Below are 72,089 nucleotides of genomic sequence, written 5' to 3'. Positions count from 1 at the left end.
TCCGCTCAGGTTTTGAAAGAACTTTACTAAAATATCCAAGGACTCGTTCCTGTCCTCCTTGAATCTGAGATAGCACTCCTCCAATTCCCACATTACTTGCCCACATTCCCACATCTGTATCTAAGATAAACTCTCCTTCTGGCAGTGGATACCCTAAAATTGGTGATGTGATTAAATGCTTTTTCAAGGTCTCAAAGGCATTTTGGCAGTCTGTATCCCAGTGGTAGTCTCTTGTTTCCTCTGTAAGTCGCGTTAATGGCTTAGCGATATTTGCAAACTTCTTAATAAACCTCCGGTAGTAAGTACATAGTCCAAGAAAAATTCTCACTTGATGTTTGTTCGTTGGTACTGGCTATTCTTTAATGGAATCGATTTTTCCCTTATCCACGGTCACTCTTTCTTTACTGACTATATGGCCCAGATAATTGACTTTACCTTGAAATAGCTGGCACTTCTTGGGGTTTAACATCAATTGGGCAGCTTTAAGTCGATTAAAAACGTTTTCTAAATTCTTCAGATGATCTTCAAATGTCTCCCCCAAGACGATTATGTTATCTAGATAAACCAGGCATGTTTTCCAAGATAACCCTCTCAACACATTTTCCATAAGTCTCTCAAATGTCACAGGAGCATTAGAGAGTCCAAATGGCATAACGTTCAATTGCCACAATCCAGATCCTGTGGTGAAGGGTGTCTTATCTTTATCTACTGGGTCCATTTCTACCTGCCAGTATCCAGACGTCAAATCCAAAGTAGAAAACAATTTACTTCCAGCCAATGTGTCTAATGTGTCGTCGATCCAGGCAGAGGATAACTATCTTTCTTGGTAACGTTGTTCAGCAAACGGTAATCCACACAGAACCTCGTCGTTCCGTCTTTCTTCTTAAAAAATACCACTGGAGAGACCCATGGGCTCGTAGAAGGTTCTATCACCCCGTCTTTCTTCATTTCCTGAACAGTCGTTTCAGCTTCCTCTCTTTTCGCCTGTGGTAATCGTCGAGCTGTTTGACGAATTGGCTTAGCATTACCAGTATCAATTTTATGCTTAACAACGGTTGTTCTTCCCGTCTTTCCTCCTTTCGGTACGAAAATATCACGATACTACCGAAGAAATTCCCTTAATTTCCTTTTCTCCATCTGATTTAGAGACTGTCCCGCAACTGCAACCATTTGGTCGAATTCGTCGTGGAAATTATCAGATGTTGTCGCCTGACGGATTATGGATGTCACAGTTGCCAACTTTGATTACCTTATTCTTAAAATCCAATTGGAATCCATGCATATTCATTACGTCCATTCCTAATATAACATCCTCTTCGATGTCAGCAACTATAACAGTATGGACGAACTTTTCTGCTCCAATTCCCAATTGTACCTGGATTTCTCCATGAATGTTGGCATTTTCAACTGTAGCGGTCCGAAGTCGCAACCTCGTTGGTAACAGTTTCTTACGGCTGTTTATAACTGTCGGGCATATAATGGTTCTGGTCGCTCCGGTATCCACTAACAACGTATGCATTTTACCATTTATTTCTCCATCTACATATACACTATCTTCACGACATTTCAAAGAAGCTATTAGTATGAGAGGGTCTTTGAAAAAGTTCCGGGTCGAAGCTGCCCCCTAAGGCCGACCCGTTCTAGTTTTCCTGATGGTGAGTTTGATATGCGTCGTACCTAGGGTGCTTACATGAACTTCGTACGTGTCCTATTTCGCCACAATTCCAGCATCTTATGGTGTTCGTTTTCTTGTATGTCATACTTTTCATCATATTAACGAGTTAGTCAAGTTTATCTTAATCTCCTTTCTCTTTTACAGTCCTAACTTTACTGTACCCGCCAGAGGCCTGCCTAGCTGACTCGTATTCGAGGGCGGCGGATAAGTCATCAACCAGCGTCTTGTGACGAGCTAATCGCAGTGTTCTCTGCATTTCGTGATCACGAAGACCATCAATAAATGTTTGAACAACCAATTTATCCATTATGTCTTCGGGAGCTGTTGGATAAGCATATCGTACTAATCTGGCAATATCTAACTCATATTCTTGAAGAGCCTCATCTTTCTTCTGTCTTCGATTTTTAAGCTGCGACTGATATACGTGCTCCAAATGTTCGTGGCCATATCGCATATTTAACCTCTTCTTAAGTTGTTCGAAATCATCCGTCTCCTCTACGGCTATGGTCTGAAGCACATCTAAGGCATCTCCTCGAAGAGCGATAGTCAGGTTTACAGCCTTTTCTTTTTCAGACCATCCGTTCGTTCTTGCAGCTGATTCGAACTATTTCATGTAGTTGTTCCATGACGACTTTCCGTTGAAAGTTGGGATTTTAACATGAACCGAACCTCCACTGTGAAGCGGTTTCCTCGTTAGAGTTTCGCTTTTTATGTAATATTCTACTAGTTTCTTCATTGTTTTTAGGAGAAAATAAGTGAGGCATACGCGGCGATAAGACTTTGGTTCGTCCATAGGACGTTTTCCCGTCTTAAATAACACTTTTGCGCCCCTTCATAATCCTATGTGACGTAAAAGCTCACATGTCTGGTTATCTCTGCGCAATCGAATTATATATTTTAAGACCTTACACGATGCAGTCTTCACAAGTCTCATAACTTCTTTACGCCTTTCGAATAATACGATAATTCTAGAACCTCTGCAAAATAGGCATTTGTGTCGTTAATTATGTATTTGTTCGATTTGATTTTTTTATTAATGAGCCATCTCTTTAGATTTGGGAACACATGACAATCGGAGCGACCCAAATCAGGATCAAAAATTGAACGAGAAAGTAATTCGAAGCCCAGCTTAAGAATTGTTGCCATTGTCATAGCGGCTCTCTTTTGAGCAGATGCATTGCCTTGGAGATACAACTTTTTTTTTTCCTTGTATGGGACCATTTCTCACTGAGTTTATAATTAAATTTTTCAAGTCAAATACCTAGAGCTCATTCTTGACAAAAAACTATCTCATGGAAACCACTACGATGTATATATTGAGACAGCACTTTTGTTTTTAAAGCTTTCCTATGCTCAATGATTAATTATAGATGTTTATCTTATAGCTCTGCAAGTTTGTTTGGGTGCAATGAAAACCACTCCTATTAGCCCGTTACAGATTGAGAAACGGAGTACCCCTTTATAATTTTTAAGACAGTATCTGAACGAAACGTTTCTTACAAAAGTTTATTGTCGACAAAAATATTTTCCACGGAATATCTTGCCTTCGTTCTTAAGTAATTACTATTTAAATGAGAATAAGCCACAATTAAAGGTTAAAATAATTTTATTGACGTTTCAATTTCCACTTCGGAAATGGTTCTCAAAATACAAACATTAGTAAATTAAACAATTTTTTTTTTTTTTTGTTTTGAAGTTATACTTCTATACGCGCGCTCCACGTTAGAAATTTGTATGGGAGTGAATCTGTGAAATCATTACATATGTAAGATAATGAGTAAGAGAGAGACAGAAGATATATTTTCTCTCTCTTCCTCTCTCGAATATAAAAATGTTCCTTTTGTATATATAATTTAATATTATATATATTATATAAATTTATATATACATATAATATTATATATATATATATATATATATATATATATATATATATATATATATATATATATATATAATAAAATATTTATTAATATTATTATTTATGTGATATGTTTTGTATTATTTATTAAATGTTCATAATTATATTAGTCTTTTGTATTTCAAAATAATAATCTCAATAAATCACTGTATGACCCAGAACTGTCAATTTTGAAATACATTTGTGTCATGTCCTCGGTAGTATAGTAGTCAGTATCCCCGCCTGTCACGCGGGAGACCGGGGTTCGATTCACAGACGGGGAGGACTTTTTTATTCATATTATTACATGGTTAAAACATATATGCGTAAGTAGAAAAATTATGTATGTTATTGTCATTTTTAAATACTTATGAATATTGCATTTTAATTTGTATTGTATTATTATATTAATAACAAAATAAACAATGAATTTTAATGCAGAGTATGTGTAAACAATTTTTTGCATTCAACTCCTTTCATACATACATGAAAATAAAAATATACATTTTCATCAAAATATTGATTCAATCCTTCATTTACTATACTCCTATTACAGGTCAAAAGTTGTTTATTAATTGTTAGTAAGTTGTTATTAATTCTGTTTCTCTTTCTGCTATGTCTTACCTATAGCATTACATATGTAATGATTGTGCAGATTGACTCACAAATAAATTTGTAACGGCGAATGCGTGTATAGAAGTGTAACTTCCACCGGCAATCCCACTGGACTGCCACACTCGTTTTTTTTTTTTTTAATTGAGAAAAATGTGCCTTAGTTTCCGCTATATTCGCGCTCCCCTAAAACGCCGGTATGAATGAACAATGTGTTAAAGCGAACTGTTTAATTAGTAATAGTGCTGTTTTAAATATTCTCTAGTTATTAAATGTGTAGTATCGATTAATTATGCTTTATTTTTCTCTAAGTATAACCCTATCAAACCAAACACATAAGGAATCATCGCCGTGAAGTCTGCTTACAGATATTGAAGGAAACTCTTTAACAGTCCATGGTCCTTAAATATTTGGTACTGTACACACTGGGAAAAGGAATTTAATAAGCTTTCCCCCAACAATTGTTGGAGATAAGACAAAGTTCCATCATTGTTTTTGGTAAGTAACTTTTTTTGTCATTTTTTTCCAAGTAACAAAAAAACAAAATTTGTTTAATGTTTGTATTTTGAGAACGATTTCCGAAGTGGAAATTGAAACATTAATAAACGTACTTTAACCTTTAATTGTGGTTTATTCGCATTTAAATAGTAATTACTTTAACATGCCACAAGAAAATAGCTTCAGAACAATATTCGTTCTCAAGATTTAACTAACAAATATTAGAGCAAAAAAACTCCCCGCCCTGATTTGTAGTATCTCACCAGTTTCACCATAAACTATACCCACTAATTCACTCACAAATACACATATCTTTTCGTTCTGATTCCAAAAGATTAATGTTCCACAATATGGTAGATATTCTGGCGAAGGAGCCTAATCATTTATATCGCTGCGCTGCCACCAAGATTGAAATAGAACAGAATTGGCGTACTTTTTAACCCATACAAATACATTAAATTCCTATATATTAGACCTTCTTTTTATATTACAGCGCAAAAACACCAATGACTAGTTATTCTGACTTTCATATTATTGTTTTGATAGACGTTTTCTTTTTGTTTGCTTTTGTTTTTATAATATCCAGCGGGATATCTTTTTTATACAGAAGATGTATTGCATCTTTTACTCTGTCAGATGCCTTTCTCAAGTCTATCAAACACAGGAATGCAAGTTTATTGTATTGTAATGATTTCTCTGTAATCTGTTTAATGATGGAAGTTTATATGCTGATTTATTCGTCCTTCCAAAATTTTAATTCTAAGCTTCAGGATAGTATTCAGAAAATTGATACTTCTATAGTTTTCTGGTTGTTTCTTATTGCTTTTTTTTTTAATAATAAGGTTACCTTGCCTGTCCTCCATTCTTTTAGTATTCCATTGTGTTATAATCTTGTTAATTAATGTTAATCAGTTAATCCGTCATGGCCCCTTCACCATATTTGAACAATTTATTTGGTTGCATCTTATCTTTACCTGAAAGAAAAACTTTCTATTCTTTACTTTTTCAAGTGTTTTTTCTACTTTATGCTCAAATGGAGTACAAACATTTATGGTTGAATATTTAGAGAGAGATCTCTAATTTTTTCTATGGGTGCGAAATGAAGTTATACCCCATGAATCAAAGAGTTTATCACGTTCAAATGTGGTAAAAAAGTTATCTGTGGTAACATTTCGCCCACTACCTTTACATATAAGAACTAACTAGATCCAAAAATGTTCATTTTATAAAGTTACCTTGTTGGGAACAAGAACGCTCCGAATACTTTGGATAGTGATGCAGACCAACAAAGCTGTGGTAAATAGAACAAATGCCATTCTTGAGTAACTGAAAACTAGTAAAATAAGAAAAATTTCATACCTAGGGTATATTCTGAGAGGAGACTGAGGGGTTATTGATTTATTGCAAATGTTATAACCGAAAAATAATATGTCAAAAAAGGGACCAAATCAATATTTACCTAACACTACAAAAATGTTTTTAAATAATATCAATTTATGTCGAAACATACACTAACTCTTTACTGCAACAAACAGAAAACATTTTTTGGTTGTTTTAGGTCAAAATTTAATTAAAGACCTTACAAAAACATTAGGTATGTTTAAATCTTACTTAAATTACTAGTTAGAGATAGGATTTCAGTGGTTCTGCTTATATTCTGATATAAAAAACCTTACAGTGTAGCTTTTTGTTGTTTAATTGTAGTAATATCTATTTTACAATTTCTCATTATCACGTAAAAAAATCACATTTTAACCAATGATGTCTGTGTTCTTAAAACCGTTGAGACTTCGTCCATTTGTCTGGTTTTCTGAAAAACAAAAAACTCATTTAGTACGTTTTGCAATTATTTGTTTACTTTTACTTCTAAATAAAGTTGTTTTACGATAAGAATGAAATAACGTCACACAGTGGTCAGGTGCGTCGTTGTCAAACTAATTTTTTATTTCCGATATTCCTCCTAAACACACATAACCTAACTTTTCGTTTTCTTCTTTTCAATTTCGTCGCTTTTGATTTACTTTTTGATTTTGATTTAAAAGTTGTAAATTTTTAACTATAAATAATTTATAAACATTTTTGTATAACTAATGTTTTATAACGTCCTAAAACTGAAGTTGTATAAGTTATAAATTTATGGTTCCAATTATTTTTAAAACAAAAATGATTAAGTAGGTATCGTAAGAAAACAAGTATATTTGTTATTGATAAATAGGCCATATATTAATGACTAATACATTAATAAGTATGGATAAAACAAACTTGCAAGAAGATTCAAGCAGACAAACAGATTATTCTTTGTAACGGTTATTATCCTTCCAAGTTACAACAAACTAACACTATTATATATAGTCAAATTATTAAAACAAAGACCAGTTATATTTTTCTTCGGTGATTGTGATCTCTTTAAACAAATTCTATTTAGTAAAAAACCTGGTTTTGTTAAAGTAGAAAGTGATTTACAGATGAATTTAAAACCAAAAACAAGAACTTTGGTAATGAAGTAAAAAATATACCACAAAGAGCAGTTTATATTCAGATTTCTTAGTGCACGGAGTCTGGTTTTCATGTTAAACATTCATGTAATACAATACTACTGCAGCTTTTAATAATTAATTGGAATTTATTAGTAGATAAAGAAACATGTGTTTGGATTTTAGAATAACACTTAAAGTTGTTTAATTAATTTACTTTTTAGAAAACTATAGTATTATGAACATCACACCAAGGTATTATCTTAAATATATATTAAATATATTAAATAAATATATATTGCAGAAATGTACTTTTATTATAACAATATTGCATTACTTATATTATTGTTAATTCAATACAATTAAAAGACTTCATCGCCGTTATTAATGCAAAAATCGTCATCATCATCATCATCATCTGCTTAATCAATAACTATAGGGCTAATGTCTTCACGATCAAAAAGAGTTTCTCTATCCTACCAGCGATGTATCTCAGATTATGTATTCTTTATTGTTTTTGACCATACTTCTTGTGTAATTTTGGCCTTCTACACTGCCAAAGACTTTGCAGTAAACTGCTATTTGTACCAACATGATGAGAGTAAAACCGTTTACTTATTTCCCATATATGCTAAATTGCATTAAAAATGCAGTAGTACGAAGGAAGTCGAAGAACTCTATACCCATATTATTCAGCTATTTTATCTACCTCATATATTGGTTTTGGTTTATTGCTCTAATCAATGAAATGTTATTAACGTATCCAGTTGCACAAATTTTATTAAAAACATACCTGTGGTGCAGTTCAAGCAATTGGGATTTTAACATTGCCTGTTCCATTCTGTATCCTCTTCCTTTGTTAACACCTTATACAAAATGGGAAACAAAGAAATAAAAATACTCTGTTACGCAGACGACGCAATATTTATAGCCTAAGATGAAAATAGTCTGCAAAGACTGGTTTAACATAAGAGCAAAATAATTTAATTTAACAATCTCATCTCAGAAAACTAAAACAATAGTATTCAGCAAAGAACCAACCAGATCTAAATTAGAAATTTATGGCATCAGTATTGAATAAGTAATGGAAATAAAATACCTAGGAATTACACTGTACAGCTATGGAGACCTGGACAAAGAAGTGAGAGATCAAGTACAAAATGCAAATAGACTGGCAGGATGCTTTAATAATACTATATGGCGAAACAGACACGTTAACACTAAGATAAAGTCAAGAATTTATAAAGCCAGTGTAAGACCAATAATGACATATGCCTCAGAAACAAGATCCACGCAGCCACAACGCAAATTCTACTGGAAACGGCAGAGGTGAGAGTACGGAAAAGAATTACAGGAAATACGCTGAGAGATCGAAAGAGAAGTGAAGACATTATGAAAATGTAACGTACAGTGTATAAATAAATGGACACAAAATAGAAAAAAGATGGAGTAACTACATAAGCAGAGTGAAGGAGAGCCATGTTATCGAAATAGCAAGATATGTCACCAATCAGTAAAAGAAGTATCGGACGACCGCGCAAAAGATGTGGGGACAACCTTCTCAAAGCTGCTGAAATATCTAGGAAAAATCCTACGGTAAATTGATTTAATGGAAATCCTCGTAGTATTTACTAATGAAATGCATTTGATGCATCCTCTACCCCTTCTAAAACCAAGTTGCAATGGGTTTAAAATATGATTATGTCCTAAGAACCACTCAATTCTATTTTTATTTAATGTTTCCAGCATTTTACTAACGCAAGATAGAAGAGCACGGTTAGTTTTATCCTTTTCATGCGTAATAATAGTTAATATGACCGTATGTTTTCACGAGATAGGAACCTGTTCCTTCCGGATACATTCATTAAAGAATTGAATTAAGAGTAATAATCCAGATCGCGGTAAATTTTTTAACATAGAATATGAAACCTGATTAGGACCCTCAGCACAATCAAGAAGAGTATTGTCATATTCATTAAATAATATGGGATTCTCAGAACACTGCGAAGGACTGTTAAGTAATTCAAAATCTCCAAAAATAATCAAAAGAGAAGTTAAAATTTCCTGGGCTACCTCCTCAGGTAGCAATTGAGATAAAAGAGACAATTTATTACCAAAAATCTTGTTAATTTTATCTTAAATATCTTTAAGGGTAGTATTTCTATTTAATTTGCTACAAAAGAATCTAAAGCTTATTAGACTTTAAGATCATCTGTAGTTTGCAAAATATTTCTGCCATTAACACTATCTCTTGAGCTTGACCATGCTCTATGATTACAATTTAAATTACACATAGTAAGTAGAGGTTTATTGATAGAGTTGACTAGGGAAGACCAGCATGTTTTAGAAATGAGATTGTCCAAAGGGCAATACACATTTAATATATTTAAATTATACTTAGGTAAAAATGTAAGTTGAAATTGAACATCTGAATTAAAACCAGGATTGTTAATATGAATATTCTGAAAATCTAAATTGTATTTGATAAGGGTAACTAAGTCCCCATATCCATCACCTCAATCCTTCTGATAATGTGATATCCTCTGCATCGAATTAGATGTTGGTTAGATAGCCAAGACTTACTATTAAGAACAATATCAGGGTCATAGTCTTTAATAAGGACTTTTAAATTATCAACATTGGTGTTATAAGATCTTATATTCCATTGTATAATAGGTAGTAAGGCGTGATGGTTAAAAAGATTAAATGTTAAGAACAGGTATGTACCAGCTCAAGATGGGAGGGAATCAGTATTCCGAGTTCTCAGACTCAGATACCTTCATCCCTCCTCTCCCTCGTGACTAGTACTAATACCCTTATGTGATACACTTTTGTTGATGATTATCAATCTCCTCGTTTAAACCAACATGATCATCAGGAGAACTATAAGTTTTATAAATCAATTCACCCATAAAGGTCATAACCAAATCCCTGTGATTTTGATTAAGCGTTAATATAGCCTGATTTGTGATGGCTATAGCGAGCTTGCCCGATGGTGAACGAAACGACAGAGGAGATCGCCTAATAGAATTTTGCCAGGAGCATAATGTTATAGCCGCAAATACATTTTTTAAATTACCCAAGCGACGCCTTTATACATGGAAATCGCCAGCTGACAAAGAAAACAAAATCGTCAGAAATCAAATTGATTACATCCTAATAAAACACAGATATCAAAACTCAATTCAGGCAGTAAAGGCATATCCAGGAGCAGACGTATCCTCTGATCATAGTCTTCTTATTGCTAGGTTTCAACTTTAACTAAAAAAGACGCAAAAGAGCCGCAACAGCAATAAACCTAACATACAGAACCTAAAGTCAGAAGAAACAAAAGAAAATCTGAAACACGAAATCAACACAAATCTAGATAGAAACCCAAGAAATAATTGCAACGTAGAACAGCAGTGGCAATTCTTCAAAACCTCTATATTGGAGCCAAGTAAGAAAGTACTTACAACAACCAAATGTAAGAAAAAAGAATGGATGACCGAGTAAATTCTAGAGTTGAATGAAAGGAGAAAAAACAAAACCATCAATACGATCCGCTATAAACAGCTTCAAAACCAAATAAGAAGAAAAATTAGGGAGGCTAAAGAAACCTACTTCTCTGAAAAATGTAAAGAAATAGAAGAACTGCAAAACAGATATGACAACTTTAATCTACATAAAAATGTCAAAGAACTAGCCGGAGTAGGAAGTAGAAGAACCTCGAATATATTGCTCGACAAAAATGGAAAGATTATATTGGAGACAGAACAGAAACTACGACAATGGAGAGAGTACATCGAGGAAATATTTCATGACCAAACGGGAGATGTAGGCCCAGAGATAACCAAATCAGAGGTTAGTCAGGCAATAAACTCAATGAAAACCAATAAATCTGCTGGTCCAGATGAATTACCAAGCGAGCTATTAAAGTTGGTGAGCGAGAAAAACCTAGACATAATAGTAGAACTGTTCAACGCTATCTATACTACGGGAATCATCCCTAGAGAAATGTTGACATCAGTATTTGTGTGTTTGCCAAAGAAAGTGAATGCCAAAGAGTGCAGTGACTATCGAACCATAAGCTTAATGTCACATACCTTGAAAATTCTGTTGAAAATTATCCACGCCAGAATTCACACTAAACTGGAGCTGGATATTAGTGACATACAATATGGGTTCCGCAATGGTATGGGTACCAGAGAGGCGCTATTCTCTTTTTATAGACTAAGAGACTTTATAGACTAGAGAGGCGTTTTATAGACTACAATAAAGCGTTTGATAAAGTAAAACATGACCGACTCATGGAAATTCTAAAAAATAAAAACCTAGATGAAGGAGATTTAAGGCTAATAATAAACCTTTACTACAATCAGCGAACAATAGTACGAATTGAAAAAGAGACATCTGAAGAAATGGAAATAAAGAGAGGAGTCAGGCAAGGCTGCATACTATCACCTCTATTATTTAACGCTTATTCTGAAGAGGTAATTCGAGAAACTCTGGAAGATGAAACTGTCGGCATACGAGTAAATGGAGTCTTAGTTAACAACATCAGATATGCAGATGATACAGTAATATAAGCCGATAGTTTACAAGACCTGGAAAGACTCATAAGTAAAATAGTAACGTGTAGTAGGGAGTACGGACTCTCGCTCAATATCAAAAAGACTAAGTTTATGAAAATTCGTAAAAACAACCATAATACTAACGAAATCTTGACAGTAAAAGGCCAGCAGATCGAAAGAGTAAAAAAGTACACTTACCTAGGAACAGTTATAACAGAAAATAATGACTACACTGCAGAAATCAAAGTCAGAATCGAAAAAGCACGTTCTAATTTCATGAAAATGAAAAAGGTCCTATGTGGCAAAGATTTAACATTAGCTCTTAAAGTACGCCTAACAAAATGTTACGTATACAGTGTACTATACTATGGAGTGGAATCATGGACGTTAAATCTAGATACAATGAGACGACTTAACGCCTTTGAAATGTGGACCTATAGAAGAATTATGAGGGTTTCCTGGGTAGAAAGAGTTACGAACAATGAAGTACTGAGAAGAATAGGTAAAGAGAAGGAAGTTGAACTAACAATTAAAGAAAGAAAGCTACAGTATCTCGGACATGTGATGCGGGGCGAGAAGTATGGCATCCTGCGACTCATAATGCAAGGAAAGATAGATGGCAGAAGAAGCATCGGAAGAAGACGAATTTCATGGCTCAAGAACCTAAGAGAATGATTTGGATGCAGCTCAAAACAACTTTTTAGAGCTACTGCCACAAAAATTAAAATAGCTATGATGATTACCAACCTCCGTAGCGGAGATGGTACCTGAAGAAGAAGAAGATAGCCTGATTTAAATCTCTTTGTGTTTGAGAGTTATTGATAAAGTAACGTGGGGGATCTCCTACTAGGATTGTTTAATTCTTAAGAATGAGAACTTTGATTAAAGCCCATATTTAATGATCTTTTCCTTTTTGATGGAGTGAAATTTGTAATCTGACTGTAGGATTTAAAGACTGGGATGTAGCAACTGATCTCCTCTTTTGAACTGAAATCCTATTTTCAGAGGATAGATTGTTTACAAGATTAGAAAAATCCTTAATATTCAACTTTGGGCTAGATGTTTCCCTTGAAATCTTTTGGTTAGGTTTATAATTGGATAAATTAGCAAACGACTTGAGCTTTTTAATACTCTTTTGTGTTTTTATTTCTTTACATTGAGGATGTCTAGACTCTTGATCTGGAATTTTACAGAATATACAAAACCTACTGCAGCCTACAAACGAGGGAGAGTCATGATTTGAACCATATGTAGCACATCTGTTTTTTCTCTTGCACTGAGAAAAAGAATGCCTATATAAAAGACAGTTATGACATTGGAGAACTGGACTAACAAAGGGTATCACCCTCATTTAAACCTCATTTAGTTTTTACAACCTGTACTTCTTTATCACATTATAGGTTACTAGAATGACATTATTTCATTTTTATCGTAAAAGAACTTTAGAAGTAATTTGATACTAATTGCTCTATTAAATACCGTTTTTACTTCATTTTTGCAAAAATATTTGTTAAAGGTATAGACCTAACCAAACTTTACATTGACAATGTGAAACCTTTAATGTCATGTCATTTAGCATGGTTGTATATATTTATTATATACTTATTAGTAATTTCAATTAAAAATATTGTATAATACATATATATATATATATATATATATATATATATATATATATATATATATATATATATATATATATATATATATATATATATATATATATATATATATATGTAATGAAATTATAATTTCATCATTCAAATATTGCCGCGCTCTACCGAGTACATTATCTGGAATATTAGACACAACCACTTCTGTCATCTTTATATTTAAAAACTTGTCACCTTGTCAGATTTTTATTTGTGGTTAAGAATGTTAAACATCCAGAGTTAGTGACATTAAATGTCGTTTCTTTAATTTCAGGTAAAATTTTGTGTAAATAATGTAAATAGAACATGTTTTAATAAATCTTTAATTTCAGAAACTCAGTTGTGTTACTAATTATCAAAAGGAACCTTATAAAACGACATTTTTGGTCATGGACAAATTGAGATTCCAATTCATAATACTAGGTTCATCAGACAGTAAATCAAATGAAATCTGTATTGCCTCAATTGAGACTCCAGATGGTCGTATTTTTGATATCCCAGACGAATTTAAGCAGGTAAATAAACACACATACATATCTAGATCCAGTTTATTTACAAAAGTAAAAAACTCATTGAAAAAAAGAGGTCAAAAACGAAATGTATGGATCCCATTAGATGATGAATTAAGGAAGATTTATTTGGATGAAGGTGAAAATTTACAATTTGGTGATCAGTATTTAGAAGAAAAACTACAACCAGCTGCTGTTAGCTATGAAGATTTGCCAAACATTCAAAATGTGAGGAAGTTAACAGAAAAGTTTTTAATTGAAAAATTTTCCATTAAAATGCCAAATGTTAGACAATGGATGGAAGAATTTGAAAAAGAATGTGTAAGGTTTGAAATTTTAAATGATGAAGATAAAATAGAAAGTTTAAGACATCTACTTGAAAAACAATGTTTAGATTGGTATGGTAGCATGTTAATTAAATATACAGTGAAATCAGATTGGAAAACTTGGAAAACAAATTTTTGTGATACTTATGAAAAGAAAGGTTGGTCCCAAATAAAATATGCTTTTACATTCAAATATCAAACTGGTTCTCTATTAGAATATGCCACAAAAAAAGAAAGATTATTATTAGAAGTTAATAAGTTAATTGACAATAACACACTAATAAACCTGATTGTGTTAGGTTTACCAGAAAACATCATGAACAGACTTGATAAAGATTCACTGAGTTCAACTACTTATCTTTTCAGTGAATGAAACAAGAATGAACACTTAGCAAATAAAGAAAGTGAAAAAGTATTCTTACACTATAAAAGAAATGTTGAAGAAAAACAAATTAGAAACAAACAAAGACTGGACAGAGAGCAAAAGCATAAATGTACCATCTGTGAAAAACTTAAAAAAGGAACACGCTACCACCTTGAATCAACTTGTTGGTTTAAATCAAAGGATAATCAAACTAATAAGGATGATCAAATTAAACTTATCAATAATTCAGAGTTAGAATGTGAACTACAAAATTCTGATTCAAAAAACTATTAATACTGCCATTAATAAAAATAAAATTAGTGTTGAATAAAAATATTGAGCTTTTTGGAGTATATGACTCAGGTTCAAATGTTTCATTAATAAATTCAAAGTTATTAAAAATAAATAACAATAATTCAATTGATCCTAACAATACTAATTTAAAAACTATTAATGGCATTAAAAAAACTAGTGGTATGGTAAAATTACATGTAAAAATTTTTGATATAGAAAAGGAGACAGAAGTCTTTGTGATCGAAAAAGATAATTTTGATTACGATTTTTTAATTGGTTTAGACTGTATAAAAAAATTCTATTTGTGTCAAAATGAAAACTTGCAAATAAGTCAAAAAGTGCCTATTCAAAATGATGTTACTACGGAAATTGAAACAATTTCAAAAAATTGTGACATTTATAAGAAAGTAAGAGATAATAATCGACAAATAAAATTTGATCCTAAGGAAACAAATGAAATTAATAGTTTAAATGAAATAGAAAATAAATATTTAATAAATTTCAATGAACACTTTGATGAGACAAATTTTAAAATTCATGTAGACCATTTAGATTGTGATCAACAATCAATAATAAATGAGTTAATATGTGAAAACAAATCTGTCTTTGCAAAAGACAAATATGATGTAGGGACAGTGAAGGAATATGAAGCACACATTGATTTATTAGAAGAGAAATATTGCAGCAAAACGCCATATCGAACCACAGTTGATGATAAAAAGGAGATTGAGAAACAAATTGCATTGCTACTAGACAAGAATCTAATAGAAGAATCTTACAGTCCTTTTGCAGCCCCAGTTACATTAGCTTACAAAAGAGATGAAAATACAAAGTCAAGATTGTGCATTGATTTCAGAGACTTGAATAAAATTGTAGTGCCCCAATCACAACCCTTTCCACTTATAGAGGATTTAATGATAAAGACAAGAAATTGTAAATTTTTCTCAACATTGGACATAAACTCTGCTTTTTGGTCAATCCCTATGCGCATTACAGATAGGCACAAAACTGGATTTGTTACACAAGAAGGAAACTTTCAATGGACTTGTTTACCATTTGGTTTAAAAACATCTCCAGCAATATTCCAAAGAATAATGTGTAACATAATAAGAAAACACAAACTTGCAGATTTCACAGTGAGCTACATAGATGACATACTCATTTTTTCAAGATCATTCCAGGAACATATCAGCCATCTAGCACAACTATTTAAAGCAATCAAAAGTGAAGGATTTAGATTAAAATTTGTAAAATGCATGTTTGCAGCTGAATCAGTAAAATACTTGGGTCATGTAATAAAAAATAATTGTGTAAAGCCACTGAAGGACAACTTGATTTCAATAAAAAACTTTCCAATACCTAAAACACAGAAAAATGTTAGACAGTTTCTAGGGAAGATAAATTTTTATCATAAATATGTGCCAAAAATAGCAATAAAATTGGATCCTTTGCATAATCTTCTGAGAAAAGGTCAACCATTTAATTGGACTAAAGAATGCCAAAAAACATTTGAAGATTTAAAAAATATATTGTTAACTCAACCTGTACTAACTATTTTTGATCCAACTCTACCGATACACATATATACTGATGCTAGCTTACTAGGAATAGCAGGGGTGCTAAAGCAACCACAGGAAAACAATGAAGAAAAACCAGTGGCCTATTTCTCAAAGAAACTAAATGAAGTACAGAAGAGGAAAAAAGCTATATACCTGGAGTGCCTGGCAATTAAAGAATGTGTTAAATATTGGCAACATTACTTAATAGGTAAGAAATTTACTGTTTTTTCTGACCACAAGCCATTGGAGAATATGAATATAAAGTCTAGAACAGATGAAGAACTAGGTGATTTAACATATTATTTATCGCAATATGATTTTGTGGTGAAATATTGCCCTGGAAAATATAACTTAGAAGCTGACTGCCTTAGCAGAAATCCTGTCTTAGAACCCGATGAAAATATGGAAGAGCAGTTGAAAGTTACAAATTTGATAACTCTTGAAGATATATTGAAAGACCAAGAAAAAAATAAAGATATAAAATGTAATAATAAACTAGTAACTAAAAATAATGTTTATTACAAAAAAGTAAGAGGAAAGGAAAAAATTATTCTAACTGAAGATTATAGCATACAATTTTTAAAAGATGTACATAGAAACTTGTGTCATATAGGAATAAAACAAATGCATATGATGATAGGACCATACTATACGGCTAAAAATTTAACCAAAAATATAAAGGAAATATGCCAAAGCTGTGCAGTATGTACTAGAAACAAATCAAGAGGACTAGGAAAATTTGGATTGATGTCACATTTAGGTCCAGCCACAAAACCTTTCGAAATTATTTCCATAGACACAATTGGAGGTTTTGGGGGTTCTCGATCTACTAAAAAATATTTGCATCTTCTAGTGGATCACTTTACACGATATGCATATATCCTAACATCGAAAACTCAAACTGCAAATGATTTTATTAAACTTGTGAAAAGCATATCAGAGATAGATCAGATTGGTATGATTCTAACAGACCAATACCCAGGAATAAATTCAAAAAATTTTAAAAATTTTTTAGATGAAAAATTTATACCAATAATCTTCACTGCCACAAATTCACCATTTTCTAACGGCTTAAATGAAAGATTAAATCAGACCCTAATTAATAAAATCAGATGTAAAATTAACGAAAAAGAACAAAAAACTGCTTGGACAACAATAGCACAAGAATGTGTGCGCAAATACAATGAAACAGAACATACGGTCACTGGTTTCGCACCATCATACTTAATGTATGGCAAAAATGTTGCAATGTTGCCAAATGAACTAAAAAAATTAACTTCTGAGGAAGATTGGATTCGTAATAGAAATATTGCTCTAGATAGAACGATCAAATCTCATAATTATAATAAACAAATTTATGACAAAAACCGTAAACATTTTGATTTCAAGATAGGTGATTTGGTATATGTGGAAAATGGAAACAAATTAAACAGGAACAAACTTGACGAACTGAAAATAGGATCGTATGAAATTACGGAAAAATTGTCAAATTCAATTTACAGAATAAACCTGAACCGAAGAACATCAGAGTCCAATCTGTTCCACATATCCAAGCTGACTCCAATCTCAACATCTGAAGATGAAGAACAAGATGAAGAAGATGTAGACGATTACTAAACTTTGAAGGCATGAATATTTTCTCCTCTGGGAAAGGGGATGTAATGAAATTATAATTTCATCATTCAAATATTGCCGCGCTCTACCGAGTACATTATCTGGAATATTAGACACAACCACTTCTGTCATCTTTATATTTAAAAACTTGTCACCTTGTCAGATTTTTATTTGTGGTTAAGAATGTTAAACATCCAGAGTTAGTGACATTAAATGTCGTTTCTTTAATTTCAGGTAAAATTTTGTGTAAATAATGTAAATAGAACATGTTTTAATAAATCTTTAATTTCAGAAACTCAGTTGTGTTACTAATTATCAAAAGGAACCTTATATATATATATATATATATATATATATATATATATATATATATATATATATATATATATATATATATATACTAATATATATACTTATATATATATACTAATTATTTAGGTAATAATATTAATTGCTTAATACAATAATTAATTATATTATGTATTTACGATTGGTTTTAATAAATTACTGTAACATCATACCGTAAATTACATTTATTTCCAGTAAGATCCTTTACGACCACGAAACAACCGCAATATAGCGCGTGTGTCTGTCTACAACAACTAACAACATTAATATCTTATTAAAGAGAATTCCTGAATTGTAATCCTTGTAAATAGCCAGTGTCTGAAAACGGAGCAAGCACCGAAGGATTTGCAGGCTGACGCCTCGGCTGGCGGAGAGTCCCTTTCTTTACAAGGATTCTCCGTTGTTCTTGGTAATCCCTATGCAGATCCAGATGTTGCCAACCCGCTCGAAAATTTTCGACAACTTTAATACACACTTTACTTAATATCTCATTTACTTAGTGGCTTTGCCAAACATGAATTCGTTGACTATTTTAATTCTAATGAAATACATAAAGTAAAATTTTATTTAGTATTATTCTTGGAAGTACTTTCTCCTGATGAATAATATGAATCAGTCAAATTTGAATGGAATAGAATAAAATAAAATTTAAAAGAGTTTTAAAGAAAGCTATTCGCAGAAAAAAGTATTTTTTTATTTTGATATGTGTTAGATTTGTCATATTTTAATTCATATAGTAAATTTGAATAAAATTTTAAAATTAAATTAGATGATTTTGTAATTCATCTCCTCTAATTTAGATTAGAATAAAGCACTAACGAATATTGACTAGTGATAAAGAACCTTATAGCAAAGTCCTTTTTACAACCCTCTTACAATAATTGTTGTTGAACGTACAATTCTCAACAAGCGAACATGCTAATTATTATAAATTTCTAAGTGCATCCTACATAATGTTAATTATTTTCTGTTTAAAATTAAAAATAAAAAGTCACCTTTCATTCATATTTCAATCACAGTGTTTGTTACAGCTGATTAAGATCACCTAAAACTGTATTTAATTTTAGCTCAGTATTACATCCCAAATTTGTAGTTTATAAGTAAAAACTCTTACGTAGTGAGCTGATAGATCTAGTGTGGCTTTATAAATTTTTTTTTAATTTCAGATTCAAATAACGGAGATAAGAAAAACATTTAAACACAGTTGACATTTAAATTAGATTTACCTTCTTAGTCGCACATCCATAAGTGCCATGTAGTATAATTTTAACAACTATATGTTGAGATGATTAGTACGTATTAGAAAATTGTAAAAATTAACGACAAAAATAAAAATAGAGGTAAAATATAAATTAGATAGATATATTTAAAATCATTTTTTTTTCTTATTTATTTACGCTGTAACCACAACGGTTATTAGCGACCTAAAAAATATAATACTGGTAAAGTTAGAAAAAATTACAATAATTGATACAGTCCTGAGTCTTTACGATAACTTACTGTGTTTTTAATGTTCATGTTTTTTCCTAAGGCTTCCTTTATATTATTTGGGATAGTATGCTTCTTTCTTGCTGCTTCATATGTTTTGCACTGAATTAGTATATGCTTCACGGAGAATATTACTTGACAATTTTCACACATTGGCGGCACAGTTCGCGTAAAGAGGTGTTTATGTGTAAAGTTACTGTGTTCTAGTCTCAAACTTGTTAATCTCGCTTGGTCGTGTCTATTCGCTGTGGGTTGAAGCCACGGTTTCGCTAATTGTTTGATTTCCTTGAGTTTATTTTGGATTGCACTCCACTTATTTTGCCACGCACTTAACACTTTATATTTTATTTCTGACTTGAAGTCATCTAAAGAAACCTCATTAATAAGAATGGAGTCCTGGCTGAAGGATGCTAAACGGGCTAGTTCATCTCTTCTTAATTTCCTTGTATACCTGAATGTTATGGAACAAACATGAAGTCAACAGTGATCTTATTACTATTTAGAATCTCTATTTCTGATTGGATATGTGAGGTAATTGAATTATTGGTATATAAACGTTTGGTAGTGTGAAGTGAGATTTGTGAATCGGTATTATGAGAGACGGTGACTGTTTCGACTCTTTTATGTGGATAAGTGCTTGTAATATTGCAAACAACTCTGGAGTGTATGATGAAGTAATGGGATTGAATTTAAATTTTAAGGATTTATTCGGTGTGAGTATGGCTACCCCAACACCGTCTGAAGATTTGGATGCGTCAGTGTATATCTTATAGTGATTTTTATAAGTATCCATTTCTATTAAGTATTGTAGCGAGATTAAATAAAACGAGCGGTTCGAATTTATATACATACATTTATTTATAACTTTACAGTTCGGTAGTATCTTAACAACTACTAACTCCTAACAACGTTACATATATATAATAAAGTTACTTTTCGAGAACATTCTGGCGTTGTCCCACCTCTAATTGTCTCCCGTCCGAAAGACGGGCGCTATTGACATGCCGATTCTTACGTTTTCTAGATTCGTCCTTCTAAGAATTATGACGTATCGGAGATGGGCTATTTCGTTACACTGCTCCCCTCTTAAATCTGATCGTCCCGATCAGCAACTCTATATGTAGGCACAGGATGGCGGAATCTACAGGACTCTCCAGCTCTGCATGAACCCTTTAGAAAGAAATAACAGTCTACTGACTTTGAAGGATACGATCTCATCGGGTTAATGCAACACACAGTAATTCGTACGCCGGTTTCTCGGAAGATCACTTCAAGCATGCTTCTGACAATCTTCCAGTCCAGATTATCTAGTGCATGGCCTATCTTGGGTAAGGCCAAATTCTTGATGTCGTAATTGCACACAATTTTCTTCAAATTAGTTAGAACACGCCATATATCCTCGTAGCTTGCCCTGTCTGTATACGACTTCCTGGTCACCATATACAGCAAAGATCGAGAACCATCTTCTAATCTCAGTACTCTTCCAACTTTAGGTTGCTGGTTTTTTAACTCGTCCAAACGACCGAATTTCTTATAAAATACGGATGAGATTCCTTTAGTCATCTCAAGATCTTGGGCAACACAGTGGGCTAGAGAGACGTTATGCGGAACACTAAAAAGATCCTGCTGAACTTCTGTGGTCACGCCGAATCTAGCACTCTTTCTCTCTGCGTAATTTGACATAAATTCATTAAAGCTTGGTCGCCGGTCATCTTTGCTCTCATGTTGAAGGGTTCGTGCTTCTTCTGTTTCATTTGAGCCAGCATATGGTGCAAGACGATTTATGTGAACTACTTTTGGTTTACCTTTCGGCAACTTCTTAATTCGGTATATTACGTCATTTATTTTCTTTTTAATTTCATATGGACCTTCCCATTGTCTTTGCAGTTTGGGAGACAAGCCTCGACGACGTTGTGGATTATAAAGCCAAACAAGATCACCTACTTCATAGCTTTCACTCTTGCATCGAGAATCATATTGATCTTTCATTCTGTCACTGGCTATCTGGATGTGTTGTCGGGCAAGTTCATGAATGTTGTTCATTCTTAACTTCAGGCGGTCGACATAATCTTCGCTTGCAACATGTTCTTCGGAAGGTCTGCAGCCAAACTCTAGGTCGCAGGGTAAACGAACTTCACGACCTAACATCAGACAGGTTGGAGTCTGGCCTGTAGTTTCATTCACGGCCGAGCGGTAGGCCATTAGGAATAAATGAATGTGCTGGTCCCAATCTCTTTGATGTTCTGATACAACTTTGGACAGGTGTTTACCCATTGTTCGGTTCATTCTCTCGACCATTCCATCTGATTGAGGATGCAGGGGTGTCGTTCTGGTCTTATTGACACCAATCAATTTACAAACGTTTTGGAATAGGGTTGACTCAAAGTTTCGCCCTTGGTCGGAGTGGATCTCCAAAGGAACACCAAATCGGCTAAAGAATTCTTTAACAAGTACCTCTGCAACGGTAGCAGCTTCTTGATTTGGTATCGCATAGGCCTCAGTCCATTTCGTAAAATAATCCATGGCTACCAGGATATATTTATTTCCATCATTTGTCTCTGGAAGTGGACCTGCAATGTCGATTGCTACTCTTTCCATAGGACTACCAACATTGTACTGTCTCATGGGTGCCCTCTTTTTACCAGCTGGCCCATTACTGGTTGCACACAGTTCACATTTCCGGCACCATCTTCTTACATCATCTTTACAGTTCACCCAATAGAACCGTTCTCGAACCTTTTGCAGAGTCTTCGTGATACCAAAGTGTCCACCTGATGCACCGTCATGCAACTGACGCAATACTTCTGACACTTTACTTTTAGGTACAATCAACTGAAGCTTAGTTTCTGTACCATCATCGTTCTCAAAGGTTCTATACAGAAGATCATCTTTCAGCACTAGACAATTCCATTGGCTCCAGTAACACTTGACTTCTGGACTACATGCACTAATGTCTTGCCAAGAAGGTCTTTCACTTCGACGCATCCAATCCAATACTCTTTTTATACATGGATCATCTGCTTGAGCGTCTTGTAGCTGTTGAGGCTGCCATTGATCATTAATGACGGTGGTTCGTCTCACGGGGCAAAGTCGTTCTTCTAATTTAAGACAGTGATTACAGTTTGCACTGCACGGCCGTCTCGAAAGGGCATCAGCATTTGAATGAACTCTGCCAGCCCTGTGTTCGATCTCGTAATCATATTCTTGCAATCGTTCTAACCATCTTGCCATCTGGCCCTCTGGATTACGGAATTGTAGAAGCCATTTTAGAGCAGCGTGATCCGTGCGAAGAAGAAACTTTCTGCCATACAAGTATTTATGGAAATGCTCGCAAGCCTTTACTACCCCTAGCAATTCTCTCCTAGTAACGCAATAGTTTCTTTCTGGTTTTGACAAGACTTTGCTAAAGTAAGCGATGACTTTCTCCTGTCCATCTTGGATTTGTGAGAGAACAGCTCCTATTGCACTGTTGCTTGCATCGGTGTCCAACACAAATTTTCCTGCCTGTCTAGGGTAGCTTAAAATCGGTGCGCTGGTTAGAGCCATTTGTAAGTTTTCGAAAGCTCTTTGACACTCTTCGCTCCATGTATATTCTTTGCCTTCTTCTGTCAACTTTGTTAATGGCTTGGAGATGTTGGCAAATCCTTTAACAAAACGTCGGTAATATGTACATAGGCCAAGAAAACTTCTAATTTCGTGTTTATCTCTTGGTACAGGCCAATCCTTAATTGCTGAAAGTTTTTCAGGATCAGCTGTTACACCATTACTTGCTACAATATGTCCCAAGTACTTCACTTCTCGTCGAAACAAGTGACATTTCTTTGGACTTAACTTTAAATTCGCTGCCCTCAATCGTTGAAAGACTTCTGTCAGATTATTGGCATGTTCATCGAAGGATCTTCCAACCACAATTACATCATCCAAATAAACCAGGCATGTTTTCCATGTTAGACCTCTTAAAACTGCCTCCATTAATCTTTCAAATGTGGCCGGGGCATTACATAAACCAAAGGGCATAACTGTAAACTGCCAAAGCCCTGATCCTATCGAGAATGCGGTTTTTTCACGATCAGCTGGCTCCATGTCTACTTGCCAATATCCACTTTTCAGATCGAGTGTGGAGAACCAACGAGAACCAGAAAGTGTATCCAAAGTATCGTCTATTCGGGGCAAAGGATAACTATCTTTTTTAGTTACTGCATTGAGCTGTCGGTAGTCAATACAAAAACGTGTTGAACCATCTTTCTTCTTTACTAGCACTACTGGTGATGTCCATGGACTATTTGATGGTTCAATTACCCCTTGTTTGTTCATATCTTTGATGATGTCTTCGGCTTCATCTCTTTTCGCAAATGGAAGTCGTCTAGGTTGTTGTCTGATTGGCTGAGCGTCTCCGGTATTAATTTTATGCTTTACTATGCTTGTTTTGCCATTATCCTTCTTATCCATGGCAAAAACATCTTGAAATTCTATCAGCATAGACTTCACTTTTTTTGTTCGTTCATCATCAAGGTCTTGGCACGTTTTAATCATCGTCTCAACAAGCTCCTTTGGATACTTAGATTTCGACGGTTTCTCATTAGTATTCATGGAACAAATCGAAGCCACGGGAACACACTGTCCGATCAAAGTTCTTTTACTTAACTTAATAGCATTTCCCTTTAAATTCATAACTCTTACAGGGACGACATCTCGAATTCTCACCAAAGCTTTTGCCGTTAGGAACTCGGCATTATTCACATCTTCGACCATCCTTAAACTTCCCTCTCGGCAGTTACCATCAGGTCTGGTCATCAAAATTTTCTCACTATTACCGGGTATTGTTACGTCACAAGTAGTTATTAAGCTGATAACATCTTCTTTGTCTTCATGAAACGGCAACTCTTCTCCACTGATCTCGAGAACTCCATCTTTGACATTCAATATAGCCCCAACTTTCCTTAGTAAATCCATCCCCAATATGAACTCATCGGAGATCTCTGCAATTAATACTGTATGTTTCACTGTGGTCTGGCCAATGGATACTGACATATTAGCCTCGCCATATGTATTAATTATCTCACCACTTGCTGTTCTAAGCTTTACTGTTGCAGGCAATAATTTAAGATGGCCTCGTACTACTTCTGGCCGTGCAATAGTTCTCGTTGCACCTGTATCTACCAAAAACGATCTACATTTATTATTGATACGACCCTCTATGTACAAGCTATGAATTCCACCTGAGGACGTAATGTTCACAGTTACTATGGGGGCTGTGTTTCTCGAGGTCGGCAGTTGCCCCTTGTTGTCGACCCGTTCTAGTTTTCCGACTGTTGTCTTATTTTCTTGCAATTTACGACGAATGTGACCTACGTCGTTACCATTCCAACATCTGGGTTCACGTCTCTTCGGCATCATGTCACGAACTACTTTCCGTACGATTTCCTCCAGACGTTTCTCGTTTTGTTCGTCGCTCTCTTCAGAGGTTCGTACTCGATAGCTCCGTGAAGCTTGACTAGCTGTTTCATGTTCTAAGGCAATACCGAGCGCTTCATCTAAAACTTTCGGTCTTGCTAGTCGTAAAGCTTTCTGTAGTTCACTGTCTCTTAACCCATTGACGAAGGCATCTACAGCAATTTCTTCCAAAATGTTGTCTGGTACCTCCGGATAAGCCAACCGCACTATACGAGCAACATCTGCTTCAAACTCTTGCAAATTTTCACTTGCTCGTTGAATTCTACTTCTTAGTTGCGCCTTGTAGACTTGTTGTAGATGGGCATCTCCGTAACGTTTGTCTAGTCGAGTGAACAAGGTCTGGTAACATTTTTCTTGACCCTTAGGAATCGATCTTAGGATATCTGCAGCATCACCTCGTAAAGCAGCAGTCAAGGAAACAGCTTTTTCTTGTTCTGTCCAATGATTGGCTGTCGCAATAGCTTCAAATTGTCTAAGGTATATGGACCAAGAAGACTTTCCATCAAATGGTGGCAATTTGAATCTCATATTATGTGTCGTTTCGTCTCTGGGTAATTCTTCTTTCACTACCGGATCTAAGGCTATTGTATTAACTGGTGGTAGTACTTTTGTGTTAGTTATCATGGTCTCTAATTGCTTGATCTTCTCTTCTACGTCTTCTATCTTGTCGTTTACATTTTTCTGTATTTTATCAAATGTTTTAGAAACTTCTTCAAATTTTTCATTGTTCTTTTTAGAAGTTTCTTCCATCATTTGAGAAACATTTTCAAATTTCTCGTCGAATCTTCGAGATACATTTTCGAATTTCTCATCGAATCTTTTGGAAACGTTCTCTAATTTATCATTATTTTTTTTAGAAGTTTCTTCAATTTTTTTAGAAGTTTCTTCTATCATTTGAGACGTTTCATCGAATCTTTTGGAAACAGTCTCGAATTTATCATCAGTTTTTTTAGAAGTTTCTTCTATCATTTGCGACGTTTCATCGAATCTTTTGGAAACATTCTCGAATTTTCCATCAATTATTTTAGTTAAAACGGCTTCGTCTGCTGACTGGAACTGGAATGTCTCTGGGTCTTCTCCATTCTTGTTGAGAACAGTCTTCAGTCGTTCTTGGAGTATCTTCTTGGACCCGCTGCAATCTTCATCGCGTTCTTCTAGCTGCTCACGCAACTGTTTTACTGAGAGTTGTACTAGCAGCATCTTTGGTCAGGCATGCATACTTTTTTTTAAAATGTTCAAAAGTCTTTTTCAAAAGTCACTGCTGAATTTATTTTTAAATAAATTAACTATCCTCACACCGTGACACCAACTGTAGCGAGATTAAATAAAACGAGCGGTTCGAATTTATATACATACATTTATTTATAACTTTACAGTTCGGTAGTATCTTAACAACTACTAACTCCTAACAACGTTACATATATATAATAAAGTTACTTTTCGAGAACATTCTGGCGTTGTCCCACCTCTAATTGTCTCCCGTCCGAAAGACGGGCGCTATTGACATGCCGATTCTTACGTTTTCTAGATTCGTCCTTCTAAGAATTATGACGTATCGGAGATGGGCTATTTCGTTACAGTATGATTGTAAGAAGTCTATAAATATTCGCCAGCAGGAGTAAAATGTAAAAGTGAAGTATATGGGTTGAAACAATCGTTAAAAGGTTGGAACAGAAATTAAATTCTCTATAAGCACCTCTGTGTTGCAGTGAAACGCAGCATCCGCAAAAGTTAAATGTTTGGACTGAAATGTTAGGTGACCATATTGTCAGTCCATTTTTTATTGATGGAAACCTAAACGGGCCCAAATATTTACAACTTTTACAGAATGAGATCATTCCGGCAGTTCGACGCCTTCCCGTTAATTTTCAAGAGGTTTATTTCCAACAGGATGGGTGTTCGGCTCACAACTCCAGAGCAACTATTGACTTCCTCAATCAAACGTTTCCTGATCGACTGATAAGTACACGTGATACAATTAAATGTCCCGCTAGATCCTGTGACTTAGAGCCTAACGATTTTTTTTTGGGGTTTTCTCAAAGAAAACACATATAGGCATCTGTTGGAAAGGGCCACAAACCTAGTCGAATTAAGGGGGACAATACTTCATTTCTCTACAAGCATTACACCAGCCCTACTCAAAACTATGAGGAGAAATCTATATGACAGATTTGGTTACTGTTTAGCACAAGAAGGTGGAACATTTGAGTCCTCAATTCATTAATCTGCTTTCCTAATTTTTATTTTTCGTTAGGTACATTTTACAAGTTTGTAAGTTCTTAATTAGGTAGTATTTTTATGTTTAAGTTAGGAAGAATTTTATTGTTTTTTTTTATTTAAAAGTACAAACGATTCTTATTCTGATTTTTTTTCTTCTTTCTTGTCTTATTATTATAAGCTTTGTCCACAAAATTTGTACAATTTACAGTGACAATAAAGCATATTACTTATTTACTTACTTATTTATTTGTATTGCTATTAAGGCTAAAAAATAACCAAAAAATTAGTTTTAGAGCATTATAATAAATATACTCTAGAGATGGGATTGCAATAAATTTTAATTCCTATGGTCAACAAAACAATGTCGTTATCTGTATAATAAAATTATTGGGAAATATAGTAACATGGGTAACTAGAGATCAAAACTGTATACCTTTGTCAACAACGGAAGCTGAACTATTTATAGTAGCTTTATGTGCTTGTGTTAGAGAAAATTTATTTAAAAGAAAATTATTAATTAATTTAAATATTGAAGTAAAGCAAATAATAATTTTTGACGATAACCAAGGGTGTTTAGCACTTGTTAAAAATCAAGAAAATAACAAGAGAGTGAAGCATATGGATTGAAAGTATTGATTTGTTATTGAGTATGTAGAAAAGAGAATTTTAGATTAAAGGTATATCAATTCTATAGAACAACAAGCTGATGAACTTACAAAAGGCTTACCTGTTATGGGTTTTTCTATATTTAAAAATTTTCTGTTTGAAAGTTTTTAACGAGGGAGGGTGTTGTAAATCGTTAAAAACCTTCTTGTTGTGCCATGTCCTTTTTCGTTTACAAGAAAAGGAAGAAGAGACTGACAGATCAAAGTTGTATTTTCTGTAATCCTAAATAATCCAGTAATATAAACATGAATATTCAAATTGATATTAAAAGAAAATAAAATGCAATTCTGCATTATCTTAAGAAAATTACTGAAGCGCCTTTAGAAAACTGAAGAACAACCACAACAAGTGCTGCTAAAGCGGCACAAGACATCTTACGTTTTCACGTATGCAGAATACATACCTGACAGCATGGCAAGAGCACAATTTGGTCTAAACAAAAACACTGAATTATTATCAATAAAAATGAAGAACCGCGAAAGTGACACTTGCTGCATCGATAATACCTAAAATATTATATTATTACGTATGCATAATTTCTTTAGATTTTTTTAGAAAAAAAAATCATCAAATATAAGGAGCTATGGCATAACTTGATTCGATCTAATGTTTTACACAATAAACCTTATTTAAATGAGTGATCTTCTAACACGATCTACTATTGTACTAACATATTGTTGCTATACTTACGTCGAACAATGCCATTTAGCATGCGATAAACAATTTAATCTCCGACTCTCTATGCATTAACTGATATAATTCCATTAGAAATGAAATACTGTTACTGGAAGAGGATCCGACTTGCCTTAGTCTGACTATATTAATACAAACAGCTTATGCTAATTGTTTATTTTCCAATGATACTAATCTTGTTCATCGAATGTTAATGTCTTTTAGGATGAACATTTTTATAAAAAGGAATATTTTCATACCTAATGAGTCTGTGAAGGATATTAAAATAAAAAGAGTCTTGTTTCTGATATGTTATTACCTGGTGTACGTTTCATTAATCGACCATATAAAATCAAAGGTCCAGAATTATCATTTTTAGGCGAGCTTAGAAATTGCGCTTCCAAAGAAATAATAGGCTTCATATTGATAATTCATCATATTGACAAGGATTATAAAGACTTTCAATGTTTGGCTTCAATAATTAAAGAACAGGTCCAATAATTAAAGGTGAACATTAATACAAGGGATAGATAAATTAATAAAAAGGATTTGATTGATGTTTCAAAGTAAGTTGAGACAAAGTTTAAGTGACAATTTTCTCATGATTTTGTTTGGTTATATTAGCAGAAATGTATTAGTCTAATAGTACATCGTGTTAAAAGATCACTAATTCAAAATATTAGATTTTTTATTTATAGTATATTTATTTAATTTTCGCTGACTTCTACGAATCCAGTTATCCAATAATCGCAGCTGACGCAGTTTCGGCATCAGCTCCCGTACCATTGGTTTATTTGTTTTATTTAGTTTTTATTATTGGCACACTTATTGTTAGATTTAACTATCGTTCGAGCAAAAAAAGGGTATTACGAGGGTGCAAAGATACAAGGGTGCTTTAATGATAGAGTTTATATGTAAATTTATTGCAAGTCGAACCTATTTTTTATTGGTTGTCGAAATTATGACAAAGGCATAATTTGTTTTTAAGTCATCCTATGTATACATGAAATTTTGTTCTGTCACTGCACTCTGTAGTTTGTCGTTTTGATTGGAATTTTATAATTCGCTTCTGCCTACGTAGATTAATTCGCTAATTTCCATTTGTAAATTAAATCATTTATAATGAAAAAGGGGCCGTATTTGATTTCGACGCAAAATAAATATTTCACTGCGGCGTTTTAAATTAATTTCACAAAAACGCAATAATTTAAACAACACTGTGACAGATTTCATTGCGTATGTTGTTTATAATAAAATATTCCATAATAACGCGAGTATGTATACCTATTACATAATGAATTTAAAACATTAATTTAGATAAATTGTATCTGTATTGATAATTTTAGAACGTTTTTTATACACTTTTGTAGATTGCTTTTCAGAAATAAATTTGTAATGGGATTAAAATGTTTTACATCGAACTGAAAAAAGATACGAGACAAACAGTTTGCTATTGGTTAGATCCCAAACAAAGTGATGAAAACAATCAGAATTTCAAATTAAAGAGAATAATAACACTTATGGAGCCTGCATTGAAAGCAGTGATCGATTAAAGTTTTTTTTTTCGTAAACATCAACCATCCTATTCTACTCTAAATTTTTTTATTAAAAAAATATTTTCCGGTATATACATATAAAAAAGAGTATTTAAAAATGATGTGCAAAAATTTAAATATTGTTCAGTGCAATATAGACAAGGCGAAAAGCTTGACTTTGTTCGGAAAAATATTCCCAGGAGATTTTTTTGCATAATCACTTTCATGATATATCCCAGGCTAAAATTTTTTTAAACAATTTTGTTTGACAATTTTGTTAAAAAAATTGTAACAAACAATGTTTGGTACAATTGGTTTCTAAACAAAACAGGTTTCTTGTAGCTTTGCTATAAAATTGATTGTTTTCAAGTTATAAATAATTTAAAACTGAAAAAAACGCAAAATTACGATTTTCAAGGTTCAAAAACACAAGTAAAAAACATTATTTTTGAATTCACCAGGATCTAAATTCAAGTTCAAACCTTGTTCTATCATATTCCGATAAATATTTTGGGCCTATTTTAATTTAAAACATTGTTTTTTAGTCGTTAATGAAGCTCGTATCACAGGACGGACGCTCAGACTGCGGGCTGTAAAACTTTTCGCCTGGTCGAGCTCTTGAACCTTATTTTGGGTTATCTCATGAAAGTGATTATGCAAAAAAATCTTATGGGAATATTTTTCTGAACGTGCCCGTGCTTTTCGCCTTGTCTAATAAGAAGAGTAGAAATAAGACACCACTTGTCTAATTTATTAATTTTTCATGAAACGAAAAAAACCATTTTATTTTAAAACTAATCGATTCTTTATTTCCGTTTTTACTAATTTCGACTGATAATAACTTGAAAAATTTAATCGTAGTAAAATTAAACAAAAAACTGTTGATAAGTTATGTTTGAAAGAAAAAAATGAAAGTAGAAAGACATTACTTGTATTTCAAAAAAGAATAAAATCTATATTAATAAAAATAAATCTCCGATATGTTTGTAGGCATCACATTTCAGAAGGACTGCATTAAATCGAATAAATATTTTTTGTTATGATTGTTATTATCAGGAGAAGGTTTGTGTAAAAAAAATTTTTTAAACATTGTCGGTAAGACCTTAGAAACAGTTTTTTGTCATTTTAAATCACAATTAAACTAAGTGCCGATATACTATGACTAATAATGGAAGCCATAATTAATAAAATAAATGTCAGTATTGATAGATTGACACTAAAATAAAATAAAACAACATAAAATAATATTAAATAAAATTAAAATAAAAGAGAATGAAATAAAAGTAAATTAAATTAAATTAAATTAAAATAAAATAAAATAAATTAGAATAAAATAGAGTAAAATGAAATAAAACAAAATAAAATAGAATACAATAAAATAAAACATAATAAAATCAAATCTTAAATTTGACGAATATTATTAGACCAGCAGTATGCTAATTCAATTGTTTGGTCTGTCTTACTTATTTTTTTTATATTAGTTTATTATCACAGCATAGTTTTTTTATGTAACTTAATATATCATTCAAAGAAAATTTATGACGCACCATTAATATTTGACAGTAAAGAAATTTCTTTTGTGACTTTATGAAAGAGAACAACAGTTACAAAGAGAACAACAGTTTTCTACAATTGAATCAACAACAAAAGATTGCGTACGATACTTTAATAGAAGCTGTGAACATTGGATCTGGTGAAATTTACTTCCTTTATGCTGAGATGGACAGAAAAAACATTACTAATTATTTTTTGTTATTGACAAGGATCAGATCGCAGTAGCCCTAGCGTTGGCTTCTAGTGGAATATCTGCAACTTTATTAAAAGGCGGACGAATTGAAAATTTTGATTAGAAATTAAAATTAAATATATAAATTATTGAAACGCCCATTGCAACTTCCCCACAAACAGAGCAATGGCGAAGATTTTACAGGTATGCAAATGAAGCGTTTGGAATGAATGTACATTAGATCACAAGAGGTCATTACAGGGACTAGACAGAACTTTGAAAGATATTCGTGACAATCAAAAACATTTTTGGAGCAGCCGTGATTCTATTTTCAGATTGTTACTTACTTAATAATTGTACTTTAATTAACTGCTGCGGACGAACTTAACGCATGCCTAACATCATCTTATTTGTTCTTCTTCTTTACGTGCCATCTCCGCGACGAAGGTTGGCAATCATCATTGCTATTCTAACTTTTGACACTACAGCTCAAAAGGGTTCAGTTGAGCTGCATCCAAACCATTCTCTGAGGTTTTTCAGCCAGGACATTCTTCTTATACCTACGCTGCGCTTTCCTTGAATCTTTCCTTGTATTATTAGTTTTGGGAATTCATATTTGTCACTACGTGTTATATGACCCAGATATTGTAGTTATGGAATCCAATATCACCCTGCTGTTCTCTATTCTTCTTAGTACCTCTTCATTGGTTACTCTGTCTGTCCAGGAAATTCTCAGCATTCTTCGATATGTCCACATTTAAAATGCTTCCATTTAAATGAGAATAAGCCACAATTAAAGGTTAAAGTACGTTTATTGACGTTTCAATTTCCACTTTGGAAATCGTTCTCAAAATACAAACATTAGTAAATTAAACAAATTTTGTTTTTTTGTTACTTGGTGAAAAATTCTTCTAATAATTTTTAATTTTATCTGACTCATTTATATTGACAATTCAGACATACATTATACAATTTAAAGTAGATGACTTTAAAATCATATTGCCAATATTGTTGAGTTGCGTTCCTGGGACGACTTTACTTGTAAGATAGTTCATTCGATTACATGAAATCAACTTTAACTTGAGGATATCCGTCAGAAAAAATCATAGCGTGTAATTCGTCTTTAAAAAGACAAACACATGAGATGATGACAGTAAAAATCTCCTGTTAGTGATTCCATAGTAAATTATGAGGGAAAAAGTAGGAAAGAAACCTCATAATACTATCCCGACATGGTAAGTATTTGGTCGTGCATTTAGTTTACTTTCAATAAACACCAAATTCTGATTTTATATGTTTGTTATTTAAAAAACATAAATGATGTATCCTCTATATATTACCGACTTACTAATACTTAATAATAAAAGATATAAAATGTGTAAAATCTTTGACTGCTACATACCTTTTTAAGGTAACACACTTATAATAACTTTTCCATGGATGTTTGGTTTTTCATATTGTTCTTTTTAGATGAACTGATGATGCTTTCTGATTAGAAAAGCGAAACGTCCTCAATAAATAGATGAAGTAGCCACCTTCTTTGTCTTTTATTTCTCCACCCGAAAAACCCACCACTCTTCGATTGTTCCTTAATTTATATTGGATTGACGGTCGTACTCCTTTTCTCGATATATATATATATATATATATATATATATATATATATATATATATATATATATATGTATATATATATATATACAAAATACAATCGAGAACTGTAAAAGCTATAGGAAAACCAAGAGTAAGTTGGCAATCGGTAGAAAGCAAATAATAGCATTGGGAAACAACAACGAAAGGATTACAAATAGGGATGAAATAATAGAACATGTAACCGAATTCTACGAGGGTCTATATAAAGCTCCGGAAGTACAAGAAATAGGCGAAGAAGAAATTGCGGTTCAAGAAGATGTACCAGATGTTCTCGTGGATGAGATAGAGGCAGCTCTTAAGAGCATGAAGAAAGGCAAGGCAGCCGGTAATGACGGTGTTACAGCCGAACTTCTAAAGATTGCTGGTAAAATAACTTGGAAAATCCTAGCAAAAATATACACAGACTGCCTAAAATCGAGACATATTCAGAAAAAGTGGAATTCAGCCAACATAATCCTCATTCACAAGAAAGGTAGCAAGGAAGACATTAGAAATTATAGACCGATCAGCTTGCTGCCTGTGATATACAAGGTATTCACCAAAATCATTAACAACAGAATACAGAACACACTTGACGCTGCACAACCCCGAGAGCAAGCAGGCTTTAGAAGTGTCTTTAGCACAATGGATCAAATTCAAACATTAAGAGAAGTAATGAGCAGAACAAAAGAATATGATCTACCACTGGCGCTAGCATTCATAGACTTCGAGAAGGCATTTGACTCCGTATACCCAAGAGCAGTCATAGAAGCTCTTGTCGACCAATGAGTAGATAAACCATATGTCGAAACGCTAGCAAATATATACAAAGAGGCCACAGCTAGAGTAAGCATATATGAAAATACCCCAGAATTTCCCACTCAGAAAGGCGTCCGACAAGGAGACACCATATCCCCTAAGCTCTTCACTGCAACCTTAGAAAATATCTTCCAGAAATTAGACTGGAACAACCAAGGTCTATGTATAGATGGAGAATACCTAAACCATCTTAGATTCGCTGATGACATCATTCTAATTGCTAGAAGTCCTGAAGAATTACAACTAAAAATTAATGACCTTAATACAGCCAGCAATGAGGTAGGCCTAAAAATTAACCTAGCAAAGACTAAAATAATGTGCAATGATCTGATCGCCAACGTGGAATTAAAAATTAATGAAACCTCGCTAGAAGTAGTAGACGAATACATATACCTGGGACAGCTCATACATAAATCGGGATCACTACTTCCGGAAATCAACAGACGAATAAAACAAGCGTGGTCAGCATTCGGACGAAATTCCATAGTCTTCAAGTCCAAAATGCCACTATACCTCAAGAAGAGAGTATTTGATCAATGCATATTACCCGTCTTGACATATGGATTAGTGTTGCCCAAATGCAAGAACAAGACGAGACTTAGACAGTCTTGGTCTTGGTCTTGCGGCAATGCACCTGGTCTTGGTCTTGGTCTTGGTATTTCACTTCCGGTCTTGGTCTTGGTCTTGGTCTTGCAGCAAGAGTCTTGCAAGTCTTGCAGTTACCCATTAGCCTATTGCTATTTATTAAATGTTACTTTAGACCTTAGAACAGAGTAAGTACATTTTAAACCTGAATTAACATAGCCATAATAAAGCCATAATAAAGGTCGAAGAAGAACGTCATGGCTTAGAAACCTGAGAGATTGGTTTAACAGATCCTCTGCATCTCTTTTCCGAGCTGCCGTCAACAAAATTACTATAGCCAATTTGATAGCCAACGCTCGACCATCGAGCTCGGCACATGAAGAAGAAGAAGAAAGACCAACCAAATTAATAAATGTCTAAACAACTGACATCGGGTGAGGTTTGAAGCTACGATCTAAGCGATCTGTGCCTATGCTCTAACTAACTCATCTATCTACCATGCCCCACGGAAGTCAATCTATTTCTTAATAAACGTTTGCATTTACTACGCTTACATGTGCTAAAACGTGGTTAAAACACAAAAAAAAACAAATTAATGACATCAGCATGCCTGTACTTTAAAGAATATTATCTGCCTAGAAAGGGATTGATGAACATGATAGGCAAAATATCCACATACATGTATCAAGGGCACAGATTTTTTAGGTGATCAGATAACACACTATAATCCACTTAGTAAAGCAAAATAAATGTTTTTACCAATTTTATTTCTACTTTTATATAAAAAAAACTAACTTATAGTTAAATAAAAAATAAAGAATAAAAAAAATAAAGAATAGGTACAAAAGCAATGATAATCAAGAGAAGTTGTTTTAAATTAAGGAGATACCTACTTAATAAATACATTAATTTACCAAACTAAAGTAGTAGGTAGATAATATATGTAATTGGTAATAAGGTAATAAGTATATTTTTTACATCTCCACTTTTTTTAGCGGTTATTAAAAAGCTTGAATATCTCCACCGAATTTTGGTTTTTCAGGAAGAAATATTTGTAATTCCTTTTTGTGAAAAGATATTAGATGCTTCCTTAAACCTGACGTGTTTCTGGTGTTCATTTTCATTTCAACTTTCCTATGTAGGCACAATTTACACAAAGCAATTTGAGATGCATAAATTATTTCGAAAAACTCATCAAATTTGCTTTTAGGGCTTTTAGATCTATAACTCCAACGGTCATTACTCCGACTAGAACTATTTGAATCTTTGTCCCTCATGTCAAATTGTAAACTTGTCACTCCGGGAACAACAAGAATTAGATGAAAAACAATTATTACATTATACTCAAAGAAAAGCTCAATTATTGGGAATGAAGTTAAGTGATGTCGAAAAAGTAACTACTATACTATTATACTATAATTTATGTTCGTTACTATCCAATACCCTAAGTATCTAATAACAAACCGAGAATTATATATCGTTACTTCGGTATTTTGTTTACATGGTAGGCGACATTATCTGTTATTAATTTGTCTCGTTACTTTTGACTCTTTCAGCAAATTTTCTTTAACCGAATGATCTCATCGCACACTCAGCAGAAACAATTTATAGCCTTAGGCCGATAAGATTTGTTTATTTAGATTACTCCTGACTAAATTATAATGGTAAAAAAATTGAATTATTAAGTGGTTGTTCGTAACAATTATATTTTTTTAGCTAGGGTGACATATTTTAAAAAATATCGATACGATATTACTGTCGGCGTCGCAATGCAAGAAGATTATTTTTATGATTAGAGAGCCTTAGAGAGATTATGACCTCTGAGCACGTGCCAAATGTGTTTTTTAAATGAATATTTTAATCCGGTATGTATGTTTATGGTATTGTTTGTAATTCGCATAAGTCCAGTTTTTCAAATTTTATTACATATTTTTTGCATCTCACAGAGTCTTTAAGCATATACCCGAACTACTATACTCGCTAAAACCACACTCAGTCCTAACTGCAAGACGCAAGAGTCTCGCAGGCTTAGTCTTGTTCTTGCTTAAATCTTGCACGGTCAGTCTTGGTCTTGGTCTTGCTAAAATTAGGCGGTCTTGGTCTTGGTCTTGGTCTTGCAAAAACGCAAGAACAAGACCAAGACTGCAAGACCAAGACCGATTTTGGGCAACACTAATATGGATGTGAAACTTGGATATAGCAAGAAGAACAGACAACAGATGGACCACTAGAACAACTATGTGGTACCCCAGGAACGCTAAGAGACCGAAGAGGCGCCCGAATCTCAGATGGGATTATGATATAAGAAAATTAACAGGAACAACGTGGTCTCGAATAGCACAAGATAGAAAAATATGGGCGCAAATTATAAGAACAACGAATAACTAAGACACCGTCGAATAATAATAAGAACATAGAATAACATTGAAATAAGGGAGGCTGCACCGTAATTGGAAACGGTTGATAAAGCTGCACATGATGATGATGATGATGATGATGATGATGATATATATATATATATATATATATATATATATATATATATATATATATATATATATATATGTATATATATATATAGGGTGAGTTTTTAGTGCGACATCGGTCGATAATTCCATTGCGATACAAGATAACCAAAAAACTTATTTAGAAAAAATGTAGACAATGATATTCTCCATACTTGGAAAATATGTGGAATTCTACAGGTTGATTAATAACTACTTGGTATAGCAAACATACAATTTTTTTAAATGGGACACCCTATATATTTTTTCATATTTATATTCCTCTCATAATCGTCGTTCTTATAATATTGAGCTTTGTATTACTATACAGAGTATTATGTTATGACCATTTTTATTTCGAAATCTCTACGAAATCAACACCATTTATATAAAAAAGTAATTCATAAACAATTATTTATTTTATGTAATAAGCTAAACAATACGTTGTAGTTTTTAAATTAAATTTAACTGAAATCATTGACTAAAATTTGCGTACAGGATTAACAACAAAACAAAATTACGATTTTCTCAATTTTGTTAAATGGATTATCCTGTATTTTATTTTTTAGAAATATTGTACCTATGATACTCTTTTATTTTTATATAGCATTCCCTATATCTAACCTCAATATTTTCTGAGATATAATCCACAAGGAAAATAATTCCTGTAGCTGGCTGTATACCACGTATAACAAAAAGAGGTTAGTCTTTGTATGTGGGTATATTTTATTTTATAAAATCCCTTAAAAGGGCAACATTAAAAACACGAACGTTTTCGGAACAACAGTTCCATCATCAGGTTAAAATACAGGTTACCATGCCTGAGCCACCAAAATATTTGGGTAAAAAACCCTTTAAAATGTAATGTGTTACCAAAGAGTGTACATGATGTTGATAATATTATATGATGTTTAATATTTTAATTAGATTTTACTTCAGGTAACATACACCCATGCTTAAGTGAGTTCCAGTGTCCGGAGAGTAAACCTCTTCAAACGGACTTCAGCTGGCAGCTGGACAGTTGCTATAACGGTGCTATAAAATTTCCAATGGCATTCATCCCAGAAACAGTAGTCACGTTAACCCCTCTTTCTGGCGATGAAATCTTCACCGCTCGACGGTTGCCTCTTGAGGTTAATATTTTAGGATCCTTGGTTTTCCGGTTAAGAAAACCGGTTTCATCAATATTGTAAATTTGATTAGCAGAATAAATTTTTGATGGAGTTCATTGTATACCTTAGAATGTTTCCACATTAACTTTAATAAAAGCCATTAATCTAGCAGCGGATGTTGCTTCTAGTTTACGAACTGTAAATAAAATTTCTTCGTAAATAATTGTACATTTTTTACCAACCATTTTTTTCGTAGTATTTAATCTATCATCAACACCACTATGAACAGCAAAGTCGAAAGCAATTTTTCTAAACTGATCCTTGATTAATCCAAATGCCCGTTTATCTATATCTATCACATATTTTTTAAGTTGATTTGTTAAATAAAATAAATAAAATATAAAAGGTAATTATTAATGTTGGTATTTTCTTTTTAGTGTCTTCTTCGTTTAATATTTATTAGCATCCCTAGATGACATTTTGGAGCGTTTTCTATAATACGTTGATCCTCTCGAAAACTATACTTTGGAAGACTAGCATCAGTACAAATTGACAGCAGATTATTGCTTTCTTGAGTGCAGTTTCCTCTTCAACTTTTGCACACGTTAATGAAATCAGAATGATATTTGTTACCAATCTAGAAGTTAAAGATGCAGTTAAAAACTAGCAAGAAAAAAATCACCCGGAATAGATAATCTCCTAGCTGAATTATATAAAGAAGGTGGCCATGATACCATAATGGCATTACAGCAGCTTATAAAAGAAATATGGTCACAGAAATTCTTCCCCAATGATTGGAATATTGGAATACCTTGCACCATACACAAAAGAAGAGATATCTTCAAATGCTCTAACTACAGAGGAATTGAGCTTCTAAATGCAGCGTATAAAATATTTTCCACGGTACTATGTCACCGTATGGCACCATATGCAGAACGGATAGTAGGAAAATACCAGGCTGGTTTCTGAGGTGGTAAATCGACAATTCATCAGATTGCAACCCTGAAACAAATTTGAGAAAAAACACTGGCATATGGCATTGATACTCATCACATATTTATCTATAGACTATAAAGCAGCCTACGACTCTGTGAATAGAAGAGAAATGTTCAAAGCAATGAAAGAGCTAGGAATAACAAATCAGTTGGTAAATTTAACAACACTAACTCTTGAAAAAGTTGAATAGTACGAATTCAGGGGGAACTGTCCGAACCTTTTAAAACAAATAACAGGCTGCGCCACAGAGAAATTCTTGAGTAGGCTAGGGCCCACACAGGGTTTTAAAGCCAAAAGGATGATGATGATAATATTTGTTAAGTACCTTAGACATATACAAGTATAAAGTTAAATTTTACAGCTAAAAACAATCGTTTGACAATTAATTCTCAAAAAGGAGCGATTTTGTTATTGTAAAAGGTGTCACCATCAGATTAATTTTAAAATAAATGTTTGGAGGGTACCTACTTAATAATGTTAACTCACTGAGCCTCCCTAAATTAGATCATAGAGACATATTTTCATCCTTAAAAACTATTGTACAATTTATCATTGATCCTTTTGTGACATCATGTATAACATTGTCTACATTGTTTAGTTGTCATTAAATTTTTGTTTCTTTTTTTCAAGTTGCATAATATAACATTATCATTAATTTATTTACTACAGGTTAGCGTTTGTAACAAAGAACAATAATTTTATTTTGAAAATGATTCTGTAAGTGACCTCTTTTGGCGACTAGTAAAACTATCGAAACAGGTATTCTCTATTTTACAGAAATTTTTTGGAGCATACAGTTTCCTCCAATATCCTGCACATCGTTTTTGCCTTTATCCCTAAGAGGGATTTTATCCCTACATTTGTTCATAAGTTTCTGTCTTGAGTCTAAGATATATAAAGAAACTTTTATTTAATAAACCAATTACATAAGTATTATATCAGAATAATGTCGAAAATAGTGTAGATTTAACTTTTGATGTAAAAAGCTGGCAATTTGATAGAAGAGATATTTTAAAAGTTGACAATATCATGTTTGACATGTGACTCTTGACAAGTAGTTATTGTGACAGTTAACAGCTGATGGGCCCCTCTAATGTAACCACTGATAAAAATTATAAATAAAATGGAACAGAATGGGGCCCCGCAACCAGATAACAATGTTTATAAAAATAAAATTATTATAATTGGCGCCGGCATGGCCGGTTTGTCAGCAGCTTACCATTTAACCAAAAATAACTTCACTGATTTTAAAATTTTGGAAGCCCGCGGTAGGATAGGCGGTAGAATTGTGCAAATTCCTGTTGGAACTGAAAAAGTGGAACTTGGAGCTAACTGGATACATGGAGTTTTAGGTAAGTTAAACTTTGTGTGCTGAATGATATTCCTATTTTAAAACTTTGTTTTTAGGTAACCCTGTCTATGAATTGGCCATGCAAAATGGTTTGGTGGACATTATGGCATATCCAAAGCCCCACAAGTTAGTGGCAGCCACTGAACAGGGAAAACAGATACCATTTACCTTATTGTGTGAAGTTTATGAAGCTTACCTATGCTTTTTAAAACGTTGTGAAGAGTATTTTATTTCTCAGTATTCACCTCCTGAAGGTATCGATAGTGTGGGTGACCACTTAAGATTAGAAATAAGTTTGTATTTAGATAAAATTAAGGATGATCAAGAAAGACATTTACGAGAATTGATTTTTGAATGTTTGTTGAAGAGAGAGACTTGTATTTCAGGCTGTGATGATATGAATGAAGTTGATTTGTTAGAATTGGGGAGTTATGAAGAGTTACAAGGAGGCAATATTGTGTTACCAAATGGATACAGCTCAATTTTAGAGCCATTAAAGAATGCTATACCAGAAGACAACCTGTTGGTAAGGCATCCTGTAAAAACTATAAAGTGGTTAGGGAAAAAGGTAAATAAACAATATTATATTTTTAGCAAAATTGCATTAGCTACTCTGATATTTAGAAAACATCAGCTGTATTGCTGCTTTCTTTAATATCAATTATCCATAGTTTTGTTTGTATTTTTATTTCTGTTTATAGCATGTATTATTTTCCATATTTTCCTGCATTGGTTCATTAAGCTTTTATATTACTTAATATTATATTAACCTCAGAAATTATACAGTTATATAATTTTTATTTCAATTAAATTATGTTCCAGAACTATGCCAGATTATATGTTTTATGAGTTTGCAGTTATTCTTGACATATTTGTTCAAATATCCTTCTAGTATTATATTCCCGTTTAATTTAATTCTAAAATTATTTTGATAATCTTGTAGAGTTCTAGATCTACCTCAAATACTGAAGACAGTGATTCAGATGATTCAGATAGAACTGTTATTGAATCCTTACCAAATTCTAATAGCTCTAGTCGTGAATCAAGTTGTGAAAAGTCTTTAGACCCCAAACCTAAAATAGAGGTAATCTGTGATAATGGTAAGAAATTCTTAGGTGAGCATCTAATTTGTACAATACCATTAGGAGTTCTTAAGCACACTGCGATGACTATGTTTCAACCACCTTTGCCTGAATATAAGCTAGAAGCAATAGATAGGTAAGTGATTCCCTTTAGGATTTTATTAACATTCTGTTCTTATACAAACATAAAAAAAAATAAGGGAAATATGTTTTCAAATGGTATGGGTCATTGAAAACAGCACATTACAAAAAAATATTGGTGCTGAGATTTGTTTTATATAAGCTAAGCATGTACTGGTCAAGATGGTACGGTATGGACAGTGTATACACTCTGTACATTTTTAGGGGACTACATGCACTATTTCAGTCAGTACAGGGCAGTTGGTTGGTAGAAACAAGTCTCTTCCTAGCTGTTGTGCTAAGAGTGTTGGGAGAACTGTTGTTGCTGAGTGTTGGCAAAAGATGTGAAGGTAAGAAGAAATCATTGTAAGTTTCATGTTAGTGGGAGAAGAAGCAAAAAAGTCTAAGAAAGGCCAGATTTTGGGTTCTAAAAATAAATAGGAAGAGATTGGAACTAGGAGAGTTTCATACCCCTTCCTGACTTGATCGAAGATGATTGCAACTCTTTCAGTATTTTTGGATGACCCACATGAAATTTGAAGAACTTTTAAATGTCCTGAATATGGAATTTTAAAGAAAAATGACAAATATTAGAGAACCAATAGGCCCTAAGGAGTTATTAAAGTATTTTGGATGCCGCAAATTATACAGTTCAGGATAGTTTTGCATCAACATAATTAGTTTACAGACATTCATTATATCAATCACTTGAACAACTCAACTGAAACAGCTGAAAGTTCGTACTGATTGCTGAGCACTCTACCAGAACAGATGATGAGTCGTCAGTATGTCAGGTTGGGATATCCTGAAAATCTTTTTTTCATACTTTTTGAAGACAGTGGAGAGAGTAGAGTAGGGTAAATTTTTATTTGCATAAATTTTTTGACATAATTGAGCAAATAACGTCACATTATTAAATATACTCATCAGGGATAGGATAGGCCAGGCACTTCATCACAGTATAGGGCTCAATGTTAACTAGATGTTGAAAAACCTTTCTTTTAAAAGCTCTATAGTGTTTTTCCTGTTGAATGGCAGATGGTAGACTATTGTAAAATTTAACACATGCATACAAAGGACTTCTCTCTGTTAGAGACAATCTGTGAAGTAGGAAATTCACATTAAGGCTTCTTATATTCTATTCATGGTTGAGAAGCAGGTGATAAAACAAAGTTAAATTTTTAAAAATGAATATAATACATTGAAATATATAGATGACTGAAAAAGTAAGAACCTTGAGTGATTTGAATCAGCCTCTACAGGATTCTCCCACCTTTAGTCCTTAGATCACCCAGACTGCCTTTTTTTGGACTATAAAGACAGTTGAACCATCTACTGCAGCACTCCAGAAGATTACTCCATATCACATAACAGAATAAAAGTTTGCATAATATACTAATAGTAAATCCCTTGGTCTAGATAACTCTTTAGCACTCTTAATGAGTAGCAGGCTCTGTTCAGTTTTTTTTTGTTGTATTTGGTGTTTGTTCCCCTCAATTCAAATTCTGGTCAATATACTTACTTTACTTTATCGTGTCCGGACATGTCATTCATAAAATTTCGGCCCAGTATCGGGCTATGTCGGTTCCATCTTTGTTGGCGAGCCACAAATCTTCGAGGGTACATCGATGAGGACAGTTTCTGCATGTAAGAAGATGTTCCGTATTCTGTGTTTCTCCACAGTCACAGTTCACATCATCTTGGTCGATTTTTCCCCATTTTGCCATGTTTGATTTTACTGGAGCGACCCCCGTTCTTATCCGATTCAAAGTTTTCCACGTTTTAAAGTCTAGGGACTGGCCGGTCCATTGAACCTGGGGAAGAGGAAAATATTCAGGTGGTTCATCCTGCACTGTTCCAAGGAAGCTTTTCCTAGATTTTAGTCGCTTTCGTGGTGTTCGAGCTTTGTATAGGGCATGCCGCTCGTCCGCGATCTGTTTAATTTTCTCTATGTGCTCTGCAACGCCTCTGCGTGTTGAGGGTTCTGCAAAACCCGCTGCTTTATATAGATTTGAGAGTGGCGTCGGTTTCATGCACCCCGTTACTATCCTGCATGTCTCATTTAGCGCAGTATCAACTTGTTTGGTGTGGGCAGATCTTCCCCAAACGGGGCACGCATATTCAGCAGTTGAGAAACACAGTGCCTGTGCCGTTGTTCTTAAAACGCCAGGACGTGCGCCCCATTTACTTCCCGTTAGCTTTCTGAGTATGCTGTTCCTAGTTGTTACTTTCCCTTTCGTTTTTATGCAATGTTGTCTGTAGGTGAGGGACCGGTCCAGAGTTACTCCAAGATATATAGGTTGGCTTGTGTGTTCTAATGTATTACCATTCCACACAATTTGGAGTTTTCGCTTGGCTTCCTTTGCGCGAAGGTGGAAAGCGCAGACTTGGGTTTTAGAGGGATTGGGTCTCAGGGAATTCTGCAGGTAGTACGCTGTCATTGTTTTTAATGCAGTTTCGAGTTTCTTCTCCACTTCTTCAAAACTATTTCCTTGAGCACATATTGCAAGATCGTCAGCATAGAGGAAGTGCTTGGTTTCGGTCGGCGTAGGTTGGTCGTTTGTATATATATTGAAGAGCATCGGTGCTAAAACACTTCCCTGTGGAAGGCCATTTTTTTGAACTCTCCACCTACTTACTTTACCCTCCAGCATAACGAAAAAACGTCTGTTTTGCAGTAAGGAATATACGACCTTACCCAGATGGTGGTCATTTAGAGTGTCGTATAATTTGTGGAGCAATGTTTTGTGCCTTACTGTGTCATAGGCTGCTGTCAAATCTACGAAAGCAGCCCCTGTTATAAGTTTTTCTTCAAATCCCTCTTCAATGTGTTCTGTTAGTGCGAGGACTTGGCCGGTGCAAGATTTGCCGGGTCTGAATCCTCCTTGTTGTGGGATGAGGTGCTTGTCGACATTTTTTTCTATTCTGGCGAGTATGAGTCTCTCGTATAGTTTAAAAAAGTGACACAACAGCGAGATAGGTCTGTAGCTACTGGGGTTTTCTGGGTCCTTTCCTGGTTTTAGCAAGGCTATTACTTTAGATTTCCTCCATGATTTTGGAATTTCGCAGGTTTTGCAGCACGTGTTATAAAATTGCAAGATCCAGTTTTTTGCTCCTTGGCCTAAATGTTTTATTTGTTCACTGCATATATCATCCACACCTGCAGCTTTCCCGTTTTTTAACCTGTTCATACCGTCGTGGAGTTCTTTTAGTGTAAAAGGAGTACCTAGGTGGTTTGTCTCCGAGTCCAATCTTCTTCTAGTGTTTGGGCTCTTATATCGGTTCGTAGTTCTTCCATTCATAAGGAGTTGAGCAGCGACTTGGTTTGCTGTAACCTTGCAAGGTGGTTTATGTTCTTTTGGATCACCGCTAAGTTTTTTTACAAGGTTCCATGCTATTTTGCTACTATGTGTCATGTCCATTTTTTCCAGGGTCTCAATCCACTTTTCCTGTCTGGCTTGACTTAGCTGTTGGAGTAGTACTGCTCCGCAGTCAACCGTTTCTTGGCTAAAAGGGTCAGTGGAATAGAGGGTTTCGTCAATATGACTGGTCAATATGAAGACCAAGAAATTTAACTGATCTAGCAGGTTCCGTGTTTTATAACAGAAAATTGATTGTAACTGGCTGTTTCTTAAGTAAACAAAAACTGTCTTATCAGTATTAATCAACAATCATTTTTCACTAAACCACTGTTCAGCCTTGCTTAGAGTTTATCTGCCACTTTGAGGACTGTTTCTAATGTGTTTTCCCAGAAAAGTGAATTTGAGTCATCAGCGAAATTTACAAAATTAGAGGAACTACTAAGCACCACATTTGGAAGGTCGTTTACGTAGTGCAAAAAGAGAAAAGACCACGAAGATGCTCCCCTGTGGTATGCCTACTTTTAAATTGGTTGGTTCCAAGTAAACCTTACATCCCTTTTTCCCCAAGCATGTATTTTTGTGACCTATCTGTGAGAAATGATTTTATCCATTTTAATGCTATTCCCTATAACTATGCTGCATTCCTTAACGATGTAATTTTTGTAATAAGAGAACATGATCTAGGCTACTGAAAGCCTTAGATAGGTCCAAAAAAGCACCTAGTGTTTTCATCTTTGTCTGTAGTTTTTCTAAAATTTTTGAGATAAAATGATAGGTAGCTGTCTCAATAAATCTCTCTGCGAGATAACCATGCTGCGAACTACTAAGTAAGTTGGTAGTAAAAAAGTTTTGTAGTCTGGAATATGTCGCTTTTTGAATATTTTTGAGAATGATGGAAGAAGGCTTTCTGGTCTGTAGTTCTCCATCTTAGTAACATCACCTTTTTTATGTAGTGGCTTGACAATTGCCTGTTTTAAAATTTGAGGATATTTACCTTGCCTGAAAGAAGCATTAACTATAAAAGAAAGAGGAAGAGAAATCTCTGATGAAACATATTTAATTAAGTGGGTTGATGCTGGTTTTTAAGTTATTTATTATGTGGCTTATTTCTTTCTCTGAAACGGAAGTTAGAAACATGCAATGATTATTTTATTCGATATTAATTTGAAAATTTTTTACACGCTTTATTTTCTTTTCAGCTTCTGGGCAGCATTTGTCATAAATTGATTTATTTCGTTAGAAAACACCTGAGGGTCACCCTCTAAACAGAAATTAACTTGATTTTTTGAATTACCCTTAATCTCTTTTACCAATTGCCATGCCATTTTAGTTTTATTTTCGCTATTTTCAATTCATTCTTTATAACAATTTTTTCGAGATTGAGTGAGTAAAGAATTGTATTTGCGTTTTTCTTTCCTGTAAATATCTATAATCAATATTATTACTAGACACTGTAAACAAAACATCAAGCCTAGATTTACAATGTTTTATATCATCATTTTTAAAGTACATTTGTAATTTTTTTTTGTGCGGATCGTCCTGTCGTGACCCTGAGGTCCAAGTATGCGCATCACAAGAGAAATCAATGCTAAGTTTTTTTTTGTAAAATTCCGTGCGTACCGTCCGACAGTGCCGTCCCGACCTAGTGCGTGCTAAGCTTTATGCTGGTAATTTTTAGTTATATGGCATGACACGAAGAAAGTGTTAGTCCCATTTTGATTGTAACATGAACATGATTAAATATTTGCATATCATCTTTATATAAGAATTAGATATTAATCTAAAACTATTTTTTGTGGTATTTTTTTTATTTTAAATGTTGTTAAAATGAAATGAAATGAAATTTGATGATAAATTACATTCGAGACTAGAAATTGGAAAGTACAGAAAGAAATTTACTTCAAGTGTTTCGTTACCTTTCTATAGAATTTTTTAAGTGCTTAGTTTCTTTAACTCAGAGCCAAGAAATGGTGGTAATGATGCCAGTTATGGTCTTTGTTTCAATAAAACACAAAAGATGTATTTTTTATTTAAAAAAATCAATACCTGCTTTAAACAAAAATTGTTTTGTTGTTCAAATATTTTGCTTTTGTTTAATTTTACAGTAGGAAGGGATATCCTCATGAAAAGTGGGATAAATTTGGAACACCAGAGGGAATTTTTGTGTATTATGATGAACATCGAATTTATTAGTGCGTATTTCACTTATATAAGATAGAAAATAGTGAACGAATACCTTTATATTTTCTCAACTTTGATCCTTTTTAGGTTACTTTTTGGAACTGTAGATAAAATAATACTAGAATATGAGAGGCCGTTTCTTCATCCCAGCATCACTGAAGTATTACTACTGTGGGAAGCAGAACCAGAGAAGAATAGTGATATTTGTGAAAACTGGTATAAGAAAATATACTCGTTTATGAAAATATCAGAAACCGTAATTCTAGGATGGATTTCTGGTAAAGAGGCTGAATACATGGAAACTTTACCAAATGATGTTATTATAGAAACTTGTACAAAAGTATTGAGGAAGTTTCTTAACGATCCTTTTATACCCAAACCAAAAAGTTGTTTATGGTAAGTTTTGTTTACTCTCTTATTTTTCGTACTTGTGATCGATAGTTCATTTAAAAGTTGGCTTTTGTAGTAAAACGTTTTTAAAATTAAAAAAACTATTAAGTAGCCTTGTCATGTATTTTCATCTCAAAAACTCTTCCCAATCTTTCGTAGAAGAATATTTTACCCTATTTAAGATATTGTTTTATACAATGCATCTTATATATCATAATGTATTAGATGTTTATTTCTTTCATTTACTATCATCATGGGGTTTATTTCCATTTCAATTTCTATATATTTAATTAACATTTAAGGCATTGCCCTTTACTGTTTACCTGTATTCTATATTCATCATCTTTGGCTCGACAATTATCTATGGATCCTGGCCTGCTCTAAGATCAGTCGCCATTCTGTTCGGTTTCTGGTAACATATTGCCATCTTCTGATCTCTAGTGTCCCTAAGTTGGTCTCACCTTCATCTAACCACCCAATTCGTTGTCGGCCTCTGCTTCTTCCTATAGGTGTTCCTGTCGTTAGCTTTTTAGCAATCATGTTGTCGGGCATTAGCATTATGTATCCGGCCCTTCTAAGTCGCTGTTTTAATAAACGTTGCGATGTTTTCTGGTTCATTAAAGAGTTGGTATAATTCGAAATTAAATTTTTTGCGCCACTGCCCTTAGTCGTTTATATCTCCAAATATTTTGTGGAGTATCTTACGCTCTAATATTCCCAGAATTCTTTCATTCTTCTGTGTTAGAGTCCATGTTTCCGCCCCGTATGTGAGGATCGGCCTCAACAGTGTTTTTTATATAATAATTTTAGTTTTCCTTTGGATATTTCTTGAGTAGAATTGTTTTTGGAGTCCATAGTATCCCCTATTTGTAAGATTTATTCTTTTTTTTTTATTATTTCTTCACTTGTTTTATTGGTAGTAGTCACTAGCGAGCCAAGGTATGTGAAGCTGTCAACACGTTCAAAGATATGACTTCCAAATGCTGTTTCCCGTTCCTCATTTGCTGTAGGATCCTTAGTAAACAACATGTACTTGGTTTTGTCTTCGTTGATGACTAGACCGACCTGTTTCGCCGCTGTTTCCAATTCTAGCAAATATTGCTCAACATCTCGCTTGCTAAGTATATTTGTATCGATCTATTGTAAATAGTACCGTCATCTCTAATTCGTGTGTTTCGGACTGAATTTTCCAAGGCAATGTTAAATAGGAGGCAAGCCAGGTCATCCCCTTGTCTGAGTTCACCCTTTATCTCAAAGGAATTTTCTCCCTGTATCCTAACGCTTTCTTTTAAATTAACGTTTTAAGACATTGTCATTCTCGTTAATCGGATAAGTTTTTCTGGTATACAAAACTCACGCATTGATTGGTATAGTACTGTTCTCTTGACACTGTCGTATGCGGCCTTGAAGTCGACAAATAGGTTTCAATGTTAAATTATAATGTTTTCTAGAGGATCTGTCTTATTGAGTGAATCTGGTCAATTGTTGAATTTTCTGGAGTAAATCCGGCATGATATTTTCCAACTATGCCAACTGTGTAAACTTGTAGCCTTTGATAGAGAATCCTTGCTAGTATTTTGTAAGCAGCTGTTAACAGGGTTATTTCTCTATAGTTGTCACACTGGAGCTGATCGCCTTTTTTATGTAACGGGCATGTCACGCCTTGAGATCATTCACACGGTATGATTTCATTTTGCTAGACAAGAAGTAAAAGTTCATGCAGTGCTTGTAGCATGGCGTTGCCACTATTCTTGTAGAGCTCACTACAAATTTGATCAGTTCCTGGTGCTTTATTATTTTTAAGATTTTTAATGGCTTCAATGGTAGGTGATATTTCGTTTGGGTTGAATAGATTCCAATTATTTCGAATTGCTACAGTGTTATCTACTTCTTCGAGATAATGGCCGTTAAATTTTGCGTCAAAAAATTCAACCCATCGGTTCAAGATTGAGGCTGTATCACTTAGGATATTTCCTCCTCCATCCTTACAGCTCCCTATTCTTGGCTTAAACTCTGTACTCACTTTGTTTACATTTTTTTAGAACTTTTGAGTTTCTTTTGATTTGTTAACCATTCTATGTTTTCTAACTGCTTTTCTTCCAGTGCAAAACAGATTCAGTGGCTTTGATTAATTTGGTGCAAACATATCTTGTATGGTAAGCTCTATATAACTACAAAGACTGAACAGGTATTGATACCACCTTCACTTTTGATTACCAAACAAACAGAACAGGTCATGTAAAACGAGTAGACAACAAGTAGTAAAACAACTGAAAATGTAGAAGCCAGTTCACTGCTGTTCTTACTTATCTGTCAGATATACAAAGTTGAATTTAATGTTCTTCAACTGGAAAATGATATCCATTCCACCTGAAATTGTAGTCGACTCCAACGAGAAGAATTGGTAGATAATGCATGAAGATCTGATTTCAGAAGATTTGAGAGCATAGATCTAGATGATTATTAAAAAAGACTATCTAGTGGTGTTTGACAGGTTGAGCTCAAACAGTTTTCGACAAAAGATTCCTGGACTAGTATATGTATAGCCTTCCATCACAGCAGCAACTGGATTTTTCTATTATAAGACTATCTGGAAAGTTTTCAAATGGGTAAAATGGTCATGGAAGACTATTTTGTAGTGATGACAAACCTATAAATATTTGGATTAAAACGGGGTGTAAAAGTGGTAAACTGTTTTGCATATTTTTGGGATCCCAAAATTGATATTCTCAGTAAAATTTAGCTTGTTCGTATAATTTTTAGAGGTTCACTGGCATTTTCGTCTCGACGACTGGAGTATTGTGTAACTTTCTTAACTTAAAAAATTGGCCACTTAAATTGGCTTGTAATACATATAAGGAAAAAGTACTCACAATCTTTGAACTGGAAAGTAGTATAACTGGACGTTGAGATCGTGTGTAGTCACCTTCTGAATGTACAGGGGACTATACGCTATACTCAGCTGAGAAGAACCTTTGGATTGACTCGGGGCTCCCAGCGGGATCACCGTAGATAAACTATGTACTTAATTGGGACTGATTTATTAATTTTAGGAATTGCATTTGGATTAACCGCGGAATTAACATTGGAATTACGTTTGGACATTGGATTGGCTTTGAACCAACATTGGATTATACTCGGACATTGGACCCTAATTAAATAAGAAAAAAACAAAATCAATAGGCGGAATAACAAAAGATGAAAATATAAAGGAACACGAAAAAATATCTTACCCTTGAGAGGGGTCTCCTAACAAACAATATTGAATTTTACTACATATTGGCTCAGCGGAAAATAAATTTAGATAAAAAATATTCCTTTTTATAGAAAAAATGTTTAAAGAGTGGAATACCGTTACTTTTTGTGTGTTCTAAGCATTCTTTGGGAACGTTCTCAAACAGGACGTGATGAATCTAAAGCTTACCCAACTAACGGCTCTTTCATACAGAGAATTCATGATACAATTAAAAACAAAATATTTTGGTGCATTTTCGTTAGAACCTCTAAGGGATTATAAGAGTTTCAAACAGATTGACGGCACTATATTTGCTAACAAAAGCCACCGACGACTTTAGTCAAAATAACTAGATGGTAATTTTAACGGGGAATTATATTACTGCACCGTAGCTGTCACTTTTAAAAAGGTTTATTAAAGTATTACAGTAAATACGGATGGGCCTAACTGTAAATCAGAATAGATAAGTGGGTGGTTGAAAATGAACTCTTGGGAGAATATTTATAGGAATTCAAATTTATGTACAGGGTGAAATAAAATTTTTGACAAGATTTAGCGTATCGGAATTTTGACACGTTACAATTTGTATATCTTAGATTTAATTTTTTACATGTATAAACAATTATTTATTTATTTTAGTACTAGTTGGCACAGTCAACCCTACACGAGGGGTTCTTATACATCAATAGCCGTAGGAGCATCACAAATAGATATAGAATATCTAGCACAACCTATTTATGACGAAAATGACAAAGAGGTAAGCTAAGTCGCCAACAGGTTTTGCTTGAATTAATAATGAATTTATTAAGTTAAACCTTTAGTAGTTGTGTCCGCGTGTTTTAGCCGCAAAATTTAATTGTTCATTAAGAACCCAGATAATGTACTATGTAGTTAGGTGTAGGTCCACGTATGTATTTGTTATTTCTAATACATATCACAATTTACTATATTTGAATTCATTGTTATATCAATTTAATTGCCATTAATGTTTCTAAATTAAGTTTTGTTAACGGTATGTTAGCCACTATACGCCTTGTGCTCTATATCATTCTATACCTGTAATTTTTTCTCTTTAAAATGATTTGTCTTTCTTTCTGAAGTGAGTCAATAGTAATTACGTCTGCTCCAAAATTTTCTTTGATAATGTCAGTTGTTGTTACTGACAAAATGTCAGGAAGAAACAATTCCAGAATAGTGCCTTTAAATTGCGGATACAGTATATCATTACAAAAGAGCTAAAATTGAATAAGCCAGAGATCCAGACTGCAGAGTCACCACAAGACCAAGAAAATTGAAAAACTACAATTCCAAACTGTTAAGACGACATCAATAGCAAAGATTATAATTTAAGAGAAAATGTCTTATCGGACAATCCACTAGTGGCAAAGTAACTTTAGTTTAAGATCATGGTAACATCGAGAACCCATTTAGAGAAGATTTAGTGATCGATATGCTTAGTGGTGCTTTCAGTAAAGAAATCTAAGTGTGGTCTTATGATCTGAGGAAGCGGATTATTAGAGATTAGCATAAATTTAGTGCTTTTGGAAAGAGGATGAATAACAAGTTTTTTGTTAAAGTACGGACTGTTTAGTGGACTGTTTGGTTTAACTTGCCCTATTGGAATTTATTCCAACAATACGCATCCTTCATTGGTGCTACGAATTTCATTTTTATCTCGTTCGCATATCGTGAATGTTGTAAAAAATTATTATAAAAGTTGTTTTAAATTGAAACGATGAATTGGTCATCATGTGATCCAGAAAACGTTTCAGAACTAATCCAGAAATACAAGAATGTAACGTTACCTTCGAGATGGCCACAGTTAGGTTAAGATGTATCTTATATGTGTTTACACTGTAAAACAAATGAAAGCTATGATATAAAAGGTTCCAAACTTATTGCTATTTCAGACAACTGCAGTGGCCAAATTAAAAATTGGTCACTTGCCTCGATTTGGATTCATTTAATAGCAAAAGGTCGTTTTAAAGAAATTATCAATGTATTTCTTCAAGTTGGACATACGATACGTTTAGAGCTAACTGCCAGTATATTTATTCTTGGGAGGAATGAAAGTCTTACGTGCTTCACAGAAAAAAAACGATTGCTAGTATATTGCATGAAACAGGACGACATTTTGAAAATTTGAGGTGAGGAATTATTTCCAACACTCAAAACCAACTGACAATCATCAAACGGTATCCGAAACGCTGTTAGAAGAAGATATTCAATTGAGCTTCGGGATAGGATAGAGTTGTCAGAATCTTATAAAGGGCATTTTACCAGTGTATCAATTAAAAAAGGCACACCGGTTGGATTTAAGTTTCTTTAAGAACGCGAAAGCAAATATGAATCTCGGCTTCCTATTGAGGCTGGAAAAATTGAACATGTACTGTCTTGTCTAAAATCGTTACCCACAGTTATGCCCTCAATGTCAAACACTTAAATTTGTCGTTAATAATTTTTAATTTAAGAAGATATTTTCTTTCAAAAAAATTTAATGGCTATAATGTCTTTTGATCAAATAAAATATATGCAAATGGTTTTTTATTAGGACAAATCTACTACAGTTTCTTAATTTATCAAGTACCTAAGGTAGATAATGGTATCTACAGCACACAAGTTTATTTTTGTAGTTTCGAATTGTATTATTACATGCATCAATCTCAAATTTACCGTAATTTTAGTATTGATTGCTAATTTTGGAAACTTTTAAAAGTATTTTCTTTAAAACTTAAAAAATGTCACCATTTTTTACACCTGAATCCTTCAAATATACAGGTCCGCCATGCTGAATTTTGGTATACTCCATTCGCTTAGCTCGGGCAAATTTTGACAGATTCATTGTCGGAAACCTACAACACAACAATTCCTACTTCTCAGTATTAATAGCTCAAGTATCCTACTATTGCAGACTTCTTTCTTTAAAAAAAGAAGAATTATTCTAAATAGTGGAAGTGTATACTAAACCCATCAAATTTTGGGTAGTATATATTTAAAAAATATATTTTAGTTGTTATAATTTAACATAACTATTTATTATATGGTGCAGATAAATAAATATTGATTGTCGGTAATTCGCAAAGTTCTATTTTATTTACTATTTAGTGTGTTTACTATTAATATTTTCTATGAGTACGTGTGCTTGGTTGTATAATAATTTCCAGTCACTTTTAGTCTGTCAAAAAGTAACTAACTTCGCAAAAAAATAATTACTAAATTCACTAGACAGTTCGGACTGGGAATAGCGAACCGAGTATAGCGGCCGTATTGTTGAAGCTACATCTGTCAAAATAGAATGAATACATGTCAAAAAATCTTTAAAATTGCCAACTGGAAAAACAAGACCACGGAAGATCAGATTGGAGGAAAATTCTGGAGCAAGCTAATACTCACAAAGGGTTATCGAGTTAATGATGATATGATGTCACTAAAACGAATATAAATATTTGATATTTTTTCTTGATTTGGGATCTGAGTCCCAACAATATCTTATTAATTTGCAATCATATTAATTAATTTCTAGGATGTAGTCTAGGATGTAATATAAATATGATTGAAAATAATATAAAATAGTTGTATAAAACGTAGTAAAATCTCACATCAAATGGACTAAATATGGCGTTGTTTTAAATATTTATGTTTTTCGCTATCCCAAAAACATTGCATAGTACATTAAATAAAATTGTTCGTTCTCTAAATGTAGTTTAATAGAGTTTTGTTTTTATTCAGCAGCGTATAAAGTTTATGTTTTGTTTCAGCCTGTGCTCTTGTTTGCCGGTGAACACACGCACAGCAGCTTTTATTCGACTGTTCACGGGGCCTACTTAAGCGGCAGAACTGTAGCACAAATCCTTATGACAACTGACAATTCAGAAGAAATCGTCGTCGATTGTGGAGACGCCACGGACTTGAGTTCGTGGGTGCAAGGGATTTGCCTAGAGTGAAATTGCCTTAAAACATTTCGTAATTGTTTATTTTAAAACAGTCGTACTGTAGAAAAACCGAGTGGTACTCAAGCGTAAGATTGTTTCGAGTCGTTTTGGTAGATTTTTTTATTTGAAAGTAGAGCTACTGATAAACAACGATTTATATTAAGCGGTATACTCAAACAAAAGCCTTGAAATGTTTAAGCCAAAAGCTACTATAAGCAGGTTCTTGGTTGAATGAAAGGATTCTCGCTTGTCTTAAGATTTATTAATTTGTATCTTCCTATCTATCTGCTAAATGCTGGATTATTGTGATTAGTATATGTTATATACTAATATGATATATATATTGATGCACTATGCTATTGAAAATCTTTTTTTTTTAAGTCAATCACGTTGTTAAGGTTTTTTCAGTACTATAACACATTCACATAAAGGGAAACAATGATATATGAAACAAAAAATTAAATTCACAACATTGTTTTTCCACAGAATATTGTAAATTTGACATGTTTTACTTTACAAAAGCTTCCACAAAGAGAAATTATAAATTACCTATTTACATGTGCAAACAATTTATAACACTCCTTGATGAAGGACACTGTTAAACAGCGAAAGGTATCAAATTGGCAATATTCTGTAGAAAAAATAGTTTTGTGTTTTTATGTTTTGTTTTATTATTGAGCATGAATTTCCATTACGTTACTGCTAATTCCGTAAGTAGTAAAACGGTATATAATAATTACTTATGATGTCCTAAAAGAAATTAAAGAAAAAATAATAAATTCAATTTTTAAAGCTAATCTGGCTAGTCTTCCAAAATTATGATTTTTGTGTATCCAAAAATTATCAATATAATCATCTCTACGTTTTCTTTTAATTTTGTTCATACCATAGTTTATTTACCATATTTTCAATATAGAATATTTTTTAAAAGACTTATTATCTGTATGCTCTACATATCACAAATAAGCTCTCAAGGGCAAAACATCAAAATAATGTCCAATAATGACACGCTAGATATCAACTGATATGTTTTGCAAATAAATTTACAAAATGCTATTTTATTTATTTGTTTAGGTACTTATTAGAAGACTTAAGAAATGGTTTCGAATATATGGGGTTTTAAAAATACATGGTCTAAAAATGATTATCACGACAGTTAATCACTCAATTGAGTAATGAAATGTTATGTGGAGAGTCCACGCAGCACGCTAATGTATACAAGGTATATTGAAATTATAAACATATGAATATGCATATTATAAGTTTACTTAAGAAAAAGTATTCAATGATTAAATAGAATAATTTCTTTTGCTTTTACTTATTGTAAAAGGTAGCCAGGCATATACTTTGAAGGTTTTTATTTGATTATGCTTCGTAGTATTTTTTGTCCAGTAATTTTTTTTTAAGTAAATTATTAATAATCTTGAAAATGCTGCTGGATATCGTGTTTCGTATTAGATTATTCGTCTAGACTACTAGAGAAATTGATTACTTTGTTAAAAGAATAGATAAATATTAACATAGTTAAGTAAAAATGAAAACTTTACGTATAGTTAGGCATTCAAATCACAAATTGTCACAAAAATGAGAAATAAAAATTCATTTGACCTGGTTGTCACTCACAAAGCTCCATTTACTTTTAAGTTGCTTTGGATTTATTATCATTATTATTCAGAAGGATGCATCCACTGTTGGTCATAGGCTTTCCCCAAAAATAGCCGTTCTGTTCTGTTGTGCGCGAACTAGTTCGAACATCTTGCATATTTGGATGCTTCCCATATCATAATTTTCCAAGGGTTCCCTTGTTTATGCTAATTTATATCTTTTGTTCCATATACATTCTTTTTAAAACCTCTTTTTTGGTAACTTTGTCTATCCAGGAAATCCTCAACATGCGTCTACAGCATCCCATTTCAAATACTTCGAATCTCTTCAGTTAAGGTCCACAACTCCACTCTGACTCCAAATGAACTGTTATTTCTAATTAAAAGTCAGATTTAAACAAATATCGACCGAGTTTCGGTTATGATAAATTTGCGAAATCTTTAGTCGTCGGTTTTGCATGCATTAGGTGTTTATTGAAACAATTTTTGCATTTTTTTAACCAATCACACTATTATTAAAATAAACTGAAACGTTTAAACAGTCACTTTTCATTATGCTATCTTTATTTAATGTATTTATTATATTGTAGGCGGACAAGCGACTTCAGGGTTTTTCTTTTCTGAGAGTAGAAAAGAAACGCAATAAAATAATAATTCGTGAATTATAGGCGCTTTCATCACATTTTTTTGTGCGCAGTCATTTTTTATTGTTTTTATAAACAAGCATGTTAAAGTACCTGTGAACACATAATTTCTTCTTCTTTAAGTGCCGTCTACCGATCGGAGGTTGGATATCATCATCACTATCTTTACTCTGTCTACTGCTGCTCTGAAGAGTTCTATAGAACTGCATTTAAACCGGTCCCTTAAATGCTTTAACAATGACACTCTCCTTCTTCCATACTCCTTCCTCCTCTTATCTTTCTCTGCATTATCAGCCTTAGCAGTTCATATCGCTGTCCTCTCATTACGTGTCCCAGATATTGTAACTCTCTTATTTTTATTGTGTTTATTATTTCGCATTCTTTGCCCATTTCTCGCAATACTTCCGTGTTAGTTTTCTTCTGTGTCCATGCTATTCTAAGCATCCTCCTGTAACACCACATTTCAAAGGACTGTAATTTTGTAACTTCGAAAAAGTTACAAAATTAATAAGTGTAGAAAATTACAGTTCAGCTTGTTACGTAATACCTTTGATACTCCATATGGCCTCTGTGATATTTGTGGTAATTTAAAACAGAAAACGTTTTCAAAAACTGTTAGGACTGTTATATTAAAGTTGTAAGTAAAAGGTGAATAAATAAATATAAAGAGAAAGCGGAGAGAACAGCGATTAAATAAATATGAGGAGAGGCGATAAAGAGAACGATTTGAACATATTGAAAATAGCCAAACATTAGCTATATGTACCTTTTTGGATCCCCGTTTCAAAATGGATAGCATTATCTAACCAAAACTAAGGGGAAAATAAAAAAAAAGTTACAGAATACGTAACAGAACTTATATCTCAAGAAGTTCATGAAATGAACCAGACTCGTGAGGAAGAAATGGAACGGAAAAATAGTGAAGATGATGATGAAATCTCAGTTTGGGGGACATTTGATAAAACAGTTGCCGCGAATCAAACCAAAGGTACGGCAACTATTATCATAGTTCAACGTTATTTGAAAGCAGACATTTTGCCGAGACAGGAAACCTCTTTGAACTGGTGGCGTGATACTAAATTCAACAGATTATCTTAACAAGAGGGTTCTTGAAAAATGTTGTGCTATTGCTACATCGGTGCCGTATGAACGCTTATTTTCAAAAGTCAGTCAATTGTTGGCTCATAGACGAAGCAGACTTAGTTCAACAAAGTTGCAACTGCTTTTTTAAGCTCCAATTCTGTTATTTAAAATTGATTATAATTACTTATAATAAGAATACATGACATTTCGATTTTATTGGTAGTTGATTGACCTAATCGATATATTTTTTAATCTGACGATAACTACCACGGTTATAACGGTTGTTTAAAAATAACCACTAAGCACACCACTAGCTTGTAGTCTAGTAATTTATAGTCTAGTTTTTTTCTTTTTATTTACGATTACAATCTGGTCATAAATGACCAATCAGCAATTTTAATATATCCTAAATTACTAAAGTTTCTTGAAATCAAGAGTTTACTCTACGATGTCCTCTTAATCTAATCTGATAAATATCGCACTAATATTAGCATGCACCCTCACACGGGCACTATGCTCTGCTTTTTCACTGTCACTTAAACTAATTCGAAGGGCTTTCTCCTCTTTAGTCTTCTAGTTAGCCCTGTGTTATCAAGGAGCTGGATTGCTTCAACATTCACATGGCTATGGAGTCGTTTTTCATGATTTTCAGTCGTCTTCTTGATAATTGTAGCCACAGTTTCCATACCCAGGTTCTTATGGAGGTCGCTGTTCCTCACATACCAAGGAGCATTCGCAATGTTTCTCAAAACTTTATTCTGAAATTTCTGGACTATTTCTATATTACTTTTCTTGGCACATTCCCAGAGTTGGCTACCATAAGTCCAAATAGGTGGTATTATTTGTTTATAAAGTAAAAGCTTATTGTATATTGATAGAGAGGACTTTTTTCCAAGCGTCCAATGCATTTTTTTGTATCTTATGCCAAGTTGTTCCCTTTTTTTTCTTAACATGAACTTTTCAGCGTAGTTGTACATCTAATGTTATACCTAGGTATTATGTCGTATTTGCATATGGTACTTGGTTGTTATTAATTTAACTGGTATATCTTGTATCTTTTTATTGGTAAAGTTAACGTTTACAGGTTTATTTTCGTTCAGCTTAATTTTCCATTTTTTTGTCCCATAATGTATTTTGTTAACTGCTGTTTGTAGTCTGCCTCTTCGATAGTGTCATCTACCTCTAAAATGGCAGTATTGTTAGCAAAGATGACAATGGTATTATGTTTTGATACATGTATATCGCACATGTATACCAAATAAAGGACCGGGCCCAACACGCTACATTACGGAACTCGTGCTCTAATTTCTCTTATGTCTTAATAGGTGTTTTCTTGGTTAATTCTAAAGTGCCTTTCAGATATATAAGGCTAAACATTGCGAATATTACTTGAGCATACATGTTTTTATCTTATATATCAAAACCTTCCTGCCATACTTTATCGAAGGCTTGAGCAACATCAAAAAATATAGTAGAACATACCTTTTTTTCTTCAAATGATTTTTCAATGATATTAAATATTATTGAAAAATCGTTAGAAAGATTATGGAAAATAGCGGCAGGCATAATGATTGCTAAACGATGAAAACCTCCCAAGTTTTTTTGTACAGACCAATAGCACTACTTTTTTTAATATCGAAGGTATTCGAGACTCTCCTACTCAAAAGAATGAAAACAATTTATTATTGAAACATATCATAAAATTTATGATTCTATGCACTTGATCAACAGTCCCGTGCTTATTTCTAAAACCAATTTGATATGTCGGAATTAAGCTTTTTGTTTCAATAATGGTTTTCATTCTTTTGAGTAGGAGAGTCTCGAATACCTTCGATATTACAGGACGTAGTGATATTGGTCTATACGAAGAAACTTCATTGGGAGGTTTTCCTGGTTTATCAATAATTATAACTTTCCGGTATTTTTCCTAATCTTGGTACATACATTAACCTAAAGGCAGCATTAGTTTGCTTTGGAGCTGTTTTGGGTTGATATTTTCTTTTATTTCAGTCAATACCTCTTTATGAGATGTTGGTCTTATTACTTCCTCTGCTTCAACTGGTTATTCCCAACTTTGCTTATCTTCTTGGCTTTCATTGAGTATAAACGTGTTTTCAAGATGTTTAGCGTAGCTAAAGTGACGCGGATTTTAAGTCTATCGACAGGTACATTATTCCTTATTGCATTTTTGACCCTGCACAATGAATTTCTTTATAAGCAACTTCGTGCTTTACCTACAATACTGTATTATTTGTATTAAGTATATTCAGTACATGCATTTGTCATTTTTAGCGTCAAATTTAAATGATCTATTTTATTTATTATGCACTATAATAATATTTTTGTTAATATATTTTTATATTAACAAATAATGATAATTTGTATAGTAAACAAGTAATGAGGCCTAACCCCTTAATCAGCTCACTTCTTTTTTCTTTTTGTGGACGTCCATTACATTTGAGCCACCCTTTAATTGCGTACAATTGAATCCGTCGTTTCGAAAAGGCATAAGTCGCACTTTTTTACATGTTTTCTGTGAAATGTACATATCTTTATATAACACACAAGTCACATAATAGTAAATTAAAAATTAAAGTCTGTTTGAAAATGGTGGAAATGGAGTCCTGGACTTATGTCTATTTCTAATGAAACGATACGTAAGTTTTAATTAATGGAATATGTTCTTTTCGAAATGACGAATTCAATTATGGACTTTATCGAAATTATTAATAAGTGAAGCACCATCAATGATTTTTTGTAATGATTGATTAAATTGTGAAGATAGTACTGCGTTCCCAGCCGTTGTTTATCAAAACAGTACGAAACTATTGAATTGCCGCTGTTTGAACATGGCGGCTACGCTTGCTCTAGTTACAAGATGAAAAGGCCAATAGCATAAATGTGCAAAGACTAATGGACTGACTTGAAACAGTTTTGAAAGTATTTTAATTGTACTTAAGGCTGTTTTAGCAGTTCAAGCCAACTGCGATTTGAAATGGGCGTATCACTTACTTTTCTACACTGCTTACGCGAGACCATCTTTACTCAGTGCCGCCGGCCGACGGGTAGTTTAATGACAACAAATACATTATTCTCCATTCAAATTAGTTTTAACACGAACTAACTGACCGTACGTTCATGATATTTGACGTCACGAAGGCGATAACGATGAAACTAAGCCCAATGATGAGTAACACGTTTCACTATTAGATTTCAGTATTTTTTAGCAATTTTCTTTAAAGTTGGAACACGCTTTTCTCGATTATTACTGGACACAGAAAGGTGAAACAAAAATCAACGATTACAGAAAAAAAACTCTTTCGAGTGATGGGCGTAAAAACTTTGGTTATAATAGAACGTTAAACAGTATATTCCAATTTTTCAACAGAAGTTTCAAAAAAATAAAAAAAGTAAAACCATCAGTTTAAAGGCAACATAATTTCGAATAACATGTCAAAATTTCGAGACATTTTGTCAGTAAATAACAGAGAAAATACTGTCCCTAGGTTTTGATGCACCGATAAAACAGCCTTAAGAAATTTTGTAATTTACCAAAATATCTGGCAGACATTTTTCAGATTATTAGAATCGTATGCTTATATAAATTATGTGCAATATTTCTTTTATTTTTTATTTTCTATCCGATATGTAATGTTATAAAAATGCACAAATTAAATTTAAAAATAATTTTAACTATTTAAGTATTTAATAATACAAACTTGTAAGAAATATAAGTATAAAAATGTATTAAATAAACCCGAAAGATTTGTCGATTTTTAAAATATTATAATCTTTTAAAAATGAAAAACTATAATTCTCGTACTGTTAAACATCAAAATAATATATTTGTTAATATTAAAGATCTGTAAGTACAAAAATTAATCTTAAATGTTATCTTAAAACGTATTAATCATCGATAGTGTATTTATATTTCTTATGTTTCAATAGTATTATTGTATAATATTCAAAGTTTGAAAAGTATTGCATGTTAGGTTCTTTGTGAAAAACATTCCACATGAGCAGAAATTATCTTAATATCGAATCGAATTTTATACGATCAGTTCCGAACAGGATAGAACAACAAACTTCAGTTTTAAGATTTGATTCATCGGTTCAGTGAATCCGTGTTACTGCGAAGATCGAGTTGTTGAGCCTGCTTTTTCATCCAGATATTAAGAAGGAATTGTACTAGGAAACCGAAATTGATTGTATGGGGTTTCGCACGTGACTGTTTTCATTTTAAACGTTTTAATATGCATAAATAATCAAGAAATATGGAATACTGCTAATTCTCGACCTTTGTCGATTCAAACGGGTATATTATACCTTCTTCTATCTTCTTGCACTTAATCTTTCTGATGATCAGTTCTGATACGGATTTTTCCGATAACTGGTGATTCTTCTTAGGGTGCCTGTCCGTTCCGAACGTTGGCGATCATTCTGGCTATGATGACTTTGTTGGTTGCTATACGAAATAGCTGTGTTGAGGTCTTTCTATACCATGCTCTCAGTTTAGCAAGCCAGGATATTCTTCTTCGTCCTGGGGCGCTTTTTCCTTCAATTTTACCTTGCAAAATGCATTGGAGTAGCTCGTATCTGCCTTGATTTCTCATTATATGTCCCAAGTCCTGCAGCTTACGGCCCTTCACGATGTTGACCAAATCCGCGGTTGTGTTCATCCTCCGCAGTACTACTTCTTTGGTGACTTTGTCTGTCCATGATATCTTCAAGATGCTTCTGTATAACTGTAGCTCAAAAGCCTGAAGTTTTGATAGAGTTTCCTCCGTCAATGTCCACGTTTCTACTCTGTACAGAAGCACTGAGTACCCGTAACGTTTAAGGAGCCTTATTTTTGTTTCTAGGGTGAGGTCATGGCTCTTGAACACAGAGCTCATAGTCAAGAATGTCCTTTTTGCCTTTCCGATACGACATTTATTCTTTTGGGTATTGTTCCACGACTCATTGATTATAGTTCCCAAGTAGTTGTACTGTGAGAAAACAATAAAATTAATTAAACAAAATATTTAATAATTTAAAACAACAAAAGCTTTAGTAGATTATTTTTCGTAATGTTTTAATTTCTACAAATCAAAGAAGACACCCGGTCAAAAAACATGAAGTTTTCCAAACCTATAATTTTTTATATTAAATTATGTATATTAGTTGTTCTTCTGGATACCCCTTGTAGTCATGTATCATTTTTTGAGCTCGAAACACTTCCTTCACTGAATATTCGTTATTTCCAGTGAATACCAGATACTCAACTAAAAACAAATGTAACTTTTAGACAGTTTTCCAACAACTTAATTTCCAATTCATGTGACAGTTCATTTTTGATAAGGTAATGGCAAAAGGTTGACTAAAAATTTATCGTTAAAATATGACGCACGCATGCGCCAGCACATATCTATAGGAATACCTATGGAACCCCTATGCATTACAATTATTTAATGGGTTCGTCGTCATCATCAAGTGTTGCGATAAATATTGCGATTTGATCGATCCTTAGTCCGACCTTCCAAGGAGCATGATAGAATTTTTCCAACATTATTATTGTATCATACATACGATCGGCTATAAGGACGATGTCATCTCCGACTCTCAATTGACTGAGCTTCTCTCCATATATGTTGATACTATATTCGTTTAGATCTGTCTTCCTACAAGTTTGTTTTAAACGTGTCTTGAATAGCTTTGGATAGACGGTGTCTCCTTGCCGTGCCCCTCGCCGTATATAGAATTGACAGTCCTCTCTCTCTATAACGATATGCAAGGGACCGGAAATTTTCATCGTTATAAATAGAGATCGTTATACAAAGAGAAACAAAAATCGTTACTGTAATAATAATACTGTGCTAAATAACCTATTGTAATTTAAAAAATTGATCAAAACGATTATAAATGTCATCGTCGATTATAAATCAACCCTGTATATAATGTACACAAAATAGATTTATTAAAGCATGATATAAGCAATACGGTATGAAAAAATGACTGCACAATTAACAAATGTATACTGTGCAGTAACAAAATAATATGGTACTGTGTAGTATTTTCATCAAGGTATGAAAAAAAAAGTTTATATTCTATATTTAGCCTACATTAACAAAAAAGTCTGTCACCTTGGTCTGTTTCCTCTTACCTTTCCACAGAACTGACCTGACCTTGTCCTGAAGACGGATAGCATCTTCTACACCACTCATATCGTCTTCCTGGTCGATGAAATACTTTTGAAGTATCCAATGCCTGCTACGGGGTCGGAGCTGGTTTTGGCTCTGCTTCCACTTCCGGGTTACTATTTTCTTCTTCTTTAATATGAACTGCTTGTAGGATGTCCTCGTTAGAAAGTTCAGATGTTGTAGTTACATTTTTATCAAGTTAGCTCTTTCGGTCCGTAGGTGATAGGAAGTTCAAACTGTCTGGCCCAAACAGCTAACGGCAGGTTATTTTTATTCTCAGTCAATCCTTGATCTTCCAGCCATCCTACGTGTTTAAAGGAATGTTTTATCGTAATGCTCGTCACCTCGTCCCAGGATTTACTAATCATTAGGATGGCGTCAAGAACGTTTAGTTTGAAATCGCCATTGTTCTCAACCGATTCCATCAAAAGTCTTCTCCTGTAATGGCTTTACAAACTCTTGATGCCACTTTGGTCCATAAGCTGAAGGACACTCATTATCTTTGCTGGCAGGAAACAAAGTTCAATGTTTTGAAGGTCGCACAGTACAGAATGAGCAAGACAATTGTCTACAAGCAGAAGAATTTTTTCCCTTTACGCTCGACTCTTTTGAAGAAGTAAATCTTATTTACTTCTTGTACGATATCGGTATAGAGAAGGAATTAATATATTGTCCATGACGAACCAAACAACGTTTACTATTTTCATCGTTATAGGGGAATTATCGTTATATAGAGAATCGCTATAAAGAGAGACCACTGTATTTGTTTCTTATTCAGTCTTACGTTATTTCCCTTGTATTTTTTCTCTTATGTCTTTTCGGATTGATCGGTGGATATCTTTATTTAATTTCTTCATTATTCAGTAGTTGGAGTCGTCTTTTTAGGTCAGCTGTCTTCTTTGACTTAGGAGCTCTTTGGTATTTTGGCCTAATTTTGCTTTATTGGTCACCACTGTTCGTTTCTTTTAGTGCCATTGTCATGCCATTATTTGCTTGTCCAATATCTTATGTCATTTTCTACGTCTTGTATCGGTCTGGTTAGTGAATCTTCATACAGGTCCTTATTTTTTGGTTAATCCATATCTTCTTTCGTGTTTTAAGATTGCCTTAGATCTTTTCAATTTTGAACTTAAATCGTCTCTTATTAAATAATTTCACTTGAGCTTCTCGAAATAGTTTAAGTTTTATTTTATGGTCTCATCACTCTTTGCAAAATGGAGAGCGAATGTTTCAGTTAAGTAATAAAATAGTCTTACAGAGCTTAGTCTGTCAAATACGGTGAGTGTTTGGTTAAATTTATCTTAATTGATGTAATTTTTCCTGTAAAACGGCTGCCTTGGGAGCATATACATCGTTTTGATTATAGAAAATTCTTGTTGAGGATGGAGTTTTTTTTAATTGCTACTAAAACGGTACTATAGAGCTGTATAGTACACGCCAGTGATTGCTGTACCCTTTTTCAATTAGTCAATGTGAATTATATATTTCACATCCCAAAAAACAATCGAAATCAACTTTCGGGTTTATAGGGTTTATGGGTCACCTTTGTCACCAGTGTATAGAAATAGTCCCATCATAATCCACATCAGCTAATAATTCCTTCTCATTGCGGTTTATTATTGACAAAACATGGGTTAACACTCAGTTGATCTGTTTGGCGCTTCTGCTATCTTGAGAATTTTGGTTTTAAGATTTGCTATGATTATATCATGAACTTTTCAAAGCCACCCCTACTTAATAAGCCTTTTTATTAGAATTGGCCACGTTGCAATGCCTATTTAGTTAAGCCGATCTGCCGTGGATCCATCGCGAGGCATCCGGACAAATTTGGATTATGATCAAATGAGAAGCCAGATATCGAGCACAGTTTATTAATTAAATCTTGCTTAAGTACTTTCGCTTCCTGAAGCATCTTCAGGGGCATTTTGTCAATTTTGGACTATCCAACAATTTGTGGAGAATGTCATAAACATAAAATTGTACCTTACACTACACTACACAAGGACAAACAGTTTAAAATTTTTAAATAAAAAGGAGAAGCTACATTATGGTTGGCATCAGGATAGAGAATGGCTCCTGGTCTTCTCTCTCCCGGTCATTCTCTCTCCTGATGCCAACCATAATGTAGCTTCTCCTTTTTAAAAATTTTAAACTATTTGTCCTTGTGTAGTGTAATGTACAATTTTATGTTTATGACATTCTCCACAAATTGTTAGATAGGCCAAAATTAACGAAATTCCCCTGAAGATATTCTAGGAAGCGAAAGTACTTGGGCAAGATTTAATTAATAAACTGTGCTCGACATCTGCCTTTTTATTTGATCAAAGTTCATTTATTCGAGCATTTAACCTTTCTGGATTTACCAGCAACACTGTCACGTAATTTGAGTGATTATATATTTACTTATCCTATTTTGTATGTAAACATTCTTTCCATATATAGATATGTGCTGACGTTGTCGCGAAAGATCCCTATGTTTTAAAGGTTTTGCCTTAGAATGGGGTGGAAAATAAACAACTATGTAGGCTATAAAAATATATTTATTTATTTACTTAATGGACGACCCCACTTTTTCCTTAATCTTCTTTAACATTCACTACTGAGATAGCCTGTGATATATAATATTTAATCTTGATTAAAAGAATCTCAAAATCAGGTACATTAGTAGATCTAGTACAAATTGTAACAGTTCCAAATAAAACCAAAACCAAGTTTAAAATATTCTCGAAATTTTTCCTCGTTTTGAAACAATCTTTTTTGACTGTTAATTTAAAACCACCTTCTGTATTAAGACATGAAAAAATTTCGTTTACATTTTTCTTTCTTTTATTTAAATTTAACATTATCAACTTTTCTTCTTCCTCCTCTTCTTAGAGTAATAAGATCATTACGTTAAGTTTGCGAGAATTCATTTTTCTAAAAGTACAACCATGAGAACAAACGTGAAACTAATTTCTTAACTTGTTTTGAGCGCGACAGAATACATATGCGAACTTATCTAAAAAACCGACTCATCCAAAACTGCCGTGAGTCGAGTACAACAGATTCTGCTGTACGTGTATGCCGTGCGCTGCGCACTGTTCTAACAAACCGTAGTTTTAGTTTACTTACAAAGAGCCACTCTAAGTAATTTACTCGCACTTCATTTTTTCTTTCGTAAATATTCACTTTAACGGATGAGCACACATAGATATAGGCCCCTCGATTTTTGCTAACTGACTACGGTAGTTAGGCATCTGAAACACATTGATTGTTTTAGATAGTTGCATATACATGCACATATTTGCAACCAATCTTCAGTAGAACTGATTATCTAGCTACCCCTAAAATCATGTGGCTTAACCACATAGAGTAAGACAAAGGATGTCATATTACCCAGGGCATCCAAAGTTACTTTTAGTACAAAGCCTCCCCATTCGTTATGTCCTGCGATGGGGAGGGGTGGTTGGTTATAGCTTGAGAGTCAGATAGGTACCACTCCATTACGGAGTGTTACCGGTTTATCTTCGTAGCTGGGGTTCTACAAAAATTGTATGTGTGTGTGTGTGTGTTTGTGTCTATAAATGTACATGTTAAATTTAAGGAAATGACAAATACATAACTTACAATCAAGCAATCACAAAAATAGATTTAACCTTCTAGTTGTCTTAATTCGCGAGAAAAACATCCACTATAATATATGAACAAAACATGTAATACAAAACTGGCTTATCTCCACTGTTGCCAAATGTACAACAGCATGGCTTAAGAAGTAGAGATATCTTTGACTTTGTTGATGACTCCTGGTATGATGGTTTCTGAAAGTAGTTAATAACTAAACTATATTAGACTTTTTTTTTAAATTTCATCAACAACAAAAGTAATCTTGCTTTCGACAACTATTACTAAAATAAAATTAATTCTTGCTGTAAATATTTGACAAATGTCATGATTTTAATGAAAAACGTTAAGAAAGCAATTTATTGTCACGTAAGGCCATCTATCGATCGTTGGATTAATGTCAAACTACTGTCGTAACTACGTATAAAATATTGAAAAAGAACTCCTTTTCATTTGAAGAATATGCTATCGATGATTGAGACGTACTCTATCGAAATATCTGCTTTTTGTGTATTACACCATTTTGAATCGTTTTATAATTTATCGCTATCATCAGTAGCTACATTCAATTCATTTCACCATCGTTAATAACCACACAATTGTAGATTTTATATACTTTGTTATCATTGTATCATGTAATTCGGTGTTGCCAAATGTGCTTTATGAAGCAGTTTTGTAATTTTTAATGTTATCAATCTTCCAGTCATTGTCTTAAATTATTTTACATACGAGAAATATTCGTTAACTGTTATATTTGGGTTTTAAAGTAACAAATTGTAGAATTTATAATAAAATTCACTATTCGATTATATTCCTAACTTTCTTGTAACAGCCAGTTTCAATGCCTAGAATGTCGTTTTTAGGTGACTCATTTGTTAGTTCCATTTAACAGTTAGGTTCACTTATATCATTGATTAAAAACTACACATTTCTTATTATTAACTACACATACCATTGATAAAAACCACAATTCGGAGGTAAGTAGAGAAGGGAACTGAAAATTAAATAGAAGAAATAATATTTTCCTTGTTTACATCATGTTGATACCGTTTAGTCTTTAAGCCTTACGAAATGTTTCTGAAATAAATAAATAAACAAATTTCTGGAATCAAAAAGTTCTTTAAAAGATATTAATTTTCTTACATATTGCATGAAGCAAATTTCACTTATAATGGGTCTGTTTTATTAGAATTTGCTTAATCGACCAGTTTGTCTGATAAATGCGTCACTAAAGGAAAAAATGAACAAGTAGGTACAACTTTATGTGATTTGTATTTTCCGGAGAAGGCGGGAATTAAATTACCGCCTAAACAACATTTTGCAAAAATTGTGTTAAGATTAGTTTGAAGTGTTGTCCAATTAAAAAATTGGAGATTTTGAATTTGTAAAATATTTAATTCCTAACTGAGCACCTTTGACCTTAAGCTTGGCTCAATGTCTTATGGACAAATTTAAAGTGTCACTACGTGAGTAGCGCCCAAAGGTGTCACATAATATTGTAAAAACAATACTGGTTAAACACTTTTTATTTATGGTGTGAGTATAAAGACCTATACAGCTTGACTTTTAGTGAAGTCTTTTATAAAAATAATTTGGGAATATTATAATGTTAGACTTAATTTCGGGGATTTTTTTCGAGAAGTAAAATTTGTAATATGCTATGGGGCAGAAACTTGGACTCTGACAATAGCGAATGAAGATCAGCTAAGTAGGTGAAAGAGAAAAATTTTAAGGAATATTTTCGAAGCCGTTCATCAGAAGAGTGTATGGCTTGTAACAACGAAGTGGTCATGATGTTTAGAGAACCTGGCCTGCTGACAGAGATCAGATCAACTACGCGAAGATTGGCAGGCCAAATTGAAAGAATGTCACAAGTGCGACCAGTTAACAAACTCTACCGAGGAACTTCAGGAGGCAAAAGACATTGAGGAAGATCTTGTCTTTGCTGGATCGACGGTATCAGAAGATTGCGAACAGTAGCTCAAGGTCCATTTACTTGGAGACAGATAGTTGGTAATAAAAATTAATGGGAAAATCCCAGTAGTTGGCTGTATACCATCGTTTAAAAAACATACAGAAGTTAAAACACTTCACCATTGTATTTAGGTATATAAAAACATATAGTTAAAACTTTTACAAGTGTCGTCAAAATTTATACAGTAGCAGCATAACGTTTTCGATCTAATCAGATCATCTTCAGTGCCTTATGTACTTGAAGCTAACAATGAATTTGTGGCTATGACATCCATATATGGGTTTACATCTTTCCAAAATTAAATTATATGTTGACTTTAGGTCGAGGACAATGGATAAAATTTAATACTTGAGGAGCTACATGTCTTTCTGCTCGGTTTTTAACACGTGGTTCTTGTCAGTTAAGACGACACAGACCAACTTAATAGTTAAAAATTATTTATAAGTTAAAATTGTATCCATTGTCATCGACCTAGAGTCAACGTATAATTTAATTTTGGAAAGATGTAAACCCATATATGGATGTCATAGCCACAAATTCATTGTTAGCTTCAAGTACATAAGGCACTGAAGATGATCTGATTAGATCGAAAACGTTATGCTGCTACTGTATAAATTTTGACGACACTTGGAAAAGTTTTAACTATATGTTTTTATATACCTAAATACAATGGTGAAGTGTTTTAACTTCTGTATGTTTTTTTATAGTTGGTAATGCCTAGATCCACCATGGGTTTTAATGCCGTGAAGTACTTACTAAACTTTGACCAAAGCTTCTAATGCAGAAAGTATTTGTAGGAATTGATATTTTATAGGTTTCAAACATACATATTATTTTCGTTATCTTCCATAAATTTTCGTCAGTATCTACCCAATTTATATGCCCTTTCAATTTTTCAAATAAAGTTTATAGTTCCTATTTAATAATCACTTTTAAGATGGATCAGTCGACAATATGTAATGTTTTTAGTTGCACCCCATATAATTATAAGTAAAATAGAAAAGTTAATATTTTTTGTTGTATTACTATTTTTTTGTCCAAACGGCAAATTTACTTAATGAAAAATTTATAAAACTGCTAATCATCACATTTTTTTACATGAAATGGTTTAGTTATATCGCTTATGCTAGTCATTTATAATAATATTGTTTATAATAAATTGTCAAAAACTAATTGTGTTTAATATTAAACCAACAATCCAACTAAATGTTTTGTCTTTGTTACTTTGAAATAGAGAAATGAACCAGCTGGTAAAAATTGCTAATAAAAAGTGCCATCCAAAACAGGAGAAATCTGTGATGTATTAACAAAACTATAAAATAAAGAAGTAAAAGTATAGATACCAAACACGTATGAAATAATAAATATAATAAAACCTAAAAATTCTTTCACGAACAGTTTCTGTGATGTGGAAGTTTTGTCGTTGTGAGACCAGACCACAAAAGTCTGCGCAGTTTACATCTCACAAAGCTTTAACCCACGATTAGAAGTATTTACGTTAGATTATGGTGTTGAGCTATAGTAAAAAAGTTATAAAACAGAGGGATCGGTATAGGACAATACT

The 72,089-nt window shown here is 33.3% G+C and overlaps 1 protein-coding gene across 2 annotated transcripts; it reads left to right on the top strand.

Annotated features, from left to right (window-relative positions):
* Positions 1-40,856: 40,856 nt before the first annotated feature.
* On the top strand, positions 40,857-71,649 carry LOC140439496 (peroxisomal N(1)-acetyl-spermine/spermidine oxidase). Of its 2 annotated transcripts, XR_011950639.1 has the most exons (7): positions 40,857-41,139; positions 41,195-41,706; positions 42,082-42,356; positions 47,971-48,279; positions 52,148-52,265; positions 55,267-61,731; positions 62,308-71,649. XR_011950639.1 is itself a non-coding variant. In XM_072529443.1 (6 exons), the coding sequence occupies exons 1-6, from the start codon at positions 40,911-40,913 to the stop codon at positions 55,450-55,452; spliced, it is 1,629 nt and encodes a 542-aa protein (XP_072385544.1). In that variant the 5' UTR covers positions 40,857-40,910; the 3' UTR covers positions 55,453-71,649. The 2 variants fall into 2 exon arrangements, 1 of the variants encoding a protein (XP_072385544.1); XM_072529443.1 differs by having other exon boundaries at positions 55,267-71,649.
* The last annotated feature ends 440 nt before the right edge of the window (positions 71,650-72,089 follow it).

Source organism: Diabrotica undecimpunctata, chromosome 4 (assembly GCF_040954645.1).
Source record: "Diabrotica undecimpunctata isolate CICGRU chromosome 4, icDiaUnde3, whole genome shotgun sequence".
NCBI classification, from domain to species: Eukaryota; Metazoa; Arthropoda; class Insecta; order Coleoptera; family Chrysomelidae; genus Diabrotica; species Diabrotica undecimpunctata.
Note: the sequence above shows the minus strand (reverse complement) of the source record. Positions and strands in the feature narration are given on the sequence as shown.

Bases quoted from the DNA above. Each gene is read 5' to 3' on its own strand.
- LOC140439496 (XM_072529443.1), top strand. From the start codon at position 40,911: ATGGAACAGAATGGGGCCCCGCAACCAGATAACAATGTTTATAAAAAT. The intron at 41,707-42,081 runs GTAAATAAACAA...ATAATCTTGTAG, and splicing joins TAAAGTGGTTAGGGAAAAAG to AGTTCTAGATCTACCTCAAA. The intron at 52,266-55,266 runs GTAAGCTAAGTC...GTTTTGTTTCAG, and splicing joins ATGACGAAAATGACAAAGAG to CCTGTGCTCTTGTTTGCCGG.